Here is a 72,089-nt window from a genome sequence, read left to right as displayed (position 1 = left end):
AGTGACAGATCTCATTAAATTGTTGTTTCAGATCTCTCCAATTTGTTGATGTAGGAACTCAGAGCTATAAACTTTCCTCTAACTTGTGCATTTGGTGTGTTCCAAAGGAGCAGATAATCTCTGTGCTAATTTTTGTTGAATATCATGCACATTTGAACTTCGTTTCTAATGTCTTCCATGACCCACTGGTGTTTTTCAGCCTTCATGTTTTACTGCACTTTCTTTGGTGGCTTTTTGTGTTGAGTTCTAATTTTATTCCCTTTTGGTCTGAGAGAATGCAAGATGTGAATTCAATGTTTCTGAATTTTGACAAGTTTCATTTGTGACCTAAAATGTGGTGTATTTTGGAAAATGTTCCATGTGCTGCTGAGTAAAAAGAGTACTTGATGCTGCTGTATGAATATTCGCTAGATGTCTGCTAAATCAGTTGATGTATGCACTTGTTTAGATCGGTGGTTTCTCTGTTCAGTTTTTGCCGAGTTGATCTATGTAGTGGAGATTGTGGTGTGTTAAATTCCCGAACAATTAATGTCTTTGGATCTATGTGAGATTTAAAGTTGTATTTCTTGGATAAATTTGGGTGCACTATTGTTTGGAAAATATTTAGAATTTTAATATCCTCCTGAAGGAGAGATCCCTTAATTAGTATGTAGTAACCTGCTTTATCTCTTCTTGGTTGATAGTCGTTTGTCTTTAGGACATGGTATACATCATTCCAGGCTCTTCTTGCTTTAATTGTCTCTGTTGAGAAATCTGAAGTGATTCTAATTGGTTTTCCTTTATAGATGACTGATCTTTTTTCCTTGACAGCTTTAAGGATCTTTTCCTTGGTCTGAATTGATTCTGTGTGGATTATAATGTGACGATGGGATGTCCTATTCTTGTCTGGTCTATTTGGAGTTCTGAAAGCTTCTTGAATCTGAATATGCCTATCTTTTTGCGTGTTGGGAAGTTCTCTGCTGGAATCCTGTTAAACAAATATTCTAGACCATTAACTTCTGTCTCTATGTGCTATTCTACACCCATTTCCCTCACATAAGATCTTCTGATGGTGTCTTCCAAGTGTTGAATAGATCTAACATATTTCTTGAATTTGTCTTGGATAGTTGTTCTTTCTCTATAATAGCTAGGCTGTCTTCAATCCCGGAGATTCAATCTTCTGCATGGTCTAACCTACTGTCAAGACTTTCTACTTTATTTTTCATTTCTTTGCTTCTAATTGGTCAGTTTTTATGGTTTCAAATTCTTTGTAGGAGCTTTGTTTTAGATCTTGTATGAAATTCTTTACTTCCTTAATTTGGTGTTCAGTGTTTATTCTCAAATCACTTGGTTGATTGGTTAGGGTTTCTTTGGACTCCCATTCCTTCTGTTGGTTTCCATTCAGCATTCCCTTTGTGGTCTCCCTGACTCCTTTCAGGTGTCTGTTTATGGATTCCATGAATGCCTCTATTGATCTTTGTCTATGCTCATCCCGCTCTTGCAATTCTTCTATTACTCTTTGATTAGATTTCTCACGTTCATGCAACTTCTGTAGTTCTCTTTGACTGATCTCAGCCTGCTCACGCAATTCCTTTATTTCTCTTTGAGTGTTCTCAACCTGCTCTCACAATTCCAGTATCAATCTTTGAGTAGCTTCCTCAAGCCCATGAGCTTCCTGTTTTGACCTTTGGTTTGCCTCCTCTCTCTCCCTTTCACGCTCACACTGAGTCCTTTGCAGGGTTTCAATCATTTCATTCACCATGTTTACCAGTAGTGTGTGTAGAGCTTTTTGGGAACTCTCCTCTGGATTATTCATTATCTGTTCTGTCACCTGATTATCTTGAGTGAGAATTGAGATACACGGACTTGCCATTTTCCTTGTGTTTTTCTTGCTTGTTCTGACCATTTGGGATGAAAGTAATGCCAGTTTTATGCTAGAACACAATTTTAAGGCAAGCATCAACCAAAGTACTGTAATTGCATAGTCAAAAGTCTGCAGATACAATCTAGTTCAAGAGATACAGTCTATTCAACATTAAACAACGATGTATTAATGGGCTAAGAATAGCAAAGAAGAATTTGACAAACCAGAAATTATTATGGTTAGTGAGAAAGGTGGGGAAAAATAGGGTTAGAGGGATGTGGAAAGGTAAAAGGAGAGTGAAATTAAACAAGTCCTAATCTTACAGAAGGAAATGGATTGGAAAGAATGAAAGGAGAGAGAGAAGAAAAAAAATTTTTAAAGAGACAAGAAAAAAATGTAAAGACAAATATTTAAATTTAAAAAGTGAAACTCTAAAAAGTAATGAAAATTTAAAGAGTTAATATTGAGAGATAACGGGGATAGGATGAGAAGAGGGGAGGGATAAAAAGGAGACCTGAAAAACTAAAAAATAATAATTTGTGGAGGGGAAGGGGAAAAACAAATCATTTAAATAAGGATACAAGTAGACCCGTTGCAACAATGAGAAGTACAAGTTGTCATGTTGAAATCGAACTTTACAACTTTTGTCGGGGGGGGGAAGGATTTGGGGGGAAGGCTTGGAAGGGATGAGAAGTGGAAACAAAGGAGGAGGCTACAATGCTTGATAAGAAATGTACTCATTATCTTGCCCATGTAATTGTAAACTTCTGTGCAGTATTCTCACAATAAAAGAAAATTGAAAAAATACTTCAAATATTGTATTGGTATAAATAGATAATACTGCTATTAAGGAATTTAATTCTAAGAGGTTTTGAATTGTGTAATACATTTTTGTTTTAAGTATGTATACAATGTGTGATAAGGTCTTATATTCAATGACAGGTATATATGAGGATGAACAGAACAACAAATAATTCATGCAAAAAGACAAAAGATGAAAAAGTAAAACGAATGAGAAAGAAAGAACAAAACAGACCCAAAGGTCAGTAGAGACTTTTTTTGAAAACACACACACACACACATACACCTAAAATAAAAGTTATAAGAGGAAGAAAAAAAGATTAATAAGAAAAAATTTTTATAATTAAAATTAAAAATTTTAAAAAGATAGAAAAAAATGTCTTTGATTTTGTTTTTGGAGGGTTTGATGGGAAGATCCTTATCTTCCTTGTGTCAGTAACCAGTCTCTTGGTGGAGTCTCTGGTTTGCTTGTGGTGTTTCATTTTCTGTGGCTTGATTGGTTTTTTAAAGTCAGTTTGTTTAAGCAGGCAGAAAAAATTCTGTTGGTTTACCCAGATGTTTGTGATCCTCCTCCCAGGCTAGTTCAGAGGGAGGGAGATCTGCTTTGAGTATCACAAAAGAGGGAGATGGCTGTTTCCTCTAGTTTGGAGTTGCTGTGAAAAGGCTGGGTTCTGGGGAAAGTTGAGGCTTTTCAGCAAACAGTAGCTTTTCCCTGAGGGGCTAGCTTCAGAGAAATTCACAGAGCCCAGCCTGGAGCCATTCTAAGGGTTTATGTTTACTGAGTTTCAATTGATTGTCAAGGCTGCTGTAGGGAGGGGCAGCCTCTGACTCTGTTTACCCAGTGAAGAAAGCCACTCCTTCGGGAATGTAGCTCTTTCTGCCTGGTTGTGGAGTGGAGAATGGCAGGTCAGGGTAGGTACTTGTGACTCTCTAAATGACTCTTTTGTTTTCATAAAAGCACTGAGTTGGAGCTAGCTACTTAGCCAAGCCTTTGTCTGTATCAAAGATGGATACCTCCGGTGTTGTGGGGAGGGGTGTCCTTCCCTCCTCTGCTCCCTTTGAGAAGCAGTGAAGATGTCAGTTTTGTACTCACGCTGGAGTGTTGGTTCTTGGGTAGCCTATGGTCTACTATCTGCAGGATGAAGATATCTGCTACTTGTCAGTTCTTGGTAAAATCTGCTCGCCCGCTGCATCTGGCACATTTGTCCCAGACTCTCTGGGTTGTAGGTATGGTGCCACAGCCACTGCAGCCATGGCTGCTGGAAAATGCTCACATCTGTCTCATTACCTGGATTTTCCCTCTCTGGCCGAACTCTCTGTACTGTGATGGCACACTTGGTGTGCCTAGGACTGTTCACTGAAGCACTAGAACTGCTTTCTATGCGAGAGCTTGTTAAGCCACCAGGTTCTCTTCGGCCATCTTCTCGAAATTCCTGAAGGTGTTTAAATATTACTGGAATTGTTTTGGAATAAATATTGTTTACCTTGACTATCTTGAGAAAGAAGATTTGGTTTCTCAGCACTATAGGTAAGAAGTTGAGGGAAAGAAACAAAAGGAAATATGAGGAACAATTCAACACATACATTCAAAAGAAACAAAAGAACCCAAGAAAACACAAATTAACTCAGTACTCAAGATCCTGCAGGAAATGCAAAGGTTTTTTAAAAATAGCTATGACAAGCTTATGAAAATCCTGACTACATGGGAGTCTACTGTTGTGAGGATAGTGGCTAAAGCTCAGACTGGACAGAAAGATCTGTACACAATGCCAGGCACCTGTTATTCTAAATTCCAGGAAGAATAACATGAAGTAGACTGAGCCCATGATCATACACAAGTAAGAAGCGAAATTCTATCTGAAAGTTAATCAGGATAATTTAGGGCTGGGGGCATGCCAAAGTGGTAAGAACATCCGTTTAGGAGACACAAGACACTCAATTCAAATTCTAATATTATGGGTATTAAAGAAAAAAAAGCTATGACTTTAAATAATGGGAATAATTGCAAGATTTGAATATTTGAGTAGAGTAAAATCCATGAGAGAGATAGAGTTTACCCATTTTGCAATGCTTTATACTTAAGTGATAATATTATGTGCTACTCCAGACACAAAAGTTACCTTAAAAATGAGCATGGATGTGCATTTGGGTGAAGGAAATATTCTTCTTACAAAGGTGTAAATTAAATACTTTTTGGGGGTAGATTTTAGCTCTTGAACTAAGAGCCTGGGTGATATCTCTGAGTCTTTTTTCTCAAGGCTATCACTCTACTACTTTGAGCCAGAGTTCCAGTACTGATTTTCTGTTGGTTGTTTGGAGATAAGAGGCTCATGGACTTTCCTGCCCAGGATGGCTTCAAACCATGATCATCAGATCTCAGCCTCCTGAGTAACCAGGATTCCATGCCTGAGCCATTTATGTTTTTAATAATTTAGTAAATTGTACAGTTACAGAAGTTATCATTTATCATTATAAACTTTATAATATATGTGTGCATATTTATATCAATGCATACATACAGAAATATTTTAATGTATTTTTGTATCTAAAGTAGGTTTATGAAATCATCCTTCATTACAAAATAACATGGAAACAAGTTTAATGAGGAGCAAAGCAAAGGGAATAGTCACGTTTCTTGTTGTTGAGTGAAATATGAATTTTGAGAATCAGATTGAGGAAACCATTTAACAAAATGGATAATGGCTATTAATTCCAATCCCTTTATTTTTCCATATTGTGCATCCTCACACATGAATGTCAAAGTCAAACCACACTTTTTTGCCTTTGTATTTAAATCACATGTTATAATTTAGGGGATAGGTGAAGTAATCAAATAAAGATTAAAATAATAGTAAGTAAGGGTATGAGAGCTGAAAATTATTTTAAATATAATAGCTAATTGAATTCCATATCTCTTACTTTTACTCTATTGTCTTATCCCTCATTCCCACATTAGGAAAGTACATAGAAGATTCTCACTAAATTATGTGTAAAATTATGAAAAAATGTATTAAAAGAATATAGGCTCATTGAGGCTGGGAAAGTTGCTCAGTGGTAGAGCTCTTGCCTTGCATGCATGAGGCCCTGGGTTTGATTCCTCAGCACCACATAAACAAAAAGAAGAAAGCTGGAAGTGGCATGGTGGCTCCAGTGGTATATCGCTAGCCTTGAGCAGAAAAGCTGAGAGACAGCACCCAGGCCCAGAATTCAGGCCCCTAGACCAGACAGAAACAACAACAACAACAACAAAGAATATGAGCACAGTGGGGTTTTAGCTGGTTGAAACCTGTAGGGGGTAGTGTGTTTTTGAGGACTTGAAAAACGTTGTGATGGAGATGAAGGAATGGATGTACTTATTCTGGAAAATTGGCTAGAGGATTGCTCCCAGAAAAATAGTGGTGAATTCTTCCAAAAGGTTATAGTAAAATCAGTCTCACAATCATGTTCTCTACTGCACTATTCACCGTAGAGAACTTATGGAAACAGCCCAGATGCCCTTTAGCGTAGGGATGGTTGGAGAAAGTGTTGCCCATATACACAATTGGATTGCACCCATCCATTATAAAGACCGTTACAGCATTTGCAAAGAAATGGATAGATCTAAAATTATGTTAAGTAAACGACGTCAGAGCCAGACACACAAAGGACGCGTATTTGGAAGCCAGAATTTTATGCAAGTTAAACAACAGTATTAATCAAAGCATGCTATTTGCAGAGGAGTATTTAAAAGGTGTAATTTCTTATAAATTTGAACTTTTAATCCAACAAAACGAATATCAGGAAACTATCACTTGGAAATTGTGAGAGGAAGTCAATGGGAAGGAATAAAGAGACTTATGGAAGTAGAGAGTGAAGCCTTAATATTCAATGCAGATAGTATGAAACTGGCAAAAATGAAATTGGGGTGAGGTTTGGAAGGATATGAGAAAGTTATGTAAAGATCCATCGTACTTATAAACTGATTCCTTGAATGGAAAACCCTTCATACAACTATTTAATAAAAATACAATTAAAAACAATGGAGACATTTGATCTAAAACCATGAGTCAATATAATAATTTCCTTCTGAGAAATTTTCTTTGCAGGTATTATCCGCGTAATGACAGAAAAGGGAACAACGCAATGAATATCAATACATCAATTTGCATATCCTAAATAGACACAATATATAAATCACAATAAAAATATTAGAATACATCATATGATAAAATAACAATTAGAAAATATCAAACTCTGATTGTTTTTCCAAGTACTTTACCTTTGGTATCTAATTTAATCCTCACAATAATTCCATAAAGTGGAACTACGTCTATACTACTTCTATTTTTAATTTAAGATGATGATATTTAAGTCTTCAGAATTGGAATTACTAGTACAACATTGCACACATGGTAAGTGTTGGCCTGCGGTCCATTCCCACCATATCAAATAACCTCATTCTATTTTATAACTAAATACCAGCACTCAGTCTACTAATTCTAGGAAAATTTCCCAAAATTATTGTGCACACTCTAATAATATTTCACTTTGTCTTTGTTAGAAAATAGGTAACTAAGCCGGACAACAGTGGCTCACGCCTATAATGCTAGCTACTCAGGAGGCTGAGATATGAGGATTGTGGTTCAAAGCCAGCTCGGGCAGGACAGACTGTGAGACTCTTATCTTTAATAAACCACTAGTAAACTGGAAGTGGCACTGTGGTCCAAGTGGTAGAGCGCTCACCTATAGTGGAAGAGTGCAGAGACCGCACCCAAGCCCAGAGGTCAAGCCCCATGACCAACAACAACAAATAAAAGAAAATAAGTAACTGAAATATGAAAACTCCAAATTCATAATCAATTTATACCTCTCTGGTTAAAGGAACTGCTAAACTATAACATTCTTGATTTCTAGCTCAAAATAGTAGAAATCATATTTTATCCCTTCACTCTACACTGCACTGCCTGGGGACCCCATCTCTGGTTAACACAGTCTTACTGAAAGAATGACCTGCCCAATTCCTGATAGAAAAAGACTGCAGGTCTTTTGGAGCAATCTTTTCCATATTGTAGCTCACCTAAATTTTTTACCATTAGAAGTATTTTGATTGCTTTTTATACCCAACATTTTGAGAGAAATTTACTAGTTTAAAATGTTATTAAATACAGGTGGAGCTGTTGCAACTATGAGAAGTACAAATTGTCATGTCGAAAACGAGCTTTACAACGTTGGGGGGGGAAGAGGGAGGATTGGGTGGGGGGATAGGGAGGAAGCTGGGAAGGGATGTGAAGGGTAAACAAAGGAGGAGACTGCAATTTTTTATAAGAAATGTATGCATTATCCTGCCCATGTAATTGTAACCCCTCTGTACAGTATGTTAACAAAAAAAATTAAATTAAATTAAAAAAAATGTTATTAAAGAAAGACTGATATAAAAATCACTTTTGACCCCAGTTAAATATTTTACCTTTCATATACCCAAAAATACAGTCTGACCTATCATTAATGTTAGTAACGAGAGGTTAAAAATCATAGAAACCAAGACGAAAGTATGTATTAAAGAGTCTCCAACTTGTGAATACAATTGGTTTAAAAAGACATCAATAATACTGCATTTTTTAATTCCCTAGGATAATAATGATTCCCTATGATAATGATAATGATAAACTATTAACACTTAAAAATAACTCATTTTCTTGGGAGTAGGACACAAAACAAAAGGTTAATTCTAATCTTTTAAAAAGATCTTTATTTATACTAAACGTTCACTCATAACTATAAAGATTCTAAAACTAACTGAAGTTAGAGACACAAAGGAAATAATTGAACTGCATCATGTACATTCAATGGACTGTTAATAGAAAACAAAGTTATACTAATAATTAGCTTACCCATTTCACTTACATTCTTTTATTCTATTCCATTTACTTTCATAAAAACTGGGTTTTCATAAAATGATTCATAAAAACGCCTATATGCAGAGTTGCAGGAAGATGGCAGAGGAAAAGTTGGAGGCAAAACAAGCTCTCGCATAGAAAGCAGTTTTAGAGTTACAGTGAACAGTCCTAAGCCAGAGAATCACACCACGTGTGCCTTCACAGGACAGAGAATTACGCCAGAGAGAGAAAATACAGGCAAGGAGACAGCCCTGAGCAATTGCCAACAGCCACCGCGGCTGTGGCAGTGGTGGCAGCAGCAACTGCAGCCGCCATACTTGAATCACAGAGAGTCTGGGAAGAAGGAGCCAGACGTGGCAGGCGAGCAAATTCTACTCAACACCAACAAGATCCGACAAGGAGAAGACCAATTCATCCTGCAGTTCGCAGACCAGAGACGACCCAGGAACCAAGACTAGGTAGGAGTAGAAGCCTAAATCCTCACTCCTTCTCAGGGAACAGAGGACGGAAGGCCACCCCTCCCCACCCACAGAACTGGAGATCACCATCTTGGATACCGACAAAGCTCGTCGGAGCTGCTAGCTCCAACTCAGGCCTTGGAATAAATCTAGAGTCATCTAACAGGTCACAAGAGCCTAAACTGACCTGCCAGACTCAGCTCCACCTAGGGAAAAGTCACCCAGCTCAGGCGCCAGCCCCAGGAGTGGCTTTCTCCACAGGGTAATCAAAGCCAGAGGCTGCCCCTCCCTTTAGCAGCCTGGACAATCAATTAAAATTCAGTAAACAGAAACCCTGAGAGTGGCTCCAGGTTGGGCTCTGTGAGTTTCTCACAAACCAGCCCCTGGGAAAAACTACTGTTTGCTGAAAGGCCTCAACTCTGCCCAGAACCTAGCCTCATCACAGCGTCTCCAAACTCGAGGAAAAAGCCATCTCCCACTTTTGTGATACTCAAAGCAGATCTCCCTCCCATTGAACTAACCTGGGAGGAGGATCGCAGAGCATTTTTCTGCCTGTTCAGAGAAACTGACTTAAGTAACGAACCAAGCCACAGGAACACAAGCAGACCAGAGACTCCAACAAGAGGCTGGTTATGGACACAAGGGAGACCCAGGATTATTCCCACCCCTCCAAAAAAATAAACGAATTTTTTTTTTGTTGTAACATTTATAGAAAAAAAAATTTTCTAAAAATTTTTTTTAATCTTTTTTACCTTTTGAGAAAAAAAAATTGTTTTCTAGTAATTTTTCTTTTCCTTTTAGAATTTTATTTTAGGGGTATAAGTGTCTGTGTGTTTTTCTTTCTTTTTTTGTTTTTTTTTTTTTTTTTGTTTTGTTTTTTGTTTAGCTCTACTGAACTTCTGATCTCTTTTCCTTCTTGCTTATCCTTTTCATCTGTTCTTCTCTTTCGTTCTTCATTATGAGACTTAATTGCTCTTCTGCACATCCTAAGATAAACCCAGAGTCCATTTTAGACCTTATCCCCCATTGTGTACACACTTAATCCACAATTTATTACTCAATTCAAAACCTCTTAGACTTAAATTCCTAAATAGCAGTACTAGCTCTTTATACTTATATAATATTTTAAGTATTTTTATTTTTAAGTTTTTCACATCTCCTTTATATCCCTCCCCTTCTCTCATTATATTCATGTTCTTCTCTGAATAGTTTGTTACAAAAACATGGGCAAGATAGTGAGTACATTTCTTATGAAGCATTGTAGCCTCCTCCTTTGTTTACCCTTCCCATCCATTCCCATCCTCTCTCCCCCCCATCCAACCTTCCCACCTCCCAAATTGTAAAGTTCGTTTCGACATGATAACTTGTACTTCTTATCGTTGCAACAGGTCCACCTGTATCCTTATTTAAACGACCTGTTTTCCCTTCCGCTCCACATATTATACCGACATCAAATACAGGAAAGCAGAGGTTATACTGTGGGGGAGGGGCTTACAAAGCAACAAAGAAATAATCTTAAAATTGCATTAGAAACAAATGCATGAAAGAAAAAAACACATTTAAAATAGATACCTTAGGGTTCATTTTCCCAACATCACCTTATCTGACCTTCTCAGCTTGGCTTGACTTACTTCACTTAATATAATTTTTTCCAAGTCTTTCCATTTCCAAACAAATGGGGCAATGTCATTCTTTCTGGAGGCATAGAATTCCATTGTGTATATATATCACATTTTCTTGATCCATTCATCTACTGAGGGCCATCTGAGTTTTTTCCAGATCTTAGCTTGGGTAAATAATGCTGCAATAAACATAGTTGTGCTGGTAGCTTTAGTGTGGTCTTGTTTGTAAACATTTGGGTAAATGCCCAAAAGTGGGAATGCTTCGTCATAGGGGAGCTCTATGTGGAGTCTTTTGAAGAACCTCCATACTACTTTCCAAAGTGGTTGAACAATTTTACATTCCCACCAACAATGAAGTAAGGTCCCCTTCTGTCCACATCCACTCCAGCATCTGTTGTTATTAGAGTTCTTGAATTATGCCATTCTAACTGGGGTGAGGTGGTATCTGAATGTTGTTTTGATTTGCATTTCTTTTATGGCTAGGGAAATTGAGCATTTCTTCATGTGTCTATCGGCCATCCTTATTTCTTCTTCAGAGAAGTTTCTCTTTAAGTCATTAGACAACATATTTATTGGGCAGTTGTCTCTTTGAGGATTTGTTGTTGGGGGATTTAATTATTGAACTCCAAATATATTTTAAATAGGAGACCATTGTCCATTGTATGGCTAGTGAAGATCTTCTCCCAATCCATGGGCTTTCTATTGATCTTGCTAGCTATGTCCTTTGCCCTGCAGAAGCTCTGCAACTTCATGCAGTCTCATTTGTCCAACCTTTCTTTGATTTGTTGTGTTTCTGGGTCCCTATTAAGAAAATTTCAGCCTGCGCCAAGGAGACCTAGGGTTTCTCCTATTCCATCCTGTAATATTATCAGGGTGTCTCCTTTGACTCTGAGGTCTTTGATCCATTTGGTGTTGATTCTGGTGCAGGGTGATATATAAGGATCTAGCTTTAGTTTTCTACAAGTAGTTAACCAATTTTGCCAGCACCATTTACTGAAGAGGCTGTCTTTCTTCCATTCTATTTTTTTTAGCTCCCTTATCAAATATTAGATGGTTATAGGTCTCTAGGATAATTTTTGGGTTTTCAGTTCGATTCCATTGTTCCTGAGGTCTGTTCTTGTACCAGTACCAAGCTGTTTTGATTACTATGGCTTTCTAGAAGAGTTTGAAATTTGGTATTGATATTCCTCCAGCAGGGTTCTTTCCGTTGAGGAGCGTTTTTGCTATTTGGGGTCTTTTATTGTTCCATATGAATTTTTGGATTGCCTCTTCTATTTCCTTGAAGAATGAGGTTTGAATTTTGATAAGTATCGCATTGAGTTAGTACATAGCATTGGGAAGTATTGCCATTTTCACGATGTTGATCTTTCCAATCCAGGAGCATGGTAGTTTTTCCCATTTTCTAAGTTCTGTTTTGATTTCCTTTTTCAAGATTTTAAAGTTTTCATCATAGAGGTCCTTCACTTCTTTGGTTAAGTTAATTCCTAGGTATTTTATTTTTTTGTGGGGCTATTACAAATGGAGTTGCTTTCCTAATTTCAGCCCCACTTTTCTCATTGTTGGCAAACAGAAAAGCCATTGATTTTTGAGGGTTAATTTTATACCCTGCTACTTTGCCAAAGTTTTGAATCAGCTTGAGTAATTTGGGAGTGGAGTCTATGGGATTCTTTAAATACAAGATCATGTCATCTGCAAAGAGGGAGAGATTTATTTCTTCTTTCCCTATTTGGATCCCCTTTATGTCTGCATCTTGTCTTATTGCTGTAGCTACACATTCTAATACTAGGTTGAAGAGAAGTAGAGAGAGTGGACAACCTTGTCTTGTTCCTGAGTTAAGAGGAAATGGCTTTAGGTTTTCACCATTAAATATAATGCTGGCTGTAGGTTTGTCATATACAGCCTTTATTGTATTGAGGAATGTTCCATGGATTCCTAATTTTTCCAAATCCTTCATCATAAAGGGGTGTTGGATCTTGTCGAATGCTTTTTCTGCATCTATTGAGATAACCATTTGGTTCTTATCCTTGCTACTGTTGATGTGATGAATAATAATATTTGATTTGGTATATTGAACCAGCTTTGCATCCCTGAAATGAATCCTGTTTGATCATGGTGTTTGATTTTTTGGATGAATTGTTGAAGTCGATTGGCCAAAATTTTGTTGAGAAATTTTGCATCAATATTCATCAAAGAAATGGGTCTATAATTCTCTTTCTTTGATGAGTCCATGCCTGGTTTTGGGATGAGGGTTATGATGGCTTCAGAGAATGTGTTCGGTAGTGAACTTTCTCTTTCAATTTCATTGAAGAGTTGGAGGAGCATTGGTGTGAGCTCAGCTTTGAAGGCCTTGTAGAATTCGACTGTAAAACCATCTGGTCCTGGACTTTTCTTAGCTGGGAGGTCTCTTATTGCTGTTTCTATTTCAATGCTTGATATGGGCCTGTTAGGATTGTTTAACTCATCTTGGTTTAGTTTTAGCATGTCAGTATTTGCTAGGAAAAGGTCCATTTCTGCCAAGTTCTCAAACTTATTTGCATATAGTTTTGAGAATATTCCCTTAAAATGTTTTGAATCTTGGCTGTTTCCGTGGTGATGTTTCCATTCTTATCTCTGAGTTTATTTATTTGGGTGTATTCTCTTCTTTTTCTGATAAGATTTGCTAAGGGTCTGTCAATTTTGTTAAATTTTTCAAAGAACCAACTCTTTTTTTTCTTGATTCTTTCTATAGTTTTTTGTATTCTAATACATTTAATTGTTGATTTAATTTTAATTATTTCTTTCCATCTATTGGATTGGGCTTTATCTTGCTGCTCTTTTTCAAAGAGGTTCAGATGTCTCATTAAATTGTTGGTTTCAGATCTCTCCAATTTGTTGATGTAGGAACTCATAGCTATAAACTTGCCTCTGAGTACTGCCTTGGCTCTGTCCCAGAGGAGCTGGTAATTTGTGTGCTCATATTTGTTGAATAGAATGAACATTTCAATTTCATTTCTAATCTCTTCCTTGACCAACTTGAGATTCAGCAGTGTGTTGTTCAGCCTCCATGTGTTACCGGAGTTTGTTGGTGGCTTTTGGGCTTGAGTTCTAATTTTATTACCTTGTGGTCTGAGAAAATGCAAGGTATAACTTCAATGTTTCTGAATTTGGACAAGTTTAATTTGTGCCATAAAATGTGGTCTATTTTAGAAAAATTTCCTTGTGCTGCTGAGAAAAACGTGTATTCTGATGCTGTTGGGTGAAATATTCGGTAGATGTCTGTTAAATCTATTTGATCTATGCAGTTGTTTAGATCTGCGGTTTCTCTGTTGAGTTTTTGCCAAGTTGATCTAGCTTGTGGGGAGAGTGGTGTGCTAAAATCCCCAACAATTAATTTCTTTAGATTTCTGTGGGATTTGAGGGAAAGTAGTGTTCCTTGGATAAATTTGGGTGTTCCGTTGTTTTGAGAATAGATATTTAGAATTGTAATATCCTCCTGAAAGAGAGATCCTTTAATTAGTACGTAGCGACCTTCTTTATCTCTTCTCACAAATTTTAATTTGAAGTCTATTTTATCTGATATTAGGATTGCAACTCCTGCCTGTTTATGGGGGCCGTTTGCTTGGTAGATTTTGTTCCAGCCTTTAACATTGAAAATGTGTTCGTTTTTAGGGGCAAGATGTGACTCCTGAAGGCAGCAGATAGAAGGATCTTGTTTTTTAATCCAACTAGACAGTCAATGTCGCTTAATTGGAGAGTTAAGTCCGTTAATGTTAAGAGATAGGTCTGAGAGGTATTTGGGAGTTCCTGCCATGTTACCCACCTTCTTGGGGCTGGGAAAACTGGGTTCTTCCTATGGTTCTTGGATTCTCAGTTTGGGTGCAGTTTCTTGGCCTTTATTGTGGTCTTGTTGGTTTTCTATGTGTAGGACGTCTTTAAGAATCTTTTGTAGGGCTGGTTTGGTGGAGATGCATTGTTTCAATTTTTCTTTGGCATGGAAGGTTTTTATTTGGCCTTCAGTTAGAGAGTAGAGTTTAGCTAGGTACAGTATTCTTGGTTGATAGTTGTTTGTAGTGCAGGGCATACGTCATTCCAGGCTCTTCTTTCTTTGATTGTCTCTGCTGAGAAATCTGAGGTGATTCTAATTGATTTCCCTTTATAGGTGATTAATCTTTTCTCCTTGACAGCTTTAAGGATCTTTTCCTTGGTCTGAATTGATCCTGTGTGGATTATTTTGTGACGGTTGGATGTCCTATTCTGGTCTGTTCTATTTGGAGTTCTAAAAGCTTTTTGTATTTGAATATGCCTATTTTTTTCATCTTTGGGAAGTTTTCTGCTAGTATCCTCTTAAACAAATTTTTCTAGACCATTAACTTCTGTTTCTAGGTGCTCCTCTACACCCATTATCCTTAGATTAGGCCTTCTGGTGGTGTCTTCCAAGTGTTGGATAGATCTCTCATATTTCTTGGACTTGTCTTGGATGGTTGTATGTTCTTTCTCTGTAATGTCCAGGGTGTCTTCAATCCCTGAGATTCGATCTTCTGCATGGTCTAACCTGCTGTCAATACATTCTACTTTGTTTTTTATTTCTTTTCCTTCTAATTTTTCAGCTTTGATGGCTTCAAATTCTTGTTGCTTTGTTTTAGATCTTGTATGAACTTCTTTACTTCCTTAATTTGGTGTTCAGTGTTTGTTCTCAAATCACTTAGTTGTTTGTTTATGGTTTCCTTGGACTCCCATTCCTTCTGTTGGTTTCCATTCACCATTCCCTTGGTGGTCTCCCTGACTTCTTTCAGCTCTTTGTTAATGGATACCATGAATGCCTTTAGTGATCTTTATGTATTCTCATCCTGCTCTCTTAATTCCTGTATTACTCTTTGCTTAGCTTTCTCCCGTTCATGAGATTCCTGTAGTTCTCTTTGAGTGTTCTCAGCCTGCTCATGCCATTCCTGCCTTTCTCTTTGTGTATTCTCAAGCTGCTCATGAAAATCCTGCTTCAGTTTTTGAGTAGCTTCCTCACGCTCATGATATTCCTGTATAAACTTTTGAATTGCCTCCTCTCTCTCCCTATCACGCTCATAAAGAGTCCTTTGTATGATTTCAATCTTTTCATTTATCATGTTTGCCAGCAGTGTTTGTAGAACTATTTGGGAACTCTCCTCTGCATTATTCATTATCTGTTCTGTCCCCTGGTTATCATGAGTGGGAGTTGAGATACTGGACTTGCCATTTTTCTTGTGTTTTTCCGGCTTACTCTGCCCATTTTGGATGAAATTAACACGTTTTGTGCTAGAACACTACCTTAAAGCAAGCATCAACCAAAGTCTGTATTTGCACTGTCAATAGTCTGCAGATATAATTTAGTTCATCAGATACATCTATTCAAGATCAGACAACTGTATATTAATGTGCTACGAAACCCATAGAAGAATTTGGTAAACCAGAAATTATTATGGTTACTAAGAGATGTGGGTAAAAAATAGGAATAGAGTGATGTGGGAAGGCACAGGGAGTGTTAACTATATCCTAATCTCAAAGCAGGAAATAGGTTGGATAGGATGAAAGTAGAGGGAGAGAAAAAAAAGAAGAAAGAAAAAGGCAACCAAAAGAGACAAGAAAAAAAATAGAAAGGTAAAAATTAAAAAATATTATTAAGATTGAAAAACAAACTATCCAGAGAAGAACATGAATATAATGAGAGAGGGGGAGGGATATAAAGGAGATGTGAAAAACTTAAAAATAAAAATACTTAAAATACTATATTGGTATAAAGAAGTAGTACTGCTATTAAGGAATTTAAGTCTGAAAGGTTTTAAATTGAGTAATAAATTTGTCTATTAAGTGTGTACACAATGGGGAATAAAGTCTAATAATCCACTGCGGGTTTATCTGAGGATATGCAGAACAGCAATTAAGTCACGTAAAGAAGAACGCAGGTAAAAAGGATAAGAAACAAAGAAAAAAGATCAGAAGTTCAGTAGAGCTAAACAAAAAACAAAACAAAACAAAAAAATAACAAAAACAAAAATAAAGAAAAACACACACAAACTTATACCCCTACAATAAAATTCTAAGAGGAAAAAATTACTAGAAAAAAATTTTTTTCAAAAAAAGTAAAAATTAAAGATTAAAAAAAATTTAGAAAAAAAAATTTTTTAAAAAGGTACACAAAAAATTATTTTTTGTGAAGAGTGGGAAAAATCCGGTATCTCCCTTGTGTCTCTAACCAGCCTCTTGTTGGAGTCTCTGGTCTGGTTGTGTTTCTGTGGCTTGGTTGGTTACTTAATTCAGTTTCTTTGAATAGGCAGAAAAATGCTCTGCTTTCCCCAATGTTTTGCGATCCTCCTCCCAGGTTAGTTCAATGGGAGGGAGATCTGCTTTTTCCTCGAGTTTGGAGATGCTGTGATGAGGCTAGGTTCCAGATAGAGTTGAGGCCTTTCAGTAAACAGTAGCTTTTCCCGGGGGCTGGTTTGTGAGAAACTCACAGAGCCCATCCTGGGGCCACTCTCAGGGTTTCTGTTTACTGAATTTCAATTGATTGTCCAGGCTGCTAAAAGGAGGGGTAGCCTCTGGCTTTGATTACCCTGTGGAGAAAGCCACTCCTAGGGCTGGCGCCCGAGGTGGGTGACTTTTCTCTGGGTGGAGCTGAGTCTGGCAGGTCATTTAGGCTCTTGTGACCTGCTAGATGACTCTAGATTTATTCCAAGGCCTGAATTGGAGCTAGCAGCTCCACCAAGCTTTGTCGGTATCCGAGATGGTGATTTCCGGTACTGATGGGGGGGGCGGGAAGGGTGGTCTTCCCTCCTCTGTTCCCTGAGAAGGAGTGAGGATGTTAGGCTTCTACTCATGCCGAAACTTGGTTCCTGGGTCTTCTCTGGTCTGCAAACTGCAGGATGAATTTTTCTTCTCTTTGTCGGTTCTTGCTGGTGTTTAGTGGAATCCGCTCACCTGCCGCGTATGGCTCCTTCGTCCCGGACTCTCTGTGATTCAGGTATGGCAGCTGTAGTCGCCACCACCACCGCTGCCGCCGCCGCAGCAGCTGCTGGCAAATGCTCAGAGCTGTCTCCTTGCCTGTGTTTTCTCTCTCTGGCCTTAATCTTTTTCCGTGAAGGCACACTTGGTGTGATTCTCTGGCTTAGAACTATTCACTGTAACTCTAAAACTGCTTTCTATGCGAGAGCTTGTTTAGCTTCCAGCTTCTCGTCTGCCATCTTCCTGAACTCCCATCTTTTTAAAAAAATATTTTGTTTGCTCTATTAATTGTTCAGAGGAATGGATTTTGTGGCAAGCAAGGTCATTACTCATCTGTCTCTCTCTTTGTCTCTCCCTTTCTTGGTTCTCATAGATAATATGATTACCCAATAATTATCCTAATTTATTTTGCTTTCATATTTTTGGTTGCAGCATTTCACTTTTTGCTCTGCCATTTCCCAAATCATTTATATAGAAGGCGTTATTTCCTATTTTCTCATTCCTAGAATAAGCTTCACATGAAGACATCACTTGTCCTCATTTTCAGTGTATACATTTGAATGCGGAAGAACATCTTTCCTCTGCTCTCCATCAATTCCCTGCTCTCCAGTTAGAATAATTTCGAATAGTAAAATTGGAAAAAGAGAAATGGTGAATAAACAGATGCAGAAAGTTCACTGGATATTTCTGACCAGTTCAACCAATGTGAACTATTAGGGAAATACATGGACACCTCATTCCCACTGGCACTCAAAGTCTCTGGTTTGGCAATTCTTAGGAATATGAGGAACAAGATAAAAAAGTAAGGAATGATATCAATTGCAAGAAAAAAAGTGGAGAAGGATCCAAGCAAATTTCTTCATTGGGCTGCCAAAAATATTCGGCTCACTACAGTGCAGTGACTTCTTTCCCAAGAGGACACTCATGTGAATAGTAGGGATGCCGATGAGTATATCCCTCCTCATCGAGAAGCCTACAGTGGACACTTACACATTGTCAGTGAGTTGGTGTCTCAAACGGCACATGCAATAACTGTAGATGACTGGACACCCCTGCACATATATGTGCATATATGTGGAATAATATTAGAGTGGCTTCTTTCTTACTTCATCATGATACAGAAACCAATGCCCAAACTAAAGGCCTCTTGACCCCCTTACATCTTGCTGCTGAGAATTGAGATAGCAAAGATATGCTGGATCTCCTTTTGTTGAACCATTATATAAAACCAGGCATGAAGAACAACATAGAAGAAACTGCATTTGATATTGCCAAAAGGATAAGTATGTATCACTACCTCTATGAAGTTGTGGAAGGCTGTACAAATTGTTCACCTAAGTCCTAATGGTCGAGTTACGCTTCTTAAATTTCAAAAATGCAAGTCCATCTTTTGTGTCCCTACAAAATATTTTCACAATCCAAATAAGAGCAATATCTATTTTTTTTTTTGGGGGTCGGTCATGGGGTTTGAACTCTGGGCCTGGGAGCTATCCCTGTGCTCTTCAGCTCAAGGTGAGAGCTCTACCAATTGAGCCACAGCTCCACTTCCAGTTTTCTAGAGGTTTATTGAAGAGTACCACAGACTTTCCTTCCCAGGCCGGATTTGAACCATGATCCTCAGATCTCAGCCTCCTGTGTAGGTAGGATTATAGGCATGAGATACCAGTGCCTGCCAACACCAATATTTTACTGTAAAAATTCATGGATTCCGCGGAATTCTTTCAAGTGAATTGCCTGCATTGTATGTCAAAATGTATTCAGTATTTTTTGTATACATATATAATGATTTCTTCAGAGATTGTGATTTTCAATCAGAAATAATTTTAACTTACCTGTTGAAATGAGTAGTACAGAAAATAAAATATTTCTGGTGCTTGTCTGAAAAAGTATATTTTAAAATATTCTATATTCTATGTTTGCATAATGTTCATAATTTATTTTATTTTCTCTTAGATATACTGTGTATTCTACATTATTTTATAATATATAGGTTCTTTAATGTGTCCTTTCCAATTGCATTCCATATAGAAACAGTTTGATTCCTTTTTTTTTCTAGGTCTTAATGTTAATCTCTGCATTGTAATTTCAGTATACTTGCTACTGAACCATGTAGTATCCTCTAAATTTATGTAATGATGCAATCTTTATACAGGCTTTTATCTATGGGTGCCTACTAGTAACAAGGAAACCTTATTGTTCCTAACAATGCTATCGATCTTATTTCCTTAAAATTCTGTGCATAGTGGAAAAAATGATATTGATCAATCTATTGCTCACATTTGCAATTTTTTTTTGTCAATGACTATCTTAATTTTTTTGATTTGAAATTTGATTGTACTCTCAATTATTTATTGATAAGTCCAAAGGTGATGGCTTTTTCAAGTACTTATTTATCCAACTGTGTTAGCTCTGTGGACCTAATGGATTCAAAGTAAGCGTTGCTTAAGAGCTACTTCTAAACTTCTTCAGCTGACATTTTCCCAAATGATGTGTTACTGGCACAAATGTCTACCTCAACCTTTATACTTCTTCCATGTGGGAACAGACCAACCAGAATATCTTACGCTGAGAGCATAGATTGTTTTGCTGGAACAAAACTAATCTTGTTTACAAGGGATCATAGAGAGATGAACAGTTCAAACAGAACTGTTCAGACTAGAAGGTATTTTATCAAAATATAATTGTTTATTACACCTTCCATTTCAAAAGTAGCTGAAGCCAAGAAGGTGAAAAAATTGTTGGTATGCATGATTACTTAATATCCTGGCCTGTCTACCATCCAACCAGGCAGGAACTTACACTACTGCCTTTTTATCATCAAATATTTTCATAGTTGCAGGAGAAGTCCATATGTTTCTCCTCGTTATTAGGCATTAAAATGATAATGCTTTAACCACAGTGTTTCCTATTGCCTCCATGCTGTAAATCTACAAATGTTAAAGCTTTAGCTCTAACTCTATCAAACACTGAGGTAGAGATAATGGATTAATACTTTAAAACAGATTTGCCTTTGATACAGTAACTACAACAGAACAATGCAAAATGTGTGCCTTTTAATTATAGTATATATAGTTATATATTTTATATTAATATGTGCTGATTTTATATTTCACACAGTGAAACTTACTAGAATTAGTTGATAATTTTACAAATAAATTGATATTTATTTATTCCAATAAATAGAATTGAAATAAAAATAATTAGGTTTAAAATATATATTAGAATTTAAAAAGTATCAATGCAATATCTTTAGTATAACCTTGTGATATATTCTGTTCTTGGTCTTCTGAATCCACATGGCAAAAAAACAATGTTTTCCTCTAATCTATAATGGATTTTGCTCTGCTGCTCTGTTTATTGCTTTAAATCACTTGTCCCAAAATGTTTTTCTCCATATTTCTGAAGCATTCCTACTGATTATACCCAAATTTTGCTAAGATGTCTAAAACACATTATTCCTCTTCAGTACCCATGGGTCCTATGTTCCCAGGTCCCAGTTACCTGCATCATCAGATGACAGGAGCAAGACTTCTCACCAAGGCCCATGCAACATGTCAACAACAAAGTAATTCAAGACCCATCTCAATTTCTCATTTCCTATATTTCAGGGCCCCAATTCCTTGAGATGCAGGAATTAGCAGTAAGCAATTGTGAAATGCAAGGCAACTTAAAATGAAGGATGAGATAACAAAATTTCAGAGAAAGTACTGTAATTCTAACATTCAACTTATAGATGACCATCCCATATGAGTGAACAAGTTCACAAAGTGTCATAAGCTTATATTTAACACCCCTCCCCTATGATTAATGAAAGATTTTATTCCAACATAAGTGGGCCAAAAAACAGATCCTGGAAGGATAGATCCATAATTGGTCTACCAAAGCCCAGAAAACTTACTTAGAGGTCAAATGTAATTCAGAAAAACATTTGAAGCACTAAGGAGTGCTTCAAAACACAGAGACTTCAGTACAACATGGTTCTGTGGTATAAAAATGTCACTCTCAAACCAATGATAATCTACATTGAATCTCCTGAAAGTGTATTCCTTTTCAAATAAACTTTTAAAAATCACATTCGCCAAAATAACATTTGACAAGTTGATGATGCTTAGTGACATTACAAGTTTTTCAAGTGCAGGGAGCAAGTTACAATAGAGTTGAATTATTACACAGCACTAATGCCAAACACGTTCAATCATTCATTAAAGTATAGAAATAGTACCACCCACAATTTGTGTTTTTCAGTAAGGGCCTTCCAGAATTGTGTTAAATCGATCAGCCTCCTAAATTTCAAACCCAAATGTTAGCTAATAAATTTCATCATTTAATAAGGTACATTTTAAAAAGTCACAAATAGTTGCCTTATCATATGTTATTTTATGTTTTCCCTTTGTCTAACATAGTAAGAAATATAACATTAAGTCTTGAATAGGGGTACTCATCAGAGATATGACAAACATAATATCTGTCTTCTATTTCTATCATATTTCTCTCCGAATAAATTGTAATTTTCTTCTTTTCCCAAAACTTATAGGTAGTAGAAAATATTATTCCATGTAAAATAAAAGAATCACACCATTGTACAAAGCCATTTATAAAAATTCGTAGTTAGGAATACATTCTAAGCCATTTTTAACTTTCTTTTTGACTAAAGATTAATCTTCCAAATGGATGAGAATAAAATCATGTTTAGGTGCTTCACGTCTCCAGTCTTGCAAATTGCTGCTGCAGATGAATCAATTAATGAAATAAAAGCTGACATCAGTTCAAGAATATGCATGATTGAAAGTCCATGGAATGTATATAAACCTTTCAAAATATTAATAGAGAGTTTAACAGAATGACTATCAGGAAGTTTCAACCAGAGAGGAATTATAGTAAAGACATAGAATGAATGAAAAATGAACAAGGGGCAAGTACAGCTAGAATAATCAATGTACACATATGATAAAGGAAGTGGTAAATTGAAAATAAATCTTGGAGAAAGGTTGGTTGAGAATGATGGAAGGAGTGACTCCGATCTAGGAGCATTGGACAATTAGATGGATATATTTAATTGTGAAACAATTGCACAATCTTTTAAAATTCAGTTAAAAAACACAACAAGAAACAAAAAACACTCAAAAATCACAACCATCAGCAAGCTCCAGAGAGTATGAATATGACCTCTCAAAATTTTAATCAGTTAATGAAGGGCAATTTTTGGAAAAGCAAACAAAGCTGTTCAAAGAGGGAAATTTGGGATAGGGGATAATTTTGAACAGAATTAAGTAGATTGTCTAAGGTTATATATCACCTACATCTGCTGCAAATAGTATCTTTCTTCTACGAGTTTTCTGTCTGAACTGGATAATCCAGTCCTGAGACACATTTGGTAGCTTGTGAGGATAGAATGGAAGAAACAAGACCAAGAAACTATTAATCCACTGGAGAGAAAACAATACTATTTTCTCTCATCTCTCTTCAATACTCTTTCTTCATTCTTTTAAGTCAATTGATTTTGAATTATATTTTTCCTTCTTTCTTATGGCAAAGTAATTCATTAAATATTATTTTCCCTTTTCTTCTTTCATGCTGTTTAATTGGCCAAGTGAGTCCATTAAACTTCCCTCTTGCATTTGGTTGCCATGAAACAACATCTAAGTTAATGAGGAGAAATCTAATGTAAAACTTTGTCTCCAGAAAACAGTCCAAGAAGCTGTGATCACAAATATTTGGCTATATTTTTTTTTCTTTACCTTGAAAGACTTCTTGTGTCTAAAGTTCCAACAAAAATAAGTATTCCATCACTTGTTGGTTCAATCAGAATTGTCTAACCTCAAAGATATATTTTGCTAACAAGATGCTTATAGGAAACAAAAGAATACTGCACTTTTATCTTCTCTCTTAAGATTCTCCTTAGATACCATATCAGGAACAGTGAAGTTATTCTATGCAAAATTACTTCAATAGATTATTTTTCTCTTGGTCTTGCATTTATTCACCAAGATCTATGGAGGAGAATCGAATTAAATCACCCATACCTTGGAAGACAGTGTCTGTTACAAAAGGACAATGCTTCTATGTCCTCCTCTTAGCTCTTACCGGAGTTCCAATTAATCACAGCTTCTTGGCTTCATGTCTAGTGAACCTGAAGGACTATATGGGCTCCACCACTGCTACATCTTCATTATTTCTCTTTTAAAACTCTTTAAGTTGCCTCATTTGGATGTGGAATTTATCTTCATGTCTTCATTCAATCAGTTCTGCATTGTAATGAGCCAAATGGGCTCTGTAAACTTACTTTAGGGAGTAAAGATACTAACACAATTTATATCAAAAAGTTTTGGACTCCCTTCACTGCTGAAGACAATACACTTCGCTAAGTCTTCTAAGAAAACTTTTTAAATTAACTTTTCCATTTTCTCAATTCTTTTCTGAACTTTTTGGCATATGTAATAAGAGAAGTCTTCACTATCTCATATTAATAAGGATATTATTTTTGTGAGCCACTTAGAAATGTGAAATCATTCGTTTGAAGTATCCAATCAGATTTTTTTCTGTGTTTCAATGCTTCACATCCAAAGACATTGTGGAAAGTGTTAAAAACAAAAATGTGTAATCCCAACACCTTCTTTCATTGTGAAGGGCACTTTCTCCCTAAATATTTTGACTCAAATTATCTTTTTCAAAGAATTACAGTTTGGTAATTAAAGGTAAATTCACAAATTTTGATGCCTTATTTTTTTAAGAACTTTGAATTTAAATTCCAATACAACCTTGTTTCAAACAGTGAGAATATAGTTCCTGGCTAAGACAATTCCAAGGGAACCTACAGGATTTACATCAAGGTTTCTCAGGTTTGTTTTTTTAGTGTGAAAAAGAGCCATCTTCATCCACATTGCTCCCTCTCTACTACGTCTCCTTGGATTTCTTTGCATGAAAGCCTATTCTTCCAGGAAATTTTAAATTTTCTTAATAGGCTAAGTTGTTAAAATTTTGACCAATTAAAATATACCTGTCATAACTTTAAAACTCTTGAAAATACTTTATCAGAACCGCGAATTCACCGATCTTAATTCCACTTTTACCATCAAAAAGTTAACATGCTGTTTTCATGATATAGTATCCAGTGGCTTTGTTATGTGTATATATAACCATATTAGCTGATGATAAGAAAAATGAATTCCAAGATATGGAACCAGATTTTTTCATTTGTGGTTGTTGTTTTTGATGAACTATGTGATTTCTGTTTTCTTTGGGTTTTCGCCCTATGGTTTATCCCTGCTGTATTTCATTTTGTATTGTATATACATTTACCTTAATTAGTGAAGGGAAGGGGAAAAGCATAATGGTGAGACAAAGGACAAAAGGCAAACCAATGCAGTAGCAATACTCACAAGACAATATGTTGGAATGTACATTACAACTTGTGAGGGGTGAAGGGATGAAGGAAAACTGTGAGAAAAATGAGAAACGGTTAACAATTTGAAAAGTTATTATTTATACCTTACAATTACTGTAACCCCACTGTACATCACTTTGATAATAAAATTGAAAAAATAAGCTGCGTAAAATATAATTTCACTGTATTGGCACAGTAAATAATATTCTTTATGTAGTAATATTTTAAAAATCAATACTATTTGGCATCTAATATGAATTAATTACCCATTCTTTATCAGAGGGTCAGCAACTTGAATGTTATCCAACTAGACAATATTTTCACAATATACTTGCCAAATTATTCAAAAAGGAATAAATTTAGTGCTTCCTCATTCTAAAACAGAAAACAGTTTAGTGCTATGGAAACCCATAACTTTTAAAAGTAAGTAAGTTGTTAAGAGGAAAGAATATATGTTCTTCAAAATTCTCATGACTAATAACTACTCATTTTTAAATTCTCAACATTCCTGAGAGATTCAAAACAGTACCTGTTTGCATGTTATGTAATTCTGCAATAGATGCAGTTTCCAATGGGGTGTTACAGATTAAGAAGTCAACAGAAAAATAGCCACATTCTGGTAGAGGATAAAACTATGAAGCATGTGTAATAATTAATTCTTCAAGAGTAAGCAATTGTTTATAAGAGTAAGCTATTATTTCTATGACCATCAATCTCAGGATTTATGCCATAAAGTCATCCTAGCCCAACATTTTCCAACTTGTAAGGGGCACCTAAAATTCCTTAATTCACATCATGAATACCTTATCTCTATTTTGAGAAAATACTAAACCTCTGTTAATGTGAGGCCCTCCTTGTTCTGAAAAGAACACCACAATAAACTGAGCTGCATCATTTTTCCTCCACTGTTATTCTTGAGATCAGAAAACTTGCAAATACTATTTATATTTATACTTTTTTAACTATCATAAATATTCAGGATGCTAAGACAGGAAAATTATGGTTCAAAGCCCACCCAGACAGGAAGGTTTCTTAGAATCTTATCTCCAAAAACTTCTCCACAAAAGCCAGACTCAAGTGGCACTGAGGTTGAAGTGGTAGGGCATGGGCCTTGATCATAAACAGGCTCAGAGGCACTGTCCAGGCTAAGAGTTCAAGCTCTAGGATGAACCAATAAAACTGAAAACAAACCCCAAGCCTAGCATTTTTCTACATGTATACAGAGGCACATAAATAAGGAAATGGCTTCCTGTGTTACATATCGGTAGAAGAAAGTATATGTCACACAATTACTCTCTTCATACCATATTAAACCAAACCCTTAAAAATTTGGTTTTTCTATACGTATAAATTAATGTCATCCATTTGTTGGCAACTCTGTCTAGATTATTCACATTAACATGGTATACATGAACTGTGGGAATTATCTATTAACTATGTTCTAATTATAACACTCTTGAAAGAATATCTAGGCAAATAGAATGCCAGAATCATTTGTGAATTTTTCAATTAATCCCTCTACTTAAAAAGTATTTTGTAGTATCCTATAGGATATGAAATTACAAACAAAACCAAAAAATATATTTTAAATGTAAATTCTAATTTAACAAGGTCTACAAAATCCTACATTAGACGAACTTTGCTATTTCTCCAGACTTAAGCTTTTGTAATCCTTCAGCAATTATTTGGAATCCAACAGAATGAGGCTTTCTTACTTTTGCAAATTTTTGGATGGGAATCATGAACTATTTTGCATCTAGGAATGTTCTGTAATGATGAGAGCATTTAAAACACAAGTGAGGATATATATGAGTTGCATTCAATAGGAAACTTGACTTCTCAGAACATAATGAAAAAATTAGCCCAAACTTCTAACTGTGTATCCTTTCTTGTTATTTGGTTTGTTTTACTGAGACAAAATTATTCTACTTGGTCCAGGGAAGGTATCGTTATGTAATTCCACTATCTAACCTCCTGTCTGAGTGCTAGAATTCCACGCTTGTAGCACATTGCCCTGCCATAGTTTTTTATTTAATCTAGAAGCAGACTAGCAATTCTGAACTTCTCCTATGATCTTATCCACTAGATTGAATGCTCAGACTGTTTATGTACTGTTTTCAAAGATGTTTTAACATTTGACACAGGATATGCACATTTTCAGATGCACCTGCAGCATTCCCTGATTCTTCCACCATGGATCCTATCCCGTTAATAATGATTGCTTGACTCTCTGAATATCTCTGGTCACTAAATATGTAATATTCTCAACTTCTGGGGGAAAGTTTACTTGAAGTCTTTCTAATATTAAAAATTATCACTTGATTCTAGTCTTACTCAGGACCTATTTTCTATTGTTTTCTACATATTCTGAGAGTTGTTTCATTTGTGTATTTTTGTGTGCACCCATAAGTGCCTCTGTGTGTATGTGTATGTCTGTATGTATGTATGCAAAAACCTAAAGCTATTATTCAGCAATCTTGCTCTGACTGCTATTCCAGGTTTTGGCTGGTTAAATATAGGTAGTGTCTCAAAGCCTATACTGTCCAAGCTGGATGAAAATTGAACTTCCCAGACTCCTTTACATTCTTAGGTTTTATTTTTCTAGGAGTATCAACTTTTAAACTTCAAACACTTTTGTGAGTGTAAAGTCTAACCTGTGCTCCAGATTTTTAACTCAAGAATTCATATAAAGAGATGAACACATACATTACATATCCTGAGTGTACATTGTTAGATATGTGATCATAAACCAAGTTGTTGTGAGCTCGGAGGATTGGGGTTTAAAGCCATCATGGGTAGGAAAGTCCTGGAGACTCTTTTCTCCAATAATTACCAGAAAACTGGAAGTGGCACTGTGGCTCAAATAGAAGAGCTCTAGCATCGGGCTGCGTTTCAGAGGAACAGCACCCTTTCCCATATTTCAAGTGCCACGAACAACAACAAAAAAAAAATATAAGAAAAAGAAAGAAAAAGAAATGTGATCTTAGTCACCAGGTTCATTGCTAGTATAATTCCTGTTCTCTCAAGATGGACTCTTTTTTTCCAGTTAAGTCTATTCTCCTATATCTGACTTGCATTGGAAACAGAATCATTCTTCCATTCTCCTTTTTGCACATTTACATGATTAGCAAGCGTGATTTAGAAAGGGAGTGGCTTCATGCTTCATGTTCCACTAAGGAGTAATGCTTTCTCTATATCACTACCATAAATCAACATACTAGACTTGGCTTTATTGTTTCAATGTTTTCTTTTTTTTTTTTTTTACACATTTTCTTTTTTTAATTGTGAAAATAGTGTACAGAGGAGTTACAATTACATGGGCAAGATAATGAGTACATTTTTTATCAAGCATTGTAGCCTTCGCCTTTGTTTCCCCTTCCCATCCCTTCCCATCCTCCCCCACCCCCAGCCTCCCCCCACCCAATCCTCCTTTCCCACCCTCACGAAAGTTGTAAAGTTCGTTTTCCACATAATGACTTGTGCATCTCATTGTTGCAATGGGTCCACCTGTATCCCTATTTAAACGATTTGTTTCTCCCCTTCCTCTCCACAAATTATACCGACATCAAATACAGTGAAAGCAGGGGTTATACTGTGGGGGAGGGACATACAAAGCAACAAAGAAATAATCTTATAAATGTGTTAGAAACAATCACATGAAAGAAAAAAAAACATTTGAATACATATCCTAGGGTTCATTTCCCTAACGTCACCTTATCTGACCTTTTCTGCTTGACTCAGACATATACTAGTTATTGCAAATAAGGGAAACCATTGGACCTATGTTTCTTTGGGCCTAGCTTACTTCACTTGATATAATTTTTTCCAAGCCTTTCCATTTCCTAACAAATGGGGCAATGTCATTCTTTCTAAAGGAGGCATAGAATTACATTGTGTATATATACCACAAAGAATGACATTGCCCCATTTGTTAGAAATGGAAAAACTTGGAAAAAATTATATTAAGTGAAGTAAGCCAGGCCCAAAGAAACATAGGTCCCATGGTTTCCCTTATTTGCAATATCTAGTATATGTATGGGTCAAGCGGAAAACGTCAGATAATGTGATGTCAGGAAAATGAAACCTTAGATATGTATTTTAAGGTTTTTTTCTTTCATGCATGTGTTTCTAACGCATTTATAAGATTATCTCTTTGTTGCTTTGTATGTCCCTCCCCCACAGTATAACCCCTGCTTTCACTATATTTGATGTCAGTATAACTTGTGGAGCCAATGGGGAAAAACCAGTTGTTTAAGGATACAGGTGGACCTGTTGCAACAATGAGAAGTACAAGTTGACATGTCCAAAATGAGCTTTACAACGTCGGTGTGGGGGGAGGGGGAGGGAGGAGAAGGAGAGGATTGGGATTGGGGGGGAGGGGGGAGGCTGGAAAGGGATGTGAAGGGTAAACCAAAGGAGGAGCCTGCAATGCTTGGTAAGAAATGTACGCATTATCCTTCCCATGTAATTGTAACCTCTCTGTACAGTATGTTCACAAATAAAATAAAATTATATTAAAAAAAAGAACTCTAATAACAACAGATGCTGGAGGGGATGTGGACAGAAGGGAACCCTACTGCATTGTTGGTGGGCGTGTAAACTTGTTCAACCACTTTGGAAAGTAGTATGGAGGTTCCTCAAAAGACTACACATAGAGCTCCCTTATGACCAAGCAATCCCACTTTCGGGCATTTACCCAAATGTTCAAAAACAAGACCACACTAAAGCTACCAGCACAACTATGTTTATTGCAGCCTTATTTACCATAGATAAGATATGGAACCAACCCAGATGCCCCTCAGTAGATGAATGGATCAAGAAAATGTGGTATATAAACACAATGTTTTCTTATTTGTAGAGTCTTCTATATTGTATTGAACACTTATACATATACACAGAACTTCTTTTTCTCCTATAATTGCTATTGTTTCTCTGACTGTTAACTCATGTACACTTGTGATATTAATGCACAGCACATAGACTCACAAAAAATGATCTGGAAACCTTCTTCCCATTTAAAATTCACCTTAATTTACAGAGCACGTAAGAAGTTTGAACAAAATGTTCTCATTGATAATGTATTTATAAGCAATTTAAATTTCATTTCTCTTTACTAAGTTGTCTCTAAAACATGTGTTACCTCATGTTCAAAATTGTCCTTGTGCTATTTCAGTGAAGCCAGAAAGCATTCATTTTTTTCTGGAGATGAACCATAGATTGTTACTGGAATTAAATGGAAGTAACTGTTACTGGATGTGGAAACTGATCCCAGTAGAGGAATTGAACATAGAGAAATGACAAAGTTCAAGTTAACTATTGCTTTCCTTTTACTGTGCAAGAAAGCGATCCAAGGCTGGGAGGAAACTCTGTCCCTGACTTTTTTGAGTGTGTCTTTAACTCATATAAAACGTGTCTGTAAAGTTCTGGTTGAGAGTATTACAAAAGGAAACAATATGTCATTTGAAGGCCAGTATAGAACAAAAGGAAGCAACTTGGTTTTAAAAATGTTCTATTGCAAAGAACAAATATATGGAGGTTTTAAAGTGTCTTATGGATGGATGTTTCACTCCTGAGATGATTCTCTTGTTGCAGGAATCGGTTATCAATTCCTTTAGTCTGGTCCTGAGTTTTCCTTAGCAATAAGGATTCCAAAAAAGCAGGATCCAGTGAGTATGATCAGCAAAAGCAGCCTCTTCTAGGATCACCATATTTTTAGGAGAGTCCCAAAGAAATACCTAGGGTTGGTTTTGTTTGCTTGTTTGTTTAGTTTGTGCTGGTTCTGGGGCTTGAAGTTAGAGACTGGCCCCTGTCCCTGAACAGTTGTCTTTCTTTCCCACCTGGCCCAAAGTTAGTACTCCATGGCTTGAGCCAAAACTCCAGTTCTGCCTTTTTTGGTGTTTAATAACAGATAAGAGTTTGACAGACTCTCTTGCCTGGGTTGGCTTTGAACTAAGACAGTAAGAAAGCTCAGTGACATCAACTGTATGGACTTCTCTTTTGAACCAAGAAATATAGATGAAGTTTATTATAAAGCTATACTACTTGACAATTTTTAAAGAAGAGAATATGTTTAGCAAAGAAGCCATAACAAATAACTCAGCAAACGTAGGTGCACTACTAAATCATTTGGGAAGATTACTATTGACTTCATCATTCCTTTGGGGGGAAATTTAAAGCCATATTTGCAATTTTTATTGGTTGTGAAGATTGAACATTGATCCTGGGCATTGTCTCTCAGCTCTTCAGCACAACTTGAGCACTCTACCACTTTAGCTCCAGCAAATCTTCCGGGTTTCTGGGGTTAATTGAAGATAATTGTTTCATGGACTGTCCTGACTAGGCTGGCTTTGAACCACAATCTTCTGGTCTCAACCTCCTGAGTAGCTAGGATTACAGGCATGAGCCACCAGCACCCGGCTCATATTTGCATTTATGTGCACTTAATGTCACTATGTAGACAATGAATGGAAATCTGAACCAAATGATGTGACATTGAAGCATTTCAGAATTGAGGTAGCAATAAATATGTCCTCTTTTCCCATTTTGTTACATTAATGACTCATGAGCTATGGGACTCTTACATTAGCATCCTTTCATCTTTGTAGGTGTATTTAGTATCAGAAAATGTTCATAGAAAGTATAGAAAGACAGACTTTTAGAAAGCAAAGGAGATCAGGTATGAAAGAACAGCATAGAAGGAGATACTTTTATCACACAGAGATTAAGAACTTGCCTAGGAGATTTTGAATGCTAAAGGCAATAAGGAATAAGCCTAGTTCACAACTAGTTCTTCAATAACCAAAAATGGTTCCCTAGAACGTTTTCTGCTATACCTTAGTTACTATCATTTTTTCTTTCCATCTGGAATTATTCTTTCTCTTCTGTCACAACTGTTAATTAGCCTCTGCCCTTTTGGTGCGATGACTTGCCAAAAGAGTTTCCAAATCTCACTTACACTACCCTTCTCATTGTGATTAGCAGTGACCTCACTCAAAAGCCTGGAATCTTTGAATTTCCAGAATTAATCTTCACCTGACATCTAAGCACATTCCTGGCATTAATTGACATCACCTAATGAAAAAAAAAACATTTTTTTTTCAACACAGTATCCTAACACAGGTAAAGTACATGAATTAGGAACTATTGTCAGGTATCAGTATGTAAGGAGCAATTATATATTCCAAGTATGGGTTCTTTATTTTGCATTTACTAACTAAATGTGCATTGTTGTTGTTTTTGCTGTTGTTGTTCTGGCAGTCCTGGGGCTAAAACTCAGTGCTTGGGAACTATTACTCAGATTCTTTTTTTTTCCTCAAGGCTAACCCTCCACCATTTGAGGCACAGGACCACTTCCAGTGTTTCCTTTTCAATTTATGTGGTACTGAGGAATTGAACCCAGGGTGTCATGCATGCTAGGCAATCACCATACCATGAAGCCACATTCCCAGAACCCTAAATGACTTTCTTAAGATGGCATTACATTTTCATTCTGTAACAATGTATCATAATTTTAACCAGAAATTTTTGTGAGAAAAGAGCATTGAACACAAGACTGAGTCCAGTAAGGCTAGATAGACAATGGATAATTGTCACAGTGGAGCCAGAGCACAGAGGGACTTACCTCATGGAGCTGGTACAATAGACTGAGCGAGACAGCTCCTGACCCACAGCCTACCTCCAGAATGAGAGGGCCACCTTGGTACCAACCACATGGGGATGCTGGGTCACCTCCTCTAGCACCCATTGAATCAGTTCCTGAGAGAGAAAGAGAAAGAAAGTAGGTCATAATTACACTTAAGCCAGGTGCCGGTGGCTCAGGTCTATAATCCTAAGTACAATGGAGGCTGAGATATGAAGATCACGGTTTATAGCCAGCCTCGGCAGGAACACATTTGAGACTCTTATCTAAAAAAAACACCAGGAAACTGGAAGTGGTTCTGTGACTCAAGTGGTAGAGTGCTAGGTTTGATTTGAGGAGCTCAGCGAGCTGCCCCAGGCCCAAAGTTCAAGCCACATGACTTAAAATAAGTGGATTTCCCACCACAAGAAGTGGAATGAATAGCACCCATTGTCCTAGGGAGCATGGCCAAGATGTCAGGCCGAGCTTCCTGTCAGCTGGGAATCATTAGTAGGTCACCTGGCTTCTCTGTGCCTCAGTTTTACCATCTTCAAAACTGAACACAGTAAAGGATCCCATTACTCATGGGGATAGGGTAATAAAGAAAGAGCCATGTTTTTTTTTTCACAATCCCATACCTGTTGCACCATAAATAACACACACCATCTGAGATCTTTCCGGGTATCTTTCTATCATATGCTCACAGAATTGTCAAGAACAGTATCAGATGACCCCTCCCTCTGTGCCTGTCCCTGCTCCAATGATCCCTCTGTGTTAATCCCTTGTTACTTCACAACTGTTACATGAGGAGATTGAAGTCCAATGGTCGAGGTCCAACCCAGATCTTCACCTCTGGTCAAGAATCGGCTGCCGTGGACTGAGTTTGGGACAATCCATCTAAACCAATGACTGAGCGTGGCGCTACATGTCTACCATCCCAACTACAGAAGACCGGGTCTAGTGGCTCATGCCTGTCGCAGATAGGAGGACCATGATCCAGCCCAGCCTAAGCATATATTAATTCTCCATCTCAGAAATGCCCAAGACAGAAAAGCTTGACTCACATGGTAGAAGACCTGACTCACAATCTTAAAGCCTTGAACTCTTACCCTAATATACCAAAAAGAACCAGCGTCCCAGTGCCAGAGGCTCATGCCTATAATCCTAGGTACTCAGGAGGCTGAGATCTGAAGATCACAGCTCAAGATTTAAAATAGGGTTGGCCTCACCCATCAGATGTCATGATGAGAAGACCCAGACTCTGACCTATGCTGTTGCACTCCATACTAGCAGAACTCATATCCTTACTAAGTGTTGGTCATGCTCTCTGTCCCCATGGGAAGCCATCCCCTGTAGTGACTCCCAGGTCCTCAAAGCTCCCAATGCCACCAACCAAGCCCAAGGGAGTACACAGCTCCATTGCACACAGATCCCTTTTTCTTGTAATTTAACAGTTCTGTGTCCCCTTCAAGCCTCTCACCCTTCTAGGCCCCCAGACCTCAGCTGTGAAGCCCGTACATGCCCCAAAGTTAACAGGTAGAAGTTACCAAAGCATTCAGCCTCCTTGTTACAACCCACTTCTACACACACACACACATACACACACACACAAACATCCAGACCAGTGACAGAAGACTCATCCATGCAGCACTTGCAAATTGCCAACTGATCACTCACCTGAGCACAGTCACGCTGCACAAGGAAAAAGTATCTCTCTGTCTCTCTGTCTATGTCTCTGTCTCTCTGTTTTCAGGAGAAAGGTTGACCGAGCACACATCACAAGGTCTCACACAGCAAGGGTGACTATCTTCTGCATCCAACACCTCCCATCCCCAGAAAAAAGAAAAACACCCCGGAAGGTAGGTGTAGACATGCTGCTACCAACCTCTGACTAAAGCCACCGGGTTTCACCAGGGAGAGGAAGGGGTCAGATGTGCGGCACTGTGGCTCCCACTGCTCCAGGCCAGGGTCTCTCTGGCGCCTACTCCTCACCCAACCCTGCATCTCCCCATTTCCTGGGACACTAGCCGCTGGGAATGAGGGTGGGATCCTCGGGTCAACACCCACCCCCACCCCTGGAGCACATTTGTGGCAGGGTGTGGGCCAGACTGTGGGGCACAGGGTCTGAGGAGAGGGGATATGGGGTCACAGGGTACGGGGCTGTGTGGCAGCCACTCACATGTGTTGCTGGCAGAAGCTGTTGGCAGCAGCTCCAGGTGGGGCAAGCAGCAATGGCAGAGGCATGACAGACACTCAGGTCCTGAGCAGAGGACAGGGGAGCCAGGACCAGATCAGGGCCACAAGCTGGCTCGTGGCACACCATTACACCATTGCCTGAGGAAACCATGGTTCTGAACCGGCAGCACCAAGTTTGAAATGCTGCTCCATGGGGAGGGGGTAGGGGAGGGGGCTGGGGCTCAGGCAGGCACATGATGGGCCTGAGGAAGGCCTTTCCTGCTAGGCCTCGAGTCTCTTGCTCACCACTCAGCCACCTCTACCTTCCTCAACTGCTGATGGTGGTGTCAACAAACAGAGGGAATCAAGGTGCTACTAGGCAGCATGGAATGTGGGCGTGGCCACCATTCTTGTATCCGATTGGTCAGAAAGAACCATGAAACAATGGGGGTGTGGCTGGAATCCTGAGATGCAGGGAGAATGGGCGGAGTCAAAATGAAGGCAGCCTCTTTCCCCTGGAACACTGTCCAAGCCAGTTGGGGACAAGTCGGTGACCTGCTTTAGCCAGATGGCTGCACACATTATTGTGTAGGTCTGTTTGTTCCCAGACCTTGAACTCAGGATCTGGGCACAATCTGTGAGTTGCTTTTGATCAAGGCTAGCTCTCTACCACTGGAACCACACGGCTTTACTTCTGGCTTTGTTGGCACAAGTTGGATAAGAGTCTCAAGGACTTTCCTGCCTAGGGTGACTTTGACCATAATCCTCCTTTCACAGCCTTGTAAGTTTTAAGGAGGACTGCTGAGAGCCACTGATGCCTGGCTAATCATTGGTTGTGCTGATGTTCTTGGACATACCTGTGAATTACCTATTGTCAGGTTTAAGTGGTAGGAACTGGAGCCCACAGTTTGAATCCTGGTCCTGCCACCAACAAATGGCAGGAGATCCTATGAAACTCATTCCTATTCATATGATTACCAAAGGAATGTGATGTATGTCATGATTAAATAGGCAGTACTTGAATGATTCGAGGAAAAATTATACACAATTACATTATAGGACACTGGTCGATAATAATTAATACTTTATGAAGCATTTAAACAGTCACATTAAATGAAGGCTAAATGAAATACCTACGAATTGGCATGGAGATGCCATTTTTTTCTGCCAGGACTGGGATTTGAACTCATGGTCTAGGTAACCCTGCTGTTCCACTGTGTGGGAAGGGGAAGCTTGCCTCCTTGAATTTAAGAAATTCAAGTCTGTTCCTTTGGCCTGAAATCGATGCCTACCACTAGAAAACTTCCTATTTGTGTACATTTTAAATATATGATTTATATTTATATACATATGTTGATTCCATATTGCATTCAGTGTAGTTATTTATTTTATTTTTTCATTTATTCATGTATTGACTACTCATTTTATTGACTATTATGACACATAGAACAGTGATTACATTGATTACATAGGATATAGGTTTGCATATGTATTGCAAGTCCTTCCTGACACCTAGGACTTTCACAGAAAAGGAAAACATGTGTCACCATCAGCTTCTTACTACACGATTCATTTATTGGGAGTGCTGGCGTCTGAACTCACAGTCTACAAGGCCCAATTCATGAATGAGTGAGTGTCAGCCAGCCATCCTGTGGCAAATTGAGCTGACAGGCAGTTCCGAGTACCTGAGATTGAGCCCCAGAGATTGACAAAATAAGAACAGATTGACATCCAGATGGTAGTACACTAATAAATATATATCTTTATAGAGTGCCAGAGATGTCTATATATTATTCAGTTATATAGACTACATTCCTACCAATTCTTGGGTATTTATAATGCTACATGTAATTAATGTTATTGTTTTCATTCTTAACAAACTATTAAGTAAAACAATCAATATCCTGAAATAGTAATAGTATTTTTTTCATTCTTCATAAATATTAAATAAAATCAGTCTCCTGAAATTATGCTGTCTAATTATATAGGAGCATTGATAATATTACCTTGTTATTCCCACGAATGGGAACGAGTCTCTTAGTATCTCCTGCCATTGATTGGTGTCAGGACTGGGATTCGAAATCGGGGCCTACTTCAGCAACGAAAGGTGAAGTACCCTTTCCAACAGTGTCACTCAGACCCAGGAGGGTCACCGTGCAAAGGAAGAAAACATAAAATGCCATCTCACTGCATTTTTTTCTGTACATTATTGCCACACAAGGCCTGGGGGACTAGGATCCCAGGATTTCCTGTGGGTCTAATGGCTGCACCCCAGCATAGGGTGATGGAAGCTGAGACAGAGTTACCACAACCTGAGTTCAAGCCTCCTGCTGAGCCAAAAATAATTTAAAGAGGTTAGTTCCCTGGCTCGCAATTCACCCCGTTTATTCTGCCAGGCTTTGGATTTGAACTCAGAGTCTGGGTAAATCTGCAGCACTGTGGAAGAAGGGGAGGCTCACCGTATTTGAAGATAAGAAAGTCAGGCCTGAACTGTAAGCCAAAATTCAAGCCCTAGCCTTGGAAAACATACTATTTATATACATTGTAAATCCATGATTTGTACTTACCTATGGATGTACAGTACATACAAGTTTGGTTGTTCTTTGTACTTTTTGTTTTATTCATTTATTTACCGTTGATTTTACTATGATGACACCTATTCCCTTTATTACATTGATGACATCCTATCACATGGAATCTAAATTTGTAGACGTGTTCTCCATCATGCCTGACACCAAGGACTCTCAGAGAAAAGGCAAAAATTTCACACTTGGCTTCTTACTGCATGATCCAATTGTTAGTAATGCTGTGATCTGAACTCAGGGCCTAGCTCGACTAATTGGTGAATAGTTCAAGGTGACCACACCAGCCTGTGAGCAACAAAGGAGTTAGCCATTCCCAGGATCTGACATTGATCCCCAGCGTGTTCCACGATGGTCATAAATTAACAATTTAAACATAGGATCTATATTTACATATATGTGTGGACAGCATCTTGCCTTTGGAGTACTTTTTCTCCTTAATTTCTGTCTTATGTAAGTACTGTGTATTTTACTGAGTAAGGTAATAGATATAGCAGTGCTTAAATGGAAGACAACCTATTGCCCTAGTTATAGGGTTTCCTATGCATTCTCAATCCAAGCTGAGATCCAGGACCCTCAGAGGACACGAAAATAGGTGAGTCGATGGGCTTCTCACATCAGGATTCATCTTTTGGCAGTGTTAGGATTTGAACTCAGAACCTATCAGGCCCAATTGGGGAAAGGGTTAAGGTGAGGACGCCAACTTGTGAGCACCGAAGGAGATAGGCCATTCCCAAGACCTGAGGTCGAGTCCCAGGGAGGTCCAGATAGTCACAAATTCATAATTTAAACATAGAGTCTATATTTACGTACATGTGTGGACAGCATCTTGCATTTGGTGCACTTCTCCTTAATTTGTGTCTAATTCACGGAATTATTGTGTATTTTACTGAGTATGGTGACAGGTATAACTGTGCTGACATGGATGACAACCTTTTCCCATAGTAATAGGGTTGCCTATGCATTCTACATCCTAGTGGAAGACCGGGACTTTCACAGGAGAGGAAAACATGTTCAACCACTGGATTCTGACAACCGAATGAATCTTTTGTCAGTGCTCAGATTTGAATTCAGGTCTGGGTAGCTCTGTTGCACTTTGGGGGAAGGGAAATCTCACCGTCCTTGAAGACTACAATGTCAGGCCTGGTCCAGGGCCTGATTTGAAGCCCCAGCACTGGACCAGCTTTTTTAAAACATAGGATCTCTCTTTACCTACAAGTGTGGTATGCATCTTGCATTCAGTGTAGGTATTCTTTTTATTTTGTGTCTTATTCATGGATGTATTGTGTATTTTATTGAGTATGGTGATAGATATAACTATGCTGACATGGATAACAACCCATTCAAATGGTTATAGAGTTGTCTATATAGAATTCTCCATCCTCGCTGAGACCCAGGACTTTCATTGGACAGGAAAACAGGTGGATCGATTAGCTGCTCAAATCAAGGTGAATCTTTTGGCAGTGTTGGGATTTGAACTCAAGGCCTAGCAGGCCCAATTGGTGAATGGGTCATGGTGAACACACCAGCCTATGAGGCACTAAGGAGGTAGGCCATTCCCAGGACCTTAGATGAAGCCCTGGTGGGGGACAATATAGTCATAAATTCATCATTTAAACGGAGGATCTATATTTCCATACATGGATGGGCAGCATCTTGCATTTGGTGTAGTCATTCTTTAATTATGTGTCTCTTTCATTGATGTATTGTGTATTTTCTTGAGTATAGGATGACAGATATACCTGTAGTGACCTGGATGACAACCTATTCCCATGAGTATATAGTTGCCTATGCATTCTCCATCCTAGCTGAGACCCAGGACTTGCACAGCACAGGAAAACTGGTGCAATGACTGGCTTCTCACATGCGGGTGAATTTTGGCAGTGCTAGGATTTGAAATTTGGGCCTAGGAGGCCCAACTGCCCAAAGGGTCCACGTGATCACACCAGACTGTGAGCTACTAAGGAGCTGGTCGTTTCCCAGGAACACTGGTCGAGCACCATAGGGGCCACAGTTGTCCGGAATGCATCATTTAAACATGGGATGTATATTCAAATCCGTGTGTGGACTGCATTGTGCATTTCGTGTATTTATTCTATTTTGTATGCTATTCATGGATGTATTGTGTATTTTCTTCAGTATATGACAGGTGTAACTGGGTTCACTTGATAACAACCTATTCCCATGGCCACAGGGTGGCCCATGCATTCTTCATACTAGCTGAGAACCAGGACTTGCACTGGAAAGGAACACAGGTGCAACAATTGGCTTCTGACATCAGGATGAATCTTTTGGCACTGCTGGGATCTGAACTCGGGGACCAGCAGACCCAATTGACGAATGGGTGCATGTGAGCACACTAGCCTGTGAGCCACTACGGAGTAAGGCCGTTCCCAGGACCTGAGATGGACCCCCAGCTGAGGGTATGGGGGGAGGGCACACAGCAGTCATCCATTCATAAGTTGAAGGTAGTATGCAAATAAGTACACATTTGTATAGAGTAGGAGAGATGATAACCTGTGATGGAATCCAATCTACCATGTGTCTACTGATTCTTGGATCTTTCCAGATGCCTTCATTTCATGACTGTGATGATTATTGTCACGCTTAATCAACACTGCTTTACAAATAAGCGATACCCCATGAGTCTTGCCTATCATTTCCTAGTCACATCATGCATGAACTACTTATTCAATGAGATCGATCGCATTCCATGACTTTTCCTGGTCCAGAAATCAGTATCTCAGGATTTCCTGCCATTGCTTTCTCATGGGAGTGGGCTGAATTCCAGCCTCAGGCATGGAAAACAGACTCCTTATATACATTTTAAATATAGGATTTATACTTCCATACAGATGTTCAGTCCAAATCACTTTTAGTGTGGTTATTCATTTTATTTCTTTTTTTATTCATTTAGTTACGATTTATTTCATTGACTTTCAGGACACCTAAACCATTTATTACATTGTTTACATCATATAACATAGCTTCTAGATTTGTAGATGTGTTCTCGAACATACCTGACACCCTGGACACTCCCAGAAAAAGAAAACATGTCACACTCAGCTACTTACTCAAAGATTAAATTTTTGACAGTGCTGGGATCTGAACTCATGGCCTATCAGGCCCAATTTATGATTGGATGAATGTGAGCACAGAAGCCTCTGGCCAATGAAGCTGTCGGGTGGTTCCCCAGGCACTGAGATCAAGCCCCAAGTTTGGCCAAAACAGCAATACATGGATAGGCAGAGGGTGGTATACAAGTAAATATATATTGTTAAAGAGTTCCAGAGCTGTCTATCTATGACTGAATGACATTTACTACATTCCTATCAACTCTTAGGTATTTATTTTATCTCCATGAAACAATATTATTCTTTTCATGCTTAATAAACTATTAATTAAGGTCAATCAGCATCCTAGGATTATTGCATCCAATTTTAGACTACACAAATGCATGGACTACTCTTTCCATCTGTATTCTCATGCATAACAATGAGTCTCTTGTGATCTCCTGCCATTGGTAAGTGTAAGGATTAGGATTTGAACCCAGGGCCTATGTTGACATGTTGGCTTATGGCTTCCCTGCTAGCCTGCTTGCCATCAGCAGTGGCAGACCAGGACCACTTTGAAACCATGTCATTCAGAAACAGGATGGTTACAATGCAAAGAAAATCTTGTAAAACCCTGAGCCCTCTACAGCTCCCCAATTTTTGTGCTGTTCTGCTTTTTTTTTCTTCCTGCAGGCCCTCTGGGCCTAGGGTCCCAGGATCAACTTTGAGTCCCGAGACTGCATCCCATCCTAGGGAGACTGAACCTGAGTCAGAGTTGCCATGACCTGAGTTCCAGATCCGTGGTTGTCAAAATAAATTAACTAATTAATTCATTAACTAACTAACTAACTAACGAAATAGAAATAATAAAACTCCTTGGTTTGGAATTTCTGCCAGATTATTTCCTAGCCTGGGATTTGAACTCAGATTCTTGATGAATCCGTAGCAATGTGATGGAAGGTGCAGAGTTGCCATTACTTGAGTTCAAACCCCATGCCAAGCCAAAAATAAATAATTAATTCACTGACCTCAGCAGGGAAGTTAATTGTGAAGATGGGAGGGAAGGGATGGTAGGGGAAAAACAAACGAAGAGGCAACAATGATCAATAGGAAATGTATTCATTACTTTGCTCATGTAACTGTGAACCCTCTGTACATTTTCTTTTAAAAGTACAAAACATTATATAGTGCTCAAGAAGCACTTTGGGAAAGGGGATGGATGTCTGAATAGCTGTACAAAATTCTACACTGATTTTCTTCAGTGTTCGGTATGGAACTGAATAAACATAATTGTTTCTGTTACAAATATTGTCACTGTCTTGGAACTGGGGCCAGTATTTCTGCCATTGCTGGGATTTGAGCTCACTGTCCAAGTAACTCTTTTGCACCTTTGGTGAAGGCTAAGCTCTTTGTCCTTAAGGAAAGGATTTTCAAGCTAGAGTTCCCAGGGCCTAAATTAAGGCCCTGCAATAGAAAAAAATATTTGTATACATGTGGAATATAAGATATATATACGTACATATGTATGTTTATTTCATATTATGATTATTATTATTATTGATTTTGTATTTATTATTTATTTTATTCATTTTATTATTTATTTATTTATTTTTATTTATTTATTATACACATAATATTTATGTTGTGTACATATATTATAAAATTATACACAATAACTCAGTACATTGACTCATTTTCATTAATACTTTATTAAGTGTTGAAACATGATACATAATTAAATGGAGGCATTTGTCAAGTCATCACATGATTAGAGTCTGTCCCTAGTATGAGCTTTGTCTTATTTATCTTTGGACAACTTTCTATAGGGATTTGTTTGATGATTTATACTCAGAAACTTTTTCTTGTAGATAGGCAAGTTGAGGGATAAAATTGTAAGGTTGGGGCTGGGAATGTGGCTTAATGGTAGAGAGCTTGCTTAGCATGCTTGAATGCCAGGGTTTGAATCCTCAGTGCCACATACTCAGAAAAAGCCAGAAGCTGTGGTGTGGTTCAAGTGCAAGAGGGGTAGCATTGAGAAAAAGAAGCTCAAAGGCAGTACCCAGGCCCTAATTTCAAGCCCCAGGTCTGGCAAAAAACAATACGCCAGATTCCAGTGGCTCTGGAAACCTACTTTCTCAGGAGGCTGAGATCTTAAGATCGCACTTTGAAGACAGCCTAAGGAAGGAAAGCATGTTAGACTCTTTCCTCCAATGAACCATCAAAAAATCCCATGTGGCACTGTGGGTCAAGTGGTAGAGTGTTTGCCTTGAGCTGAATGGCTCAGGGACAGCGCCCAGGCTTCAGTTTGAGACACACATCTGGAAAAAGAGTGAGGGATAATCAAAGTACTTTTCCTATTTGCTAATTATGAGAATATTGTTTGGAAAATGAATGCTGATGTACACCAGAATTGGAGTCAGACCTCAAGGTTCAAGTGTAGCACATTCATAAGCCCAGCCTCTAAGATTCTAGCATTATAATCTTGTGTCCTACAGGGTTCTGAAAGGCACATTGTTGAAAGGCTTAATATGCTCCCCAAGCCTTTTGTGATAAGCAGTTGACTTTATTTTCAGTGTCATTACAGTTCTAACCCTAGCAGAGGACCAATAGCTCATGCCCATCACCCTAGCTCAGGAGGCTGAGGTCTCTATCACAGGGTGAAACCAGCCAAGGCAGGGAAGTCAAGCACATTCTGACTTCCTGTTCTGAATGGTCAGATGCTCAAGAAATTCCTGTGCTTCCCTTGGTGATGAGAAGTTACTTGCACTCTAAATGTTCTTTGGGTTCTTGAGTTACAGAAGAAGGAAAGAAATATTATTGACTCATTCGGGGTTCAAATGAAGTTCTCAGGATCCAAGCCCTAGCTATGATAGAAGGAAGAACTCCAGTGTAACACTGTATTTGAAGGACAGAAAACAGTTTCAAAAGCCAGGCTAGGTGCAGAGAATTAGGCCTGCAGGATTAGGAGGCAGAATGTACACAGTCAACATGGAAGTGAGCTACAAAACCACTTCATTCATTCCAGGCACAGCCAGCAATGGGGGAAACCTGAAACATTTGTTAGAGTTAGAGCTGGGTCTGGCTTAGTCTCTTCATACGATGACTAACTAAACGTCCTCCCTCAGGTGAAGGGAGCCTCAGGCTATCTTTAGGTTAAGTATAGAGAGCCAGTTTAGTGGGGGAGAGGGGAGGAACAGATTAGAAAAACCCTGCTCTCCGGTCTTAAGGTGTGGGTTTTTGACTCTCTGTTAGTCAGGTTTGAAGGCCCTTCTATCTCTGCCAGTCCATTCACCTTACTACATTCTCCACATCATTAATGCAAATCCCCAGTCCTAGGAGGGGCAGGGCCATTTCTCTTCTGTCTCCAAGCACCTGAGTTAGAACCTGGCTCTGCCCTCTTGACTCTGGGTTATTTGGCTGCCTGAGAAGTGGGACAGAGACAGTCATCCTGCTCTGTGTTTGTGTGAAGGCGATGCTGGTTTCCTGTCACACTGCAGAAAGCCTCATGACAGGGAAGTGTTCCCTTCTTTCCTTCTGACATCAAAAACAGATTCATCTATCAACTTTCTTTCTTCTTTCTTTCCTTCCTTCTTTCCTTCCTTCCTTCCTTCCTTCCTTCCTTCCTTCCTTCCTTCCTTCCTTTCTTCCTGTCTCTCTTTCTTTCTTTCTTTCTTTCTTCCTTTCTTTCTTTCTTCCTTCCTTCCTTCCTTTCTTTCTTCTTTCCTTCCTTCCTTCCTTCTTTTCTTTCCTTCTTTCTTTCTTTCTTTTTTCCTTCTTTCTTTCTTTCTTTCTTTCTTTCTTTCTTTCTTTCTTTCTTTCTTTCTTTCTTTCTTTCTTTCTTGCTTTCTTTCTCTCTCTCTCTCTTTCTCTCTCTCTCTCTCTCTCTCTCTCTCTCTCTCTCTCTCTCTCTCTCTCTCTCTCTCTTTCTCTTTTTTCTTTCTATCCACCTACCTACCTTCCTACCTAGGTAGCTATCTCTTTGCCAGTTGTTGGGTTGAATTCAAGGCCTGGACACTGTCTCTAGCACTCTGCAACTTGAGCCACAGCACATATTCTGGCTTGGTCTGTGTGCGGGTGCCTGAAGAATCAAACACAGGGCTTCTTGCATGCTAGGCAAGCACTCTCTCATTAATCCATATTCCTAGCTCCTTCATTTTTTCTTAATGGTAGTTTTTACCTAAGTATGCTACTATTTTATGTTCTCAAGTTTAATTTTCTGAATACCGGTTACTTCTAAGAAACCTGATCTTCTCTTTCCCTGCCTGATTTGTGATTGTTCCTGCATTGACCTCATAATAAAATGTAAATAAAGGCTGCTGAGAGCTTCAGTGCGCATCATATAAAGACACAGGCCTAGAACCCTGGAAGAGAAAAGCAATGGGCCTGAAATGAAGAGAATGATGCAGTATGCACAACTAGCATATCTGAAAAATAAACCAGTAAATAAAAGCAGAGTTTGCACTATGGGAGGTAATATACATACACACATAAGCAGGTAGGGCACGGATAAATATACTTGGCCTTCTCTTTTTGAATTTTTTTGTGGCCATCCCAGGGCTTAAACTCAGGGATCGATGTGTTCCTGAGCTGATTTGCTGAAGGCTGAGGCTGACCACCACCACAGCTCCACTTCCCGCCAGCTGGTAATTAATTGGACATAAGCAATTCCCAGGTTTTCCTGCCTGTCTGGATTGTATCTACTGCTCAGTTTTCTCTCTCAAAGCAGGAGCTCTACCCTCTGTGCCACTACTCCACTTCTGGTTCTCTGGTGGTTTATTGGGCAAAATTGTCTCAGAGACTCTCCTGTTCAGTTGGATAGAATGGCTTTCTCCTGAGGAGGCTTCTAGTGGTTTCCTCAGTGATTCACCGAGGAGGCTCTCCACACATAACCTTAGTCTAAATCTTGAGAAGTACTAGAGATAAATGGAAACATTGTTATACCCCAGTTGCAGGACCCCCACCAAAAAGACCACCGAGAGTCAGACTTTACAGCTGTTTTAATGTTTTACTTAAACGGCCTGTGTCTCAGGCCTTGTCGTACACTCTGACATAGCAGCACCTAGGAGGAGAGCCCCAAGGTAAAGATTTGCAGGGTATATAAATTCACACAACCAAGGAGGTGTTTGGATTACCACCACGTGTTGCTCTGCTAGAAACAAGCAACAAATGGTCACTGCCTCAAAACTTTAACTCTTCATTACCCCCCACCCCCTTGACTTATGGTCCTGAGACACAACCTTGTGGCTCCAGCCTCAAACAAAACTCCAACAGCTCTTGATCTTGCACGGGTATAGCCATACTATTAAACAACAATACCAATAACAATCAGTTCATTTTTCTTTTCTTGAGGTGTATGCAGAGTGGTTGGGTAGGATACTTGGAGACTTCCCATGTTTGCCCACGGTTGTCCAGGGAAAAGGGGTTAGCCAGTCTGGCATGGGAGCAGTGGATCCAAGCAGCAATGCCATCTACTTTAAGGGCAGTAGCACGCCCTTAAGCAGGGCTACACACCAGTAGCAACATGTAAGGATGGAACCATGTAAGGTCTCTTCCACCGTGACTCCAGAGATCTCAGGTTGTGCCTTCAAACAAACACCCAGTGCCCTGGTTTAAACAAATGGGGAGTAGGAGTAGAAGCAGAATCATATAATGCTCTAAGCTGGGGCCACATCCTCTTATGCACCAGCTGTAAATAGAAAAGCTTACACAGAAATTCAATATCATCCAAATCAGCAAGCAATTCAGTTTGAAGGCTAGGGATAATGGGTGGAGGGTGTCCATACATTATTTCAAAAGGAGTAAAGCCAAGTTAATATGGTGAATTTCTTACTCTAAACAGGGCAAAAGGAAGCAGCGATACCCAGTCTGCGCCAGTCTCCAAGGCCAATTTAGTTAAAGTCTCTAAATTTTAGAGTCCAATTCATTCTTTCTACCTGCCCTCAACTATGGGGTCTATATGAACAGTGCAATTTCCAATCCGTCCCCAGTGCCGTGGCTATTCCCTGACTTACTTTTGAGACAAAGGCCGGCTCCTTGCCCTACTCGATGGTGGATGGGAAGACATACCTGGGTAGGATTTCTTCCAGGATCTTCTTAGATATGATGTGTGCAGTCTCATGCTTTGTTGGATAGGCTTTAACCCATCCTGAAAAGGTGTCTACAAAAACTAGCAAATATTTATATCCAAATTTTCCAGTTTCAATTTCTGTGAAGTCGACTTCCCAATATACACCTGGCCTAGCTTCATGGAGGCGAGCTCCTTTAGTAACCAGTTGATTAGGGGCATTGGTGAGCTGATAGGCTTTAAAATTTTTAACAATGTCCTCAATGAGTTGATTTCCTTGCCTGAATTTTACTTCTGAGTGAAGGAGCAAGTCCTCCATTCTTCGGGTTCCCATGTGAGAGACCCGATGGATTCTCATAAGAATCCTCTTGCCCAATATTTGTGGTAAGATAAGTTTCCCCTCACCAGTTTTCCACCAGTTTTTAATTCTTTCTCTGTTTGGTTGTTTATAGACCATGGAAATTTTCTTTATCCACTCCAAGTCTTCTTGGGAGTACTGAGGCTCAGGAGGCAAAGCTTGTGACCCTGGGTCTACTTCAGCTCTGGGCTGGAGATCCACCTCCTTACCTGCCTGATGGGCCAAGTTATTTCCTTTGGTTATTGAATCAGTTACCTTTTGATGGCCAGGACAGTGCATAATGGCAATATTTGCTGGTTCCCATAAGGCCTGGATGAGGCTTAAAATTTCTTGTTCGTTTTTAATAGTCTTTCCCTCAGCTGTCAACAGCCCCCTCTCTTGGTAAATGGCTCCATGGACATGCACAGTGGCAAAGGCATAACGACTGTCCGTGTAAATGTTTAGTCTCTTCACTTTTCCCATCTGTAGGTCTTTTATTAGTGCCACTAGTTCTTCTCTTTGTGCAGTCGTTCTCTGGAGGAGTGCTTCTGCCCACATTATCTCAGTGTCCATGGTGACTACTGTACCCGCGTACCTTTTTGCATCTCAAATGATACTGCTGCTGTCTGTGAACCAGGTATGCTCGGCATGCAATAGGGGTGAGTCCAACAAGTCTGGCCTCTTTTCTTTGGCCTGGTCGCTCTTTTCACACCCAATTTCATGTTCTCTGTCCTTCCTTTCCTGTCTTTGGTACTCTCTCTCTCTTATTGTAAACCTTTTCCACAGCAGCTACTAGATCCCTAATAGACTTTTCACCAATTATGTCTAGAGACTGCAACTTCTGCTTTATGTCTGGTGCAGCTTGATTCATATAGGCAAACATAATCATCTGAGCAGAATCCTGGGTCTCAAGATCATGTGGATAGATTGACTAAAAGCTTTCCTGAGCTGCTCAAGATATGCTGCGGGACTTTCACTTCCTCCCTGTCTGACATCATAAACTTTGGCCATATTAGTAGGTTGGCAAGCCTCTGCCTTGAGACCTGCCAACAGAGCCTGGCAATAGACACAGAGTCGCTCCCTACTTTCAACTGTATTGTAGTCCCATGTTGGTCGCATCTCAGGAAAATAGGCAGTGATCAGGGCAGGATCTCTGATAGGTGCTCTTGTGGGGCCTGGGATATGTTTCTGGGCTGCCTCTTGGATACAGTCTCTCTCTTTGGTGGTAAAAAGGACCTACAAAAGCTGACTAAAATCATCCCAAGTGGGCTGATGGGTAAAGAGAACAATTTCAAGCAAACGAATTAAATCCTAGGGTTTCTCAGAAAAGGGGGCATTTTGGGTGTGCCAATTGTATAGGTAACTGGTAGAAAATGGCCAATATTGGAGTTGCTGTTGACCATCTGCATCCACAGGACCTATAGTGCATAAGGGAAAAACAGCTGCATTAGAAGGGGGGTTGATCCCACGGTATCTTCGACTGACTGGCTCCTCAGAAACTTTAAGGGTAGGTGCCGAGTGTTCTATAGCTCCCTCCTCCTCTTGATCACTCTCAGGTTCTGCAAAAGGTACTTGGAAAGAGAATATGAGTGAGGAAACATTTCTTCTTCCAAGTTATCTCCCTGAGCAACTGGGGGCTACCTTTTCTTTCCCTCTGTCTCAGTTTCTTTTTGTAAGTCTAGGGGGCTAGATGGAGTGGTGCCTATGGTTTCCAGTCCCGTCAGACGTACAGTCCAAAAAACTATAAACAGTACAAACAGAACACACTCAGGCCTTACAGTTACAAAAAAAAAAAACTTACAAAGTAGAGATCTCCCAAATTAGTCCACTGACTACAGTCACGGTGGGGTTCCACACCCATGACACACAGCACAAGGAGCAGAGCCACAGTGGGAGAGTTGGACCTCTGTGAGGAGGCCTTCTTGTTCAGTTCTGGCCCAACACTGAACCGAATCCCACCCCACAATTCACATGGCGGTGTTCCAAGGACCGCCCCCCACCCCAAACAGCGGGTTCCAAGGACCCCCACCCCACAAGAGGATCTAGGACATCTCCCAGTTCCTCCAGGGTTGTGGTGCAAGGGTGCCTGCTTCAATAACCCTTTACGAATCAGAGTGGCCATCCTCACAAAGCAAAATGAAAGTAAAACAGACAAATGAAACGACCAGACAAATTAACAAAGACAGTGCTGTTTTACCTTTGGAGTCTGATATTTCAGGGGTCTTTGGGGGGATCCCTGATGAACCTCCACTAATATGTTATACCGAGGTCTCAGGATCTCCACCAAGAAGACCATGGAGAGTCAGACTTTACAGCTGTTTTAAGGTTTTATTTAAACAGGCTGCAGCTGAGGTCTCATCCTTCAATCCAACACAGCGGAGCCTAGGAGGAGAACCCCAAGCTAAAGATTTTCAGGGTTTATAGAGGCACACAACCAACCAGGTGTTTGGATTACCACCACGTGTTGCTCTGCTAGAAACAAGCAAGTTTTGAGATCACTGCCTCAAAACTTTAACCCTTCACATGAAGATGCTACTAGTGTGTTCTAGACACTTAATGTCGGAGACACAAAACACTCATAATTATTAGATCATTTAATAGGCAAAAAGAGCAATGAAGACTGTATGAGGATCGCTCCAGGTTTTGGTCCTCATATCCTGAGACAACAAATTCACAAAAGCTCAATGCTAAGTGACAGAACTGGCATGTACTGTGGATATTTGCTCCCAAATCCTGTGACCCTCATTTCTCACTTTTGTCCTCAAACCTGTGACCAGAGGGGAAGATGTGTAGAGAAAATCCTTCTCAGGGCAGTTATAAAGAACATTGGGTAGTTTGCTTATAAATTAAAACCTTGGGAATGACCCTCTTAAGAAGTCAGATTGTCCAGATTAAAAAATGAAGAAGAGAAGAAATAAGGTGCTAGTGGTTGCTGTCTATAATCCCAGGTCCTCAGGAGGCTGAGATGTAGAGAAACTTAGTTTGAATCCAGCCAGTGTAGGAAAGTCCATGACACAGTTATTTCTAAGAGATCATAGAAATTCCCAGAAGTGGACCTGTGACTCAAGCTTAATGCAGTACCCTTGAGCAAATGGAGCTCAGGGACCATGAATAGTCTCATATTTTCATCCCAGAACCTGCCCCCTCAAAAAGAGCCTGTACTTCCATGTCTTTGTCTATGTATTGTATTCTTATAGGTGAAATTCCCGAGTAGCTACAATGAATGGCACCAACCTAAGAAATTTGTATTCAGTACAAAGAGTACATAACAGAGAGATTTCTTTCATGATAGTGCATGTTCCAGGGCTCCCTTCACTGTTCACAGAGTTACCTAAGGCTTTCTCTGCATCACAAACCTGCTTGAGGAAGTCTCTATCATTGTCTAGACAGGCACACAAAAGCCCTCACTCCTGTACAGCTGGGTAACAAACAACTCCACCTGGGCCAGTTAGTGAGAATGAGTGTGGGTGGGCTCTGAAGGTCACAAAAAATAATCCCTCTTTGTAGCCTTAGCTATCTCTCTTCCCAGTGCTCTATTTTAACAGGAGACCTTCATTTGTGCCACCTCCCATGGCAGGCCAAGTTCTGTACACTTATTCTGCCTTTGTGAGACTATATTCTGGTGTTCAGTTACAATGCTCAATATAATTCAGGAGTACTTCAGGCAGACAACTATGGCACTGAACATAATGAAATGACTCAATGCAGACAATGTTGGGTGCATGATGCCTCTCCTATTTTCCAGAACCTTGGAAAAACAAGCACATGTTGGATATCACAAAGCATCCTGTCATGTAGGACTGGTGAAGCTCATCAGGTTTTGAAACCTTTGACTTCTCCTAGTTGGGGCCGGGGTGGCTAGGTTTTAGGGTTGAACACAGGGCGGGGTGCTGACCATGAGCTCAGTGCACAAGCCCAGTGCTTTACCAATTTGTGTAACAACATCACTTCTGCGCTGTGATGTATGTGTGTTTGTGTGTTTGTGTGTGCACACCACAGTGTGTGTTTGTGCGTGGGTTTGTGTGTGCACGCACACATATACATGAGTCCTGAAGCTTGACCTCAGGACCTGAGCTCTATACCTAGTTTTTCTTGTATAATGATATCCCTCTCCCACTTGAGCCACAGAGCCACTTCAGGCTTTGTCCTAGTGATGTGCTCCTAAGAAATCAAGCCCACGATTTCATATATACAAAGCATTCTACATCTAAGGCACATTCCCAGCCCTCTACTTCAGCTTTGTTACTTTATTTCTGTCTTTTTTTACTGTTGTTGTTGTCGATTGAAGGAGTTGAAGTCTTGGACTTGGCGCTGTCCCTGACCTCTTCAGCTCAAGTCTTGTGCTCTACCACTTGAGCCACAGAGCTACTTCCGGTTTTCTGGTGGTTCATTGGAGCTATGTTTCTCAAGGACTTTCCTGCCTAGACTAGTTTTGAACCATGATCCTCAGATCTCATCCTCCTGAGTAGGATAAACTACATGACCTCAAGCACCCAGCTTCCCCTTCAGGTTCTGAGTAGTGAATTGGAGATAATAGTCTCATGGTACCTTTTGTGTTTGCAATAGTTTGGAACCCAGTTCTTTAGAACTCAGCTTCCCAAGAAGGCAGGATGACAGACTTCAACTACTGACCCCTTGGCCATGGTCTCTGCTGCAAGGGGGTCCATGGCTCCACGTGGTAGAGTGTTAGCCATGAGTCCAAGAGGTAAGAGTCAGTGCCTCAGTCCCGAGTTCAAGGTTCATGACCAAGAAAAAAACAAATAACCATTGTCTGCTGTAGACAACTCATGAGTCTTCAGTAATACATAATTTTGTCCCTGACATGGGGACCTATCTGAGCTCCAATATCCTTTTCTGTGTAATCATCTAAGTTGTGGAGCTCTTACATAGACAAGATGTAAGAATGCACCCGGTTAAGAACATAGCACATGGCACTCTTTGCACCACTCAGCACACAACATCCTGTGAAAAATTCAGCACCCAGCTCCCAATGCAGGACTCAGCACACTGCATCCTGTGAAAGACTCAGCACATAGCACTCTGTGCAGGCCTCAGAATGGAACACCCTAGGGAGGACTCAGCACATAGCTCCATTCCACAAGCTGTCACTAGAATTAGGGTGCTTTCATCAGTATCACCATTCTTTGAGCAAAATTTTACAAACCATACAAGTTCACATGTAAAGGATTAGCTGGGTGTTTTTCTGGAGAGGGGTTGTTAGCCATGGGGCTTGAACTCACAGCTCTACCACTTGGAGCCACATTTTGAGGTGTCTCTCAGACTTCCTGCCAGGACTGGGCTTTAAAGCCCCTGATCAGCTAGGATGACGGGCATAAGCCAGGATGACATGGGTAACACGTGGAGCTGGGTTGCAGCGATTTACATGTGGCTAAGTCAGGTTAGGTGGCAGCTGTCAGCACCAGACTCCTAGCTTGATCTATAATGAGGTATTTGAAGTTCTGTTCTTCTATAATTGCAGTTAGAATATCCTACCTTTTATTGGCATCATACCTGGGGCATGAGTAAATGCTTAGACAATGTCCCTTAACGTTTGTGCTCAAGGCTAGCACTCAATTGATTGAAGAACAGCAGAACTTCTGAGTTTTCTGTTTTGTGGCACTGAGGAATCAAACCCAGGACTTCATGCTTACTGTGAGAGCACTCAACTACCAAGCCTCTGGAGTGAACGAGGTATAAATACATAGAGATTGCTGTATATAAATTTTATATAGAAAAAAAGAGATTTCTGTATATTATTAAATTAGAGATAATATTGCTATCACTTCTTAGGTATTAAATTATGTCTCCATTTAATGATGTGTCCCAGTTAACTACTAATAAAGCATTAATTAATAATTACTCAATATCTTATAATTGTTTATCATATATGTACATATATCCATACATGTAATTAGATATTTCATAGAATGAGACCAATGTCTATATATTATTAAATTGTGCATAATGTGTTACTCCCAATTATTAGTTATTTAATTATGTCTCCATGTAATTTTTATTCTGTTAATTCTTAATAAAATATTAATTAAACTTAGTGCACAAACTACACTTATTGCATCTAATTTTATCCTAGAATGAGTCACTACTGATTCAATCTGTTTATCATTTATTGTAGTGACATTTCTTCTACCTATGATGTTTTTTACCTTTATTACATCCTATTACATAGCATATAGATTTGCATCCACACTATACATCCTACCTGACACTGAGCACTTTCACAGAAAAGGAAAACATGTGTCATGCTCGGCTTCTCACTCCAAGATTACATTTTTGGGAGTCCTGGGATCTAAACTCAGGGCAAAGAATGCTCAGTTCATGAATGGGTGACTGTCAGCACAGCAGCCACTAGCCAATTCGGCTGCCAGAAAGTGCCCAGGCCCTGAGACTGAGCCACATATGTTGACTCCAAATTGTGCATAGTGTAGTGATTCATTTTATTTTTTTATTCATTTACCATTTATTTTATTGACTATTATAACACATGGAATATTTACTACATTTATTACATACCATATAGAATTGCCTATGTATGAAACTTCACACCCAGTACTTTCACAGAAAAAAAAAAAAATATGTGTCACCCTGTGTCTTACTGCATGATTCAATTTTTGTGAGTGCTGGCATCTGAACTCACAGACTACAAGGCCCAATTCATGAATTGGTAAGTGTCAGCACGCCAGCCTGGGACATATGGAGCCGACAAGCAGTTCCCAGCATCTTAGTTTGAGCCCCAGGGGTTGACAAAACAAGAACAGATGGACATGCAGATGCTAGTACACAAATAAATATAGATCTTGCTAGAGTGCCAGAGATGTCTATACTTTATTTATATAGGCTACATTCCTACCAATTCTTGGGTATTTATTATGCCTCCATGTAATTAATTTTACTGTTTTCATCCTTAATGAATTATTAATTATATGGACCACTGTCCAGAAACTATAGTGTCCATGTAATTACTAGCATTCTTTTAATGTGTCAAAAATATTCATTAAAATCCAGCAGCTTCCTAAAATCACTCTCTAATTTTCTCCTAGTAACATTCAGAAACAAGTAATTCAACCTTGACATTCATAACTTTCCATCGGTATTCCTATGAATAGGAACAAGACTCTTAGGATCTCCCTACATTGGTAGGGGTCGGGACCCGGCTTCAATCACAGGGCCTATGTTATCATGTTGGCCCATGGCTTCTCTGGAAGCCCAACAGACTTCAGCAATGCCAGGTTACCAGCACTTTTCAGCCCTGTCATTTAGACCCAGGATGGTCACCTTGAAAAGAAAACAAATGTAAAAATGGCAGCCATCTGCAAGTTACTGTTTTTTTTTTTTTTCTGTGTCGTTTTATTTATTTATTTTTCCTCTCAGCCTTTGAGGCCCAGGAACCTAGGTTCGGCTGTGGGTCCATTGGCTGCAACCCAGCCTAGAGTGATCAAAGCTGAGGCAGAGTTGCCATGCCCTGAGTTCAAACCTTGTGCTTGACAAAATAAAAATATATAATACATTCATGCATACGTACATATATACATTAAATATATTTAAACAATTATTAGGCTACTTGGTGTTGTATTCACGTCATATTTTCTGCCGGGCCTGGGATTTTAACTAAAGTCTGGGTAAATATGCAGTACTGTAGGGGAAGGGAAAGCTCACAAGGCTGGAAGACAAGAAAGACAGGCCTGTTCCTAGCACTTGCAAAAATAATATTCGTACATATTTTAAAAACCTGATTTATACTTACATACACATGTTTACTGCATATTGCAGTTAGTGTATTCATTTTATTTTGTTTTTTTATTAATTTATTATATACTTCAGAAAGTATGATTACATGTATAACATTTTTTACCTCTTATTACACAGAACATAGATTTGCCTATGTACATCATTCCTGAGACCCAGGACTTTCACTAATAAGGAAAACAAGTGGGACAAATGCCTTCTTCCACCAGGATTAAGTTTTTGGCGGTTCTGTGATTTGATCTCTGGGCCTAGAAGGCCCACTTCATGAATAGGTCAGTGTTAGCACACCAGTCTGACGTAAGTGTAGTTGTTGGGCAAATTTGAGGACCTGAGATGAAGCCCTAGGAGTGGCCAATATATAAACAGATAGATATGTAGATTGCAGCATGTGTGCGTATTTACATATGTATATGAATCTATAAATAAAGTTATAGAGAGAGACAGACATTTATGTCGATTCTAGTGTATAACTCTATATAAAGAATGATGACCTATATCTTATTTTTATATATTCTATTACTATGAATTATTTGGTCTAAAATTATGCCTCCATTAATTAATCACAGTAGGAGACTTAATAAAGTATTAATTAGATTAATCAATGACCTATATTTATTGCGTACAATCTTATACTACAATGACTAGCTAATCAGTAGTTCAATTGGTACATTACAAAGATTCTATTATTGTTCCTATAGATAGGAGCGAGTAGGTGGAAGTCCTAGGATCAAATTCAACGCCTAGGTGTCTTGGTTGGGCTCAGGCTTCACTGACAGCCTGCCAGTCTTCGGCCATGCAAGGACATGTGCAATTTTCAAGCCGCGTCATTGAGAGCCAGGATGGACACAGTGCAAAGGAAACAAAGGTAAAACTGTTGTCTAAAACTTCCAGGTTTTTCTTCCTCCATCTTGGTTGGTTTGTTTTTTTTACCAGAGCTGGAGTTGAACTCGGGTTGTAGGATCCCTGGATCATCTGTGGGTGTAAAAGCTGCACCCCAGTCTAGGGTAATCAAGGCTGAGGCAGAGTTGTGGAGACCTGAGTTCAAGCCCCGTGCCAGCCCCCCCCAAAAAGCTAAGGTCCTGGTTATGAGTTTGGGCCATTTTATCTGCCATACCTGGAATTTGAACTCAGGGGCTGGGTAACACTATTGTGCTCTGGGTGAAGTTAAAGCTAATCTCCTAGAAGAAAAAATTCTGGAGCATTTCCCAGTGTGTGAATTCCAGCCCTAGAACTGCCAAAAATATTTGTATACATGTATAATATATATCATATATATGTATTTGCATAGATATTTCATATTTTACCTAGGGCACAGTATTTCCACAGAAAGGAAATCAGGTCAACATTGGCTTCTTACTCTACCTATTGACTTCGGCACTCCTGGGATTTGAACTCAGGGCCTGGAATGTCTAATTCATCAAGGGGTCAGTTTAAGCACAGCAACCTCAAACAAATTCAATGCCAGGTAATTCCCAGGACCTGAGTTCTAGCCCGATTAGTGGCCAATATATAAATAGATAGATGTGTAAATTGCTGCAAATACGTGAATATAAATATATAGAGAGAAAGATGTATATGTATATTCTACTGTACATTTAAGTATAAATATATTTGTAGAATGTGAGATGTCTATGTATTATTAAATTACATGTAATATATTACTAATTAGGTATTAAATTATGTCTACATTTAATGAAGTATCATGGATTAATGCACAATAAATTGCTCTTTGTGTAAATGGAGCTCAGGGACAATTTCTAGGCTCATAGTTCAAGCCTCAGTATCTGCACTAAAAAAAAATAGCCAGTAACTGCATATGTTTGTGTATATATGCATGTATTTCTATCAGTGAACATCCATAGTCGCTATGAAGAATAGCACCCAGCTAACAAATTTGCTTTGAATAGAATGATGTCATGTCACAGAGAGTGCTTTCAAGACAGTGCACGTTCCTGGTCAAAAAAAATTTAAGACCCTCCTTGGAATTTGAACCATTTTTCTGACTGGCCTGGGATTTCAACTCAGGGTCTGATTAACTCACTGGCACTGTGGGGGAGGGGAAACCCACCATCATTGAAGACACACACACACACACACACACACACACACACACACACACACAGCCTATATGCATGCAAAATCAGAGATTTCTACACTGAAACCTTTGGATATTCTCTACCTTTTCCCCCATCAACTCTGGTGGTTGTTGGCCTAAGAGTTCGATGCATCAAACACCACCTGACATCTATAGTTTTGGGGAACAGAATGGCTTCCCCAATCAGCCTTCCCCAATTCCAGCTCCTTGATTGGGTCATGGTCTATCCAGACCCTATGGGGTTCCTTTTACAGACTCGCCAAGATCCTTTAAAAAACATCACATGCTGGACACTGGTGGCTCACGCCTGTCATCCTAGCTACTCAGGAAGGTGATATTTGGCTTCCAAGCCAGCTTGGGCAGGAAAGTGTGTGAGACTCTTATCCTCGATGCACCATCAGAAAACAAGAAGTGTCCCTGTGCCTTTAGTCCTGTGCTCCTTTATCTTGTCCACCCCCTCGCCTTGGCCATGATTCAGGTCAGGATGGCTCTGGATTGACAGGAAGGCTTCAAGGAGGAAGATCCCAGACCATTTGCCACGGCTCCTTCCTCCCTGCTCACACTGCTGCTTCTGCTCTTTGCCATAGACCTTCTTCCTGAAATCCATCCATGAGATCATTGACACCGACAAAGTGGTGAGTGGTGGGTCCAGCCTAACTCAGGGAAGTCAGAGGTGGAATTCAGCCTGGACTAGGAGCTTCTACTCTGGGTGTGGGCTAAGGCCAGGGCTGACATTTATTTCATTCTGAGCCTTGCATGGTTAGGGAGACAGTGTAGACACAACATTGAGTCAGGTAAGATGGGAATCTGTAAGACCACTTGTGTGGGGGAGGCTGTGGGACTCAGTGGGCCACTGTTCTTGGTACTCCTTTCTCGGACGTCCCTCTCCCTCTCTCATCACTCAATAGTAAAAGAGATACTTTAAATAAGGGTGTTGAAGAGGGGCAGAGGAGTATCTCCGTGTGAACCAGACTTGTGCTTCATATTCATCCTACCCCCTAATTCCTATTTATCTGAGGATTTGCCATATGGGTGCGGGCGGGGGATCATGCTAGCTGAGAATGTGGCTTACTGATAGAGTGGTCACCTAGCAAGCCTGAAGCCCTGAGTTCGATTCCACAAAGAAAAAGCTGGAAGGGGAGGTGGGGCTCAAATTGTAGACCACCAGGCTTGATCAAATAGAGCTCAGGGACAGTGGCCATGCTCTGAGTTCAAGCCCCATAACTAGAAGAACAAATCTTTGTGGAGGCTTTATTTTCCATTTGGAAACAATTTATTCTTTGTGATAAGCATAACATGGGCCTCTTTCCTGGCCACCAATGGGCCATTAGATATCCCTAGAATTTGGGCCTCCTCCCAGCAGCCTCTGCTCTACACGGCCCGCAGTTTACACTTCCTATCACCAGGCAGATGGAGGCCTAGAGAAGCGCACCTGGTCACCTAGTTCTGTTGGCTGCTGAGGATTTTGGGACTCAGTATGTCACATAGGGAGTCATCATCTCCATCAGTTTACAGAAAAAAGGGACAGAGCACTACAAGCCTGAGGGCACCAGCTGTGGGTAGTTCTGGGATGTGGGGATCTGCAGCAGGACATGCTCTGTGAGGGAGTCCGGGGAAGGGAACCCTGACCTCTCCTCTTGCAGTTTCCACACTATCCTGAAGTTGCAATTCTTCAAAACCTTTCTGCTTCTCCCTCATTTTGACCACTCAGGAGCCTGAGGCCTCTGAAGCAGCTGCACTGGAGGGGATCTCAGCCTGTGTCGGCATCTAGAGCCCCGTGTAGGAGAGACAGCAGCTCTTGCAGTTTTCTATTCTTCATCTTCTCCTGGGACAGCGGGCACATGCACTCTGCTTTCTCCAGACACATCTAATTCAGAATGAACATCTGTCCTTTACATGCCAGGAGGGATTCCTGGACAGTGCGGATATGTGCTGACAGCTGGTTGCATCAATGGTAGAGCTCATCTGCAGGACTTTCGAAATATACATCATCAGGCAGGTTGTGGATGAAGCAGATTTTCTTTTCGGATGCCCACATGTCCCACTTCCCATTCTCTCACATGTTGTGGTGGCAGCTCATGGGGCAGGGGACCTGTGGCTCTTGCTCTATCTGGCACTGAGCTGTCCGGGGGAGGGAAGTGCCTGCAGCAGGCCAGAAGATGTTGTCCCCTGTGGATTTCAGCCTCTGAGAGTGCTAACAGAGCCACATCCCTCTCAGTTTGGGAGACATCTCCATCCTCTGCCATGGGCACATCGTGGAGAGTTGCTTCCTCAGCTTTTGCTTCTCCAGGGTTCACATCTTCGCCTTCCCAAGGGAAAGCCAGGAAGCTTAGCTGGGCCTGCAGGTGCTCCTCCTGTGGACTTGTCACTTCCAAGCTCTTTAAACTGTCCTGCCACTTTGGGGGCACCACCTAGTCCCCCAAATTGGTCGGACCCTGCACTTGTTTCCTCTGCTCCAACAGCTGAGTCTGCTTCTGCAGGTGCTACTACAGGACCTACTACTTGGAGCACAGCTGCTCATTGGAAGTGATGTGCTGCTCACAGGTGGCTCTGAGCTCCTTCAGCTAGGCCAGTGACTGCTTCTGCTTATCCTGCAGCTCCCAAGCTGTTTCCTCTCTCTCTCTCAGCCATCTCTTTCCATTCCTCTATCTTCTCCTCTGAGCAGTCCAGCTGTTCCTGCAGATGTTTCTTCACCTGCTGCTCTGATTCCACGATGCTGGTGAGATCCTCCTTCTCACTGCTCACCCTGTGGAGAGCGTCCCACAACAAGGCCATCTGTTCCTCCAGCTGTGTGTTTCACACACATGCACATCATGGGGTCTTGGGGATCTCCTGCGATCCTTGGTTTTCTCCTCTACTTTTCCCAGATGCTCCCACTGCTCCATAATCTGGAGACAGAGCCTCTGGTTTTCCTGGACCTAGATGTGAAGTTGTTCCTCCAGGTTTTTCAACCCCATCTGCGTGCTGTAGGCATGGGCCTGCAGTTGCTGCTCCTCCTGAGATGGACCCTCGTGGGGCCATGGCTCTGCCAGCTTCGTTCTCAGTTCCCCCAGCTGTTCTCTAGATGCATCACCTACCTCGATCCTCACTCATTCTCCTCTGTCAGTTGGTTTACCTGCTCGGTCAGCTACCAGGCCTCCTCCTTCTGCACGGACCTCTGAATCCTCAGGTTCTGCGAGAAAGTGTCTGTCTCCAGATTCGCTGCGGTCACCATTCAGCTCAGGTTGTCCTGTAGTCTCTTTAGTACATCTTGACTCTGCAGCACTTATTGGAACTTGTAGATTCTGTTCTTCCTATTGTTCCTCTATGTACAGAGTGCTTCCAGCTTCTCCTAAAACTCTGTGTTCACTTGCTCCAGGTCATAGAAACTTCTGCACTTTTCCTTGAGCTGAAGTGTTACATCATTCAGCTGTTGGAACAACATTTCAGTCTCCTTCTGTAAGTAGTAACCACAGAAGCCACCATCTCCAGTTCCCCCATGTGCTGCTCTATGGCCTGTAGGCAGCTGGTGAGGGCTTCGTGCTCCATTTCTCTGTCATCGGCTGTAAGCTGCATGTGGGCTAGTGTCAATTGTAAATCACTTTCTGCCGAAACCAACCTCTGTATGGGTAGCTTGTGGATGTCTAGCTCAGTTTTCGGTGCTTTGTGCACTTGGGTTACCTTCTCCTTCTCTTCCTCTTGTCAATCCTGCACGTCTGTCTTTTCCTGCTTCAGTGGTTGCATTTTGTCACAGAGCACCTGTTTTCCTCTTTTGCTGTAGTCCAGGGCAGGCACCACATGTCTGTAGCACCTCTGCAGATTCTTGATGGTATTGGAACCCTTGACACTCTGGACCCTGGTGTCTGTGGCTGTCTCCAAAGGCAGTGGAGGCCTTTGGCCAGACCCTCAGTTGAATCACCCTCCCCAGTGTAGTTTGTCTTTGGGATCCTTCCCTTTTTTGTATTCTTTATTTGTATTCTTGAATGTTGAAGGTCTGACGAGAGGATTCTTCTGCTGGTGTTCTGGCAGTAGTTTGTTGCCCACAGCTCTGTCTCAGAGTCTTGGTGTTGGAGACATCTGAGCGCTGGGATGGGAAAGATGGGCTGGCCACATTCCCAGGCTCTGGTAAATCCTCTATTCTCCCACTCACTGACTAGGTCCTCAATTTCCTATTTTACTCCAAATTCGCCTCGAGACTCTTGCTTACCCCTCAGTTACCTCTACCTTCCTCAACTGCTACTAGTGGTGTCAACCAACAGACAGCTGGATGGTTGCACAGATTGTTGTGTATGTCTGTTTGTTGCCTGTCCTGGACATTGAACTCAGGATCTAGGCACAGTCCATGAGCTGCTTTTGCTCAAAGCTACACCTCTACCACTGGAGCCACACAGCTCTACTTCTGGCTGTTTTGACACTGAAGTTGGACAGGGGTCTCAAGTAATTTCCAGCCAAGGGTGACTTTGACCATGAATCTCCTTTCACAGCCTTGTAAGTATCATGGAGGACTGCTGAGAGCCACTGGTGCCTGCTTAATCATTGGTCTTGCTGGTGTTCTTGGACAGACCGGTGAATTCCCTAACTTCGGGTTTAAGTGGTGGGAGCTGGTGCCTACAATTCCAATTGTGGTCCTGCCACCTCCAAATGGCAGGAAATCCTAAGAAACTCATTTTTATCCATATGAATACCAATGGAATATGATATATGCCATGATTGAATGGGCAGTTCTTGAATGATTCTAGGATAAAATTATATACAATTATATTCTAGGATACTGATTGATTTTAATCAATACTTTATGAAGCATTTAAAAAATGACATTCATTAAAAGGAGAAATAATGAAATACCTAAGAATTGGTTGTCACATAGCATAGAGATGCCATTTTTTTCTGCCAGGACTGGGATTGCAACTCATGGTCTGGGTAACTCTGTTGCACTGTGTAGGAAGGGGAAGCTTGCTTTCTTGAAGTCAAGAAATTCAAGTCTGTTCCTTAGGCCTGAAATTGAACCCCACCACTAAAAAACATCCTATTTGGGTACATTTTAAATATATGATTTATATTTACATACATATATTGACTCCATATTGCATTCAGTGTAGTTATTCATTTTACCTTTTGTTTTGTTCATGTAGTAACCATTTATTTTATTGACTATTATGGCATATAGAAAATTGATTATGTAGGATATAGGTCTGCATATGTATTCTACTTCATACCTGACACACAGGACTTTCACAGAAAAGGAAAACATGTGTCACCATCTGCTTGTTACTCCACGATTCATTGTTTGGGAGTGCTGGCATCTGAACTCATGGCCTACAGGACCAAATTCATGAATGATTGAGTGTCAACATGCCATCCTGGGGCAAACTGAGCTGATAGGCATTTCTCAGGACTTGAGATTGAGCCCCTGGAGTTGATAAAATAAGAACAGATTGGCACACACATGGTAGTGTGCTAATAAATATATATCATTATAGTGTGCCAGAGATATCTATCCATTATTCAGTTATATAGACTACATTCCTAACAATTATTGGGTATTTGTTATGCCTCCATATAATTAATATTATTGTTTTAGTCCTTAATAAACTATAAAGTAAATCAGTGTCATGAAATTATTGTGTCCCTGTAAGAAATAGTTGTCTTTTAATGCTTCATATTAAACAAAATCAATCAGCCTACTGAAATCATGATGTCTAAATTTATACGAGTATCATTCATGAGCAACTCATTCAACTGTGACACTTAGAACATTCAATCATTACTCCCATAAATGGGAACGAGTCTCTTAGGATCCCCCGCCATTCGGAAGTGACATGACTGGGATTCGACTCTAGGTTTATATTGCCCTGCAGGACAGTCTTCCCCAGTACCTTGCCAGCCTGCAAGTTGAAGTACCCTTTGGAGCCCTGTCATTCAGACCCAAATGATCATGGTGCAAGATGTTAAAACGCCATCCCACCACTTCTTCTCTGTGCCTTCCCCCCCCCCCCCACACACACACAAGGCCTGGACGTCTAGGATCCCAGGATCACATGTGGTTCCAGTGGCTGCACCCCAGACTATGGTGATGGAAGTTAAATAGAGTTGCCTTACATGAGTTCAACACCTTGTTTTGGAAAAAAATTATCTCCCTGGCTTGCAACTGCTGCAGTATTTCTTACAGGGTTTGGATTTGAACTCAGGGTCTGGGTAACTTTGCAGCACTTTAGACAAAGGGGAAGCACACCGTACTTGAAGACAAGAAAGTCAGGCCTAGTCCCTAGGCTTGAATACAAGCCCCAGCCCTGGGAAACATACTATTTATATACATTGTAATGATAGGATTTGTACTTACTCATAGATGTTCAGTACATATTCTGTTTGTTGTGGTTATTTATTGTGTTTCTGTTTTATTCATTTATTTACAATTTATTTTATTTACTGTGGTAACACATATTCCATTTATTATTTTGATGACATCTTATCACATAGTCACATATTATCTAGATTTGTAGACATGTTTTCCAACATGTCTGACACCCAAAATGCTCCAGCAAAGGAAAACAGGTGTCACACTCTGCTTCTTACTCCATGATCCAATTGTTGTCAGTGCTGGGATCTGAACTCAGGGCCTAGCAGACCCAATTCATGAATGGGTATGTCAAAACTGCAACCTCTAGCCCAGGAAACTGCCAGCAGTTCCCAGACCCTGACATCGAGCCACAGGCGTGGACAAAATAGCCATACATGGATAGGCAGGTGGTAGTATACCAATAAATATATGTTTGTATAGAGTGCCAGAGACATCTACCTAGGATTCAATGACATCAACTACATTCCTACCAAGTCTTAGGTAGTTATTATGCCACCATTGAAGGAATAGGATTATTTTAATGCTTAATAAACTATTCAGTAAGATCAGTCAGCATCCTAGGATCATTGTGTCTAATTTGAGATTAGACTGATGCATGGAGAAACTTCTCAATCATGAGTTTGCTCACATTCCATCGGTACTCCGATGCATAGGAATGAGTCTCTTGGGAAATCCCCCGATTTGTTGGTGTCAGGACCAGCACTTGAAATCAGGGCCAACATTGCTGCATGGGCCTATGGCTTCCCTGATTGCCCAATAGCTTTTGCCAATGCAAGGTGAAGTACCCTTTGTAGGCGAGTCATTCAGAGCCAGGATGATCACCGTGGAAAGGAAACCATAGTCAAAAATCCATCCCACGGCTTTTGTGTGTGTGTGTGTGTGTGTGTGTGTGTGTGTGTGTGTGTGTGTGTGTTTTCTTGCAAGACTTCAGGGCCTAGGAACCCAGGATTGGCTATGGGCCCATGGCATCCCGCCACCCTGAGGTTACTGAAGCTGAGGCCATTATACTCCTAACTTCCTAATTTAAACATAGGATCAGTATTGACATACATGTGTGGACAGCATCTTGCATTCAGTGCATTTCTTCTCCTTAATTTGTGTTTAATTCATGCAGATATTGTGTATTTTACTGAGTATGGTGACAGTTATAACTGTGCTGACATGGATGACAACCTGTTCCCATGGTTATTGGGTTGCCTATGTATTCATTCTCCATCCTAGCTGAGACCCAGGACTTTCACAAAGAGGAAAACAGGTGCAACGACTGGCTTCTGACATCAGGATGAACCTTTTGTCAGTGCTGGGATTTGAACTCAGTCTCGGTAACTCTGTTGCACTTTGGGGAAAGTGGAGGCTCACCATCCTTGAAAACTAGAATATCAGGCCTGGTCCAGGGCCTGATTTGAAGCCCTAGCACTGGACAAAATACAAAGCCCAGCTCTTTTAAACATAGGATCTCTATTTACATACAGGTGTGTTATGCGTCTTGTATTCAGTGTAGTTATTCTTTTTATTTTTTTGTCTTTTTCAAGGATGTATTTTGTATTTTTTTGAGCATAGAATGACATAAAACTGTGCTGACATGGATGACAATCTATTCCCACGGGTGTAGAGTTGCCTATGCTTTCTTGATTCTTGCTGAGACCCAGCACTTGCACAGTACAGGGAAATAGGTGCAAGGATTGGCTTCTCACATCAGGTTAACCCTTTTGGTAGTGCTGGTATTTGAACTTGGGGTCTAGAAAGCACAACAGCCAAATGGTCCACATGAGCCCATCAGCTTGTGAGCCACTAAGGAGCTAGGCCATACCCAGGACCTGAGATCAAACCCCAGGGTGGAGATGGGGCACAATATTCATCCATTCATAAACTGAAGCTAGTATGCTAATTACCTATTTGGATAGATTAGGAGATGCAGTGAGCTGTGTTTGTATGCTATCTACCATTTGAGTACCGATTCTTGGATCTTTCTCAATGCCTCCAATTCCTGAATGTGATTCTTATTTTCGCACTTCATGAATTCTTAATTAAAACTAATTGTTGTGCCCTACATCTTGCCTATCATTTCCTATGAGAATCATGCATGAACTAAACTCATCCCTAGGCCTGAATTCAAGCACCTCATAACATTTATAGACATGTTAAATATATGATTTATACTTACATCAATATATTCAGTCTATATCATGTTTTTTGGGGTGATATATTATAGTTCATCATTTATTTAGTTAGTTAGCATTTATTTTATGGACCGTGAGTGCACCTATAACATTTATTGCATTTATTCCCATCTATTCCAAAGCATGTAGCTTTGCAGACAAATTATGAACTTATACAAAAAAGGAAAACAGGTGTCACCCTTGAAGTCTTACACCAGGAAGAAAATTTTGGTAATGATGGGACCTGAATGTGAAGGGCTGAGAGGCCCAATTCATGAATGGGTGAGTGTCAGCACCGCAGCCTCTAGCCCATTCAGCTGTCAAGTGGATCTCAGGACCTGGGATCAAGCCCCAGGTTTGGCCAAAATAGCAGTTACTTTGTATGCCCATGGTGGTATATAAATACATATAAATTTATTTATTTATTTATTTATTTATTTTGGGGTTCCGTCATGGGGCCTGAACTCTGGGCCTGGGCGCTGTCCCTCAGCCCTTCAGCTCAAGGATAGCAGTTGAGCCACAGTGCCACTTCTGGCTTTTTTACTTTTTGCTTATGTGGTACTGAAGAATTGAACCCATGTCCTCAGCCAAGCAAGGCAAGCGCTCTACCACTGAGCCACTTTCCCAGCCCAAATATAAATTTAGATATTTAGGCACTGCCAGACGTGTCTATCTAGTATTCAATGACATATCTTACCCTCCTACTGATTCTCATGTATTTAGTTAGGACTCCATTTAATCAATAGTATACACTTAATGCATAATAAACTACGAATTAAAATCTATCCTTGTCCAGTAATTATTGGGTCTAATTTTATGCAAGACTGATTGACGAACTACCCTTTCAGCCATGTCATTAATCACATTCTTCTTGTGTTCCTATGGACAAGCAATAGTTTCTTAGGCACTTCAGCCCCTTGTAAGTGTCATGACCATGATTCGTACTCAGGGCCTAGTGTCCACGTTGGCCTATGTCTTCACTGACAGCTCCAGCTTTCAGAAATGCCAGGTGACCTACAGGTTGCAGCCATGCCATTCACACCCAGGATGGTCAACGTGCATGGAAGGATAACAGAAACTGCTGACCGTCCGCGGTTTGTGGCTTTTTTTGATGCTGTTTTCATTTTGTTTTCCTGTGAGCCCCTGATGCCTACGACCCCAGGATGAGCTGTGAGTCCAGAGGCTGCACCATCCCAGCCTAGGGTGATGGAAACTGAGGCAGAGTTGCCACAACCTGTGTTCAAGCCCCGTGCTTGGCAAAACATTAGTTAATTAATTAACAACACTATTGAAGCTCCCTGTCTTGGATTTTGTCTACCAGGCCAGGGATGTCACGTTGGGATCTGGGTAACTCTGATGCACTTGGGACAGGGCGGGGGAGAAAAGGAAAGCTCTCCTCCCTTGAAGACAAGGAATTCAGGCCTGTTCCCTAAGCCTGAATTCAAGCCCCAGCCTTGGAGAACATAACACTTACAGACATTTTTATTATATCGTTTATACTTACATCCATACATTCAGTCTATATCTTGTTTGTTGGAATGATTCATTATATTTTATTATGTACTTATTTGTTTACCATTTATTTTATGGACTGTGAGTGCACCTATAACATTTATTACATTCATTCAAATCTATTCCATAGCATGTAGCTTTGCAGACAAATTATAAACAGCATACCTAATACCTAGCACTTGCACAGAAAAGGAAAACAGGTATCACACTTGCAATCTTACTCCAAGAAGACATTTTCAGCAACGCTGGGACATGAACTGAGGGCCTAGAGGGCCAATTCACGAATGTGTGAGTGTGAGCATGGCAGCCTCTAGCACATTCAGGTGCCAGGTGCATCCCAGGACCTAGGATGGAGACATAGGTTTGGCCAAAGTAGCAATACCTCTCTATGCAGATGGTGGTATAAAAATAAATATATATTTAGATATTGCCAGTGATGTCTATCTAGTATTCAATGACATATACTACCTGCCTAGTGATTCTCAGATATTTAGTGAGGACTCCATTTAATCAATAGTATTCTTTTAGGGGCTGGGAAGGTGGCTCATTGGGAATGTGCTTGTCTTGCATGCATGAGTCCCGGGTTCGATTCCTCAGCAACCACACGATCAGAAAACGCCGGGAATGGTGCTGTGTCTCACATTGTACCACGCTAAACCAGAGCTGAAATGCTGAGGGACAATGCCTTGGCCCAGAGTTCAGGCCCCACTACTGAAAACACAAACACACACACACACAGATTATTATTTTAATGCTTAATAAACTATAAATAAAATCAATCCACATCTTGTGAATTCTGGGTTTAATTTTATGCTAGACTAATTGACAAACTATTCTTCCAACCATGACATTGACTACATTCCTCTGGTGTTCCTATGGACAGGCAATATTTACATACACTCTCCAGCAGTTCGTAAATGTCATGACCGGGATTCAAATTCAAGGCCCAGGTGTGCAGATTGGCCTATGGCTACACTGACAGCCTGCTGACAGAAGCTCCAGGTGACCTACAGGTTGCAGTTGTGTCGTTTGGACCCAGGATGGTCACCATGCAAGGTAGGAAAACCGAGAAACCTCTAACTTTTCGCAATTCATGGCTATTTTTCCTTGCCATTTTCACTTTTTTTTTTTCCTGTCAGCCCCTGAGGCCTAGGATCCCAGGATGGGCTGTGGGTCTAGAGGCTACACCAACCCAGACTAAGGTGATGGAAGCTGAGGCAGAGTTGCCACGACCTAACTTCAAGATCTGTGCTTGGCTAAATAAATAAATAAATAAAATATATAGAAAATAAAATAAAATAAATTTTAAAAATTTAAAAATATTAAAAATATTAATGGAGCTCCCTGGCTTGGAATGCGTGCTCATTTTTGTTCTGCCAGGCCTGGGATTTGAACTTGGGGTCTGGGAAACTCTAATGCACTGTGGGGAATGGGGAAACTCACCCTCTTTGAATACAAGCAATTCAGTTCCGTTCCCTAGGCCTGAATTCAATCCCCAACCCTGTAAATTAATTTTCATCCACATTTGAAATTATTAATATCTACATACTTATCTTTACTGTGTATTGCTTTTTTGTATTTTTCATTCATTATATTTATTGACTATTATTACACTTATAACACATATTAAATTTACTATATCTTATGAAAATTATACAGATTTGCATATGTATTATATATCTTATTTCAGACCCAGGACATTCACAGAAATACCATTCTTAGAAAAACAGAAAGAATGCACCAACCAAAGTCTAATTTATCCTTAGGTACCTCAGTGGCTCTCATCTGTAAGCTACTCAGGAGGCTGAGAAATGGAAGATGAAATTTCAAAGCTAATGAATGCAGAAAAGCCTGAGAGATATCATCTCCATTTACCTGGCAAGTGCCAGGCTACAGGCATAGCTGAAGTGGTAGAAAATCAGCTATGAACAATGAAGCCAAGAAAGAGCAAGCTGACTTCAAATGTGAGGAGAGGAGATAGGGTGATAAAAGGGAGAGAAATCCTCCAAAAACAGAGAACAAAACGACAATACACAAATCCCAATTAATTTAAGCTACCAACCAAACTGAAAAAAAAATGAAGTTGTGCAGTTGTATAACTTTACATGAGCACATAAGCCCTTAGGTGTACTTCAAAGCTATGTTTTTAATAATATATATGTATACATATATATTATTAAAAACATTTGTATGCTTTATATATATTTATACATATTATTTATTGTTTATTATTTATACATATAATATATATATTAATAATGCATGTATATATATATATATGTATCTTTAAATAAACTAAGAAACCAGCCAATGAATAAATACTTCTGAATTAGTGCCTTAACTATGGCATTAGAAATTATTTATACTGAAAGTGTATTCCAAGTTTCTTTTCTCAGAATCAGTCTTTAAGAAGTTTGTTCATGTTCCTGGCACCGGTGACTCAAGCCTATAATCCTAGCTACTCAAGAAGCTCTGATCTGAGGTTCGTGGTTCAAAGTCAGCCCAGGCAGGAAAGTCTGAGAGACCCTTATCTCCAATAAACCACAAGAAAACCGAGGTGGCACTGTGACTCAAGTAGTAGATCACTCGCCTTGAGCTGAAGAGCACAGGGATAACCCCTGAGTTCAAGCAACAGGACCAAAAAATAAATAAAAAACGAAGTTTGTTCCTGCAGATCATAAAATTCTAACATTCTGAGCTTTAGGAAACTTTTCTGCCAGGGTCTTATGCTCTTTAGGCAAGTACTCCACTACTGAGTTACATCACAGTCTCAATTTTTTTGTTTTTCATTTTATAATCCATTTTATTCCCAAAATGCTTAGAAGTACCTACTGTCCTCACAGAAGTGAGGTTTTATTCAGAAACCCAACCGTTTGTGCTATGAGGACTCCCCTAGTGTATTTTGTGGTAGGCACTGAGGAAAACTCATATGACACAAATGCAGAGAGTCTATAATTGTAGAAATAACTGTAAATAGAAATAAATTCAACAGTCCCTACATTCTAGGGAGAAATGATGTCGTTATTTTAATTCTCACTCTTCAGGGCAGATGGTCAAAATAGAAACACCAATGTGCTATGCTGAAATGTAAAAGTTTAAACTCCTTTTTTGAAAAATTATCATGTTATAAAATCAATATGTATCAAATAAAGGCAAAGTGAACTTAAAAAAATATTAAAAATGCTAATGAAGCGTCCTGGCTTGGAATGTATGCCATTTTTTTGCCTGCAAGTCTTGGAATTTGAACCAGCGCTCTGGGTAACTTTGTTGCACTGTGGAGAAAGGGGAAGCTAGCTGTGCTTGAAGACTGGTAAGTCAGGCCTGTTCCCTAGGCCTGAATTCAAGCCCCAGACCTGGAAAATGTACTCCTTATATACATTTTAAAGATAGGATTGAACTTCCATACAGATGTTCATTCTATATTATGTTTGGTGTAGTTATTCACTGTATTTTTTATTTTTTTCATATATTTACCATTTATTTTATTGACTGTGATGACACTTAACTATGTATTACATTGTTTACATCCTATCACATACCATTTAGATTTGTAGATGTGTTCTCCATCATGCCTGACACCCAGGACTCTCCCAGAAAAGGAAAACAGGTGTCCCACTTGGCTTCAGACTCCAAGATTAAATTTTTAGCAGTGCTAGGATCTGAACTCAGTGACTAGCAGGTCCAATTCATGAATGGTTGAGTGTGAGAACAGCAGCCTCTAGCCAATGAAGCTGTGAGGTGATTCCCAGATGCTGAGATCGTGACCCAGGATTGGCCAAAACAGCGATACAAGGATAGGCAGACAGTAGTATACAAATAAATATATGTTGGTTAAAAGCACCATAGCCGCCTATCTATGATTGAATGACATATACTATATTCCTAACAACTCTTAGATATTTATTATACCATAATTAAACGAATACTATACTTTTCATGCTTACTAAACATGAAATTAAGACCAATCATTGTCCTAGGATTTTTGCATCCAATTTTAGGCTCGACCAATGCACAAACTTCTCTTTCAATTGTTATTCCTATGCATAGGAATGAGTGTCTTGTGATCTCCTGCCATTGGTAGTTGTCCATACCTGGATTTGAACCCAGGGCCTATGTTGACAGATTGGCCTATGGCTTCCCTGCTAGCCCGCCAGCCTTCAGCAATAGCAGGTCAGGTGTATTTTGCACCCATGACATTCAGACCCAGGATGGTCACCATGCAAAGAAAAAAAAATTAAACACCCATTCCTATGCAGCTTGCCACTTTTTGTGCTATCTCATTTTTTTTTTCTGCAAGCTCTCTGGGCCTACGATTCCAGGATTGGGTATGGGTCCCGAGGCTGCACCCAGCCTAGGGTGATCGAAACTGAGGCAGAGTTGCCACGACCTGAGTTCAAGCCCCACATTGGCCAAAAGAAAAAATTAAAAAGACAAAAGACAAAAATTAATTGATTAGTTAACAAAATTTAAAAATAATAGAGCTCTCTGGTTTTGAATTTCTGCTAGTTTTCTTTCCTAGACTGGGATTTGAACTCAGGAACTTGTAGCAATGTGAGGGAAAGTGCAGCTTTGCTACTACTTGAGTTCAAACCCATTGCCAAGACAAAACTAAAAAATTAATTCACTGAGCTTGGCAGGGGGAGTAGTTGTGGAGATGGGAGGTAAGGGATGGTAGGGGGAAAACAAAGGAGGAGGTAACAATGCTCAATAAGAAATATACTCATGACTTTGCTCATGTAACTGTGACCACTCGGTACAACATTTTTACAATAAAAAACATACAAAAAAAGAAACAATGTAGTATTCCGAGAAGCACTTTGGGGTTAAGGAAAGGATGTCTGAATAGATGTACAAAATTCTACACTGTTTTTTATTTAATGTTCAGTATGGAACTGAATAAACTGAATAAACCGCTTCCATTAAAAAATTAACTCACTGTCTCGGAACTGGGGCCAGTATTTATACCATTGGTGGGATTTGATCTCACCATCCTGGTAACTCTTTTATACCATGGGTGAAGGAAAAATTTACTGTCCTTGATGAAAAGAAATTCAAGCTAGAGTTCCCATGGCCTGAATGAAGGCCCTACAATGGAAAAGATATTTCTATACATGTGTAATATATGATATATCTTTACATATATATGTTTATTACATGTTATGTTTTTCATTATTGATTTTGTATTAATTTTTTATTTAATTCATTCTTTTATTGTTTATTTTACTTATATTATCATTCCCATTTACATTTTGCACATGTATTATGAAATTATACACAATAATTTAGGACAGTGACTCATTTATCATTAAAAGTTTTTGTGTTGAAACATGATACATAATTAAATGGAGGCATTTGTCACAGTCTTCTCATGTTTAGAGTCTTTCCCAAGAATGAGCTTTGTCTTACTTATCTTTGGACACCTTCCTATAGGGATGTCCTTAGATGATTTATACTGAGAAGC

Source organism: Dipodomys spectabilis, unplaced genomic scaffold (assembly GCF_019054845.1).
Source record: "Dipodomys spectabilis isolate Male_0828 unplaced genomic scaffold, ASM1905484v1 ptg000121l, whole genome shotgun sequence".
Taxonomy (NCBI): domain Eukaryota; kingdom Metazoa; phylum Chordata; class Mammalia; order Rodentia; family Heteromyidae; genus Dipodomys; species Dipodomys spectabilis.
This window is presented reverse-complemented; position numbering follows the sequence as displayed.